The 72,089-nt window shown below is 42.3% G+C and overlaps 3 protein-coding genes across 4 annotated transcripts; 1 reads left to right on the top strand and 2 right to left on the bottom strand.

The window, feature by feature from the left end:
* Window positions 1-28,776: 28,776 nt before the first annotated feature.
* Window positions 28,777-43,540, bottom strand: insig2 (insulin induced gene 2). Its single transcript, XM_071527658.1, has 7 exons — window positions 43,412-43,540; window positions 42,034-42,246; window positions 40,426-40,598; window positions 34,512-34,636; window positions 33,322-33,488; window positions 31,837-31,936; window positions 28,777-31,561 (listed from the first exon to the last, which is right to left on the bottom strand). Exons 2-7 carry the CDS (start codon window positions 42,153-42,155, stop codon window positions 31,520-31,522), a joined length of 729 nt encoding a protein of 242 aa, XP_071383759.1. The 5' UTR covers window positions 42,156-42,246; window positions 43,412-43,540; the 3' UTR covers window positions 28,777-31,519.
* An 8,717-nt stretch (window positions 43,541-52,257) lies between these two features.
* On the top strand, window positions 52,258-71,358 carry ccdc93 (coiled-coil domain containing 93). Of its 2 annotated transcripts, none has more exons than XM_071527661.1 (16): window positions 52,258-52,340; window positions 59,353-59,466; window positions 60,165-60,259; window positions 60,881-60,992; window positions 61,817-61,915; window positions 63,090-63,146; window positions 63,390-63,490; window positions 64,591-64,608; window positions 65,003-65,039; window positions 66,222-66,320; window positions 66,957-67,007; window positions 67,237-67,323; window positions 67,834-67,950; window positions 69,256-69,318; window positions 69,835-69,907; window positions 71,276-71,358. In XM_071527661.1, exons 3-15 carry the CDS (start codon window positions 60,177-60,179, stop codon window positions 69,877-69,879), a joined length of 969 nt encoding a protein of 322 aa, XP_071383762.1. In that variant the 5' UTR covers window positions 52,258-52,340; window positions 59,353-59,466; window positions 60,165-60,176; the 3' UTR covers window positions 69,880-69,907; window positions 71,276-71,358. The 2 variants fall into 2 exon arrangements, with proteins under 2 accessions (XP_071383762.1, XP_071383761.1); XM_071527660.1 differs by lacking the exon at window positions 52,258-52,340 and adding an exon at window positions 57,507-57,590.
* Window positions 54,433-57,174, bottom strand: LOC139650873 (U3 small nucleolar RNA-associated protein 14 homolog A). Its single transcript, XM_071527659.1, has one exon. It carries the CDS (start codon window positions 57,133-57,135, stop codon window positions 54,769-54,771), a length of 2,367 nt encoding a protein of 788 aa, XP_071383760.1. The 5' UTR covers window positions 57,136-57,174; the 3' UTR covers window positions 54,433-54,768.
* Window positions 71,359-72,089: the final 731 nt, after the last annotated feature.

Genomic DNA, 72,089 nt, shown 5'->3' with positions numbered 1-72,089 from the left:
CAAGCTACCGAGAGTCAGGAGTGAAATGAAAAATTAGTTAGGAGAAATTGTAAAATACCTACACTAGTTCCAGTAATTCAGCCCGGCATCTTGTGTGATCTGGCTTGATTTTTTTTTTTTTTTTTTTTTTTTACTGTACTTACCTTCAGATTCACCGGAACACGGCCGCAATCATGAGAACACGCTGTTGCACCGGGCGTCAATAAAAGCTCGGATGTAAGTTGCTGTGTGAAACAAACATGCATTGACCCCCGACTACCTCGCCTCTCCCCACAGCTCATTAAGGCTGCGGCTGAGTGTGGTGGGCTAATTGAGTGAATTGTCTAACAGTGGACAGTGTCTGTGTGTGTGCGCGTGTGTGTGCGCGTGTGTGTGTGTGTGTGTGTGCGCGCATGCTCGGCTATCCGGCTTCCAACACGTTCCCCTGGATTGTTGTTAGAGCCCCGGCTCCTGACAAAACCGGCCTGGCCCCTCAGTGCCTAGATAACGAGCTGTATGCCTGACAGGTGTGTCGAGATTAGGGGAGGGCTGTTCCCTAACCCCCCCACACACAACCCCACCCCCCCCACCCTCTACCACCACACCACCACCGCCATCCCATCCTCTTACAGTAAACATCCCCATCACCCAGCCTGCCCACTCTGGGGAGAGAAAGGAGAGAGCATGTTTGACATAATTAATTGGCTCTTTCTATAAAGTGAGTCAAAAGAGATGAAAAGGGTTATCGGGCTGAAATAATTAATTTGGAACTAAATTCGCTGACAGTTGGGTTCTCTCAACAATTCACCTTTTTTTTTTTTTTTTCTTTTTTTTCCTCATCAGTGCCTCTTGAATGACGAAGGGCCTGATACTGGCTGGCCTGAAATGAGAGCGTTTTAATGAAATATGGCTAAAAAGGAATTTAATTAATTTGAACCTGCAGAGAAGGTCTTGCTCTTATACATTTTTTTTTATAGATTATTGCCTTCCATTATGAGGCTAATGTAGCAAGCATTTTATTCCAATTAATTTGAAATGAAAGAGGAAATTATGTGGATTAATAATGGCGAGGGTGGTTACACACATCTCTTCAATTACCATCCGTATAGTGCCCTATCCATATCTTACCATCACAGTAATTAACGGGTTTCAGGAGGACTATTATGCCAGTCAATGAAAAGAGTTTGCTATCGTTGCCCAGACAGAGAACCACTGCCAGGATCATTCACAGACTGAATGAAAGGCCACGACTGGGATCGGGTTAGGTTGCTGATTCTAATCACCAAGGTTCATTTAGGCAACCGTTGCAATAAGAGTACAAGGCAACGTTTGCAAATTCAATTGATCAAAGCTAATTTGCCCAAATATTCACATGCTCTCTCTTAAAACGGCCTCTTTGTTCATTTTGGCTGCTATATGTCGAACTGCAGTTCAGGCTTTTTAGCAGCTGTTGAGGATTTATTGTATGTGTGCGTATGTGTGTGTGTGTTCGCATACACGTGTGTGCGGGTATGTGTTTCCTAACGCATGCATACGTGGTGTGAATGTGTGTGTGTGAGAAGACAGAGAGAGAGAGAGAGAGAGAGGGAGGGAGAGAGAGGAGGTGCTCCGTTCGCGGCTGCTGCTATCACCATTAGTGCTAATTATGTTCTTTGTTGAATGGACAAAGGAGGAGTAATTGAATCCATCACCGCTCTCTCCTCTCGCTTGGAGACTCTACTAACCTATACGGTGCAATAACAGGAGGAGAGCTGGATCTATGCAGCATGGCCTCCCAATTAGCACTCTGAGATATGTGAACTTCCAGAAACTTGGAGAATGCTGCTATGTTTTTATGAGTCAAAATAATGTCTTTCATAAATTCATTCTCTTCACTTTTGGGAATGTTCCATTTGAATTGTTATAGATCTTATCACCATTTCATTAGACTGCTTGAGAAACTGGGTTGGCCTCAGGGATGAAACTCTTCACTGATTCAAAATCCTCCTCCTCATCATCATCATCATCATCCTCAGCAGACCCTACACCCTGGCGTCCCACATGGTTCAATTCTGGGCCCCATCTTATTCTCCATGTACACATTTTCCGCAAACACATTTTTTTTCTGTTATGCTGCCAACACACAGGTATAGCTGTAAGTACTCCAGCTGTCTAGATCAGTGGTTCTCAAAGTGGGTCAGGGGTCCTTGAGGGGGTTCCAGGGGGTCCCCAGCAAAAATGGGAATCTTTTATTTTCACTATGATTCCATCCATAAGTAACACAATGACAGAATGTATGACTATTTTGGTCATGGGTTTCATATACTTTCTGTAATAAAACATCTAAAAGCAAAAATCTTATCAGATGGGGGACCTCGGGACAAAATCTTATCAAATGGGGGTCTAATTTGTGTCAGTTTAGGGGTCCTTGACGTGAAAAAGTTTGAGAACCACTGGTCTAGATACTCTAAAAAACTTCCTTGCAGATATTAAGTCCCGGATGTTGCAGAATTTCCCATAACTGAAAGAAACGAAATCAGAAATAGTCAGCCCATCCAAATCCAGTAAATTGATTTACCATGAATTAGAACCTCTGTCAGCCGATATAAAGCCAGTGGCAAGAAACTCAGGTGTAATTTTTGACGCTAATTTAAACTCTGTAAAGCACTTTGTAACTATGCTTTGAAAACTGCTATGTAAATCAAATATTATTTATGTACTTGTTTTATTGTTATTATTATCAATTGATCAGCGGAGTCATCCGTCTACCAGCTTGACACGATTTCCACTGATTTCGCGCGATCTTTAAATTGAAACCGATGGAGATTTCACACGTTTCAAACGAAGCGTCTAAAGCGCCGCGCGGCAAAATGCTTCAACATCACAGCCTGATAAACAATTTATCATCTGAATGAGCGACACCGCGGCGCTCCCCTCCCTGGAGAGCGGGGGGGGGGGGGAGGTGGGGGCAAGCATCTTTTGTGGTAATCTCACCCCAGCCTGCTGCTCTGCCTCAATGAGGGGGACCCCCCTGCGCTCTCATGGGCCCCCCCCCCCCCCTCCCCCTCCCCGGAAAGGATCTGGGGCCAGTCAAGCAGCACTCCCCACCCTAACATCCTGCACCTCTCCCTCTGGAGCGCACACGTAATTGTCATTGGATGCTCGTTAAAGGATCCAATTAATCAGAATGGATTGGCCATTACAGGTCAACAGACAGGTCGGCCTAAAACAGTTGGCCTTTTAGTTCATCTCATATGTGGCTCTAAATGGAGGCTCGCTCTACCATGACTCCCTAATGTCCCCTTGATGCGCCATTAACATTTATTACACCGGAAAAGATATAGGGGCATCGGGGCAGGCGCGCGTCAGTGTGGGACCTGGATCAGGTTTGGGTCTCAGGGACAAAACGCTGAGATAACTCTCTTCAAAGACCCCCCCCCCCCCGAGGCTCCGTTCACACCGCAGGCCTTCATGCTCAGTTCCGATTTGCTGCTCGTATCTGCTGGGTTTTTTGTTTTTTTTTGGGGGGGGGATGACGGTTCATATCTGTTCTGATACCAAATATGAACTGACAGCGACGGCAAAAAAAAAAAAAAAGACAAGCGTGTAGAGAAACGATAACGAAAGACGTCACGTCCGTTTTTGTTTTCCAACACGTTTCAGTTACGGTGTGTGTGTGTGTGTGTGTCTGTGTTTTGACTGAACTGATGCGTCTCCCCAAACACCAGTCAAGCCGCTTATTTGGCTTTCTTTCCATTGTCGTGTCTCGTTGTCCTCCACGCTAACACTGACAATGACAACTGTCTCAGGTGAATGACATAAGATTTGCTTATTGTCTTATTGGCAACGCTGACAAATACCAATTTGAACGTTCAATCTGATTTTGCAGCCCATATCCATGTGATCCGGATCTGAATTGAAAAACTGCGACTCATCACTAAGGCTGGGTATTAGCAAGGACCTCATGATACGATACGTATCACGATACATTGCGATACGATACATATTGCGATACATTGCAATACTCTACATAATTTACTGAAAATTTAAAAATAAAATACAACTTTCTGTGTACCACCTGGGTAGTCTAATATGTACATCACATTATATTGATAACTCAGCGGGCAAATTGAGTCAAAACTATTTAATTCAAAGGGATTTGAGGGAAATTTAAGGACATTTTAAATCCGTTTAAAACATGAATCATTTTTTTTAATGCATCGATACGAGGGGCTGGAAAATCGATACGGTATCATGGAAAAAAATATTGCAATACTCAGCTGTATCGATTTTTTTTGCACAGCCCTACTCATCACATGTGAGGGGGGAAAATTCCAGAATCGGGACATTTTCAGCCGCGGTGTGAACGTAACCTTATAGTCGCATGGCCCTAAATACTGTATATCACGGTCCAGCACCGATAACTGAAATCAAACAGGATCCTGCAAGAAGTATTTTCTCAAACCTGTAGGACCTTGAATTTTTGAGTCTCTGACAATACAGCACAGCAGAAGAGTACCATCATGCTTCCCCCGGCTTTGTCTATTAAAACAGGCATGAAGGGACAGTTCGAGGTGGATGGGTTGGTGGAGGTGGTCTGCCTTCGCTCTCTGACAGTACAGTCTGTGATTTAGGCTCTGTGAAGCTCTTTTATAACTGGTAGTGTGAAGCAGATGCTTGGGGGGGAAAGCGTTGGTCTTGGCTTTTGTTACTGTTAAGTGACTATTGAAACCCCATTTGAAGCACGTAAGATATTTTTACATTCTAGGATGTCATGTCTGTTGACTCCTTCTTAAAATAAAGCAGTAAAAACACACGCCAAGCTCTCGGCCGCTGTCTGAAAGCGCCTTCTCCACGGGGGAAAAAAAACGGGGAGAAGAAGAAGAAGAAGAAGAAGAAGCCCGCGCTGTAAACAAGAGCGTCCCGGCGGACACATTACCTTTCTTCCTGTGTGTTCTCCAGACCAGACTGAGGCCGGGGACCTCGAGGGGGGGGGGGGGGGGGGAGTGTGTGCAGCGTTGGTGGTACACGGGGGGGGGCCCGCTCTTCTTCACACTTTCAAATCACATTCTCTCTGCCTCCCTCTGCGAAATTAGAAGCAGAACTGAACTTTGTCTGAGGAGGACGGGGGCCAGAAGAAGAAGAAGAAGAAGAAGAAGAAATGGAAAGAGAGACAGATGGGGGTGGGGGGGGGGGGATGAAAGATGGAGAGATGGAGCGGATAGGCGTGTGGGATTGTGTGAGATGAATGATAAGCTGCTGAAGAGCACGTTCTAGTGGTGCGATGGAGGACTAGCATGTTGGGATCAGGCTGAAACCCCACACACCTCCACACATGAACTGTTCATTCCCCCCAAAAATAGATCAATTTAGAGGGGGGGGGGGGGAAAGCATCTATTACCTTAAGGTCATCATTCAATATCTGTAAAATATACAGGATCAAGGCTGTAGAAATGTTTTTATGAAGCAAGGAATCACGTTACCTGCTATTCTACTATCATTTGGTTTCATTTTGTGATATCGCTCACTTTTTTTGCAGTGATGCACATCTCATTTTGGAATATAAATCTTCATTTCTCTTCACATAGGACATATTTCCCTGTCAATACATCCCTTCAATTGTCACTCTTAAAAAGCATGTGCCACTTTCAACACACCTAGTGTAGTCTGGAGCAACACCCATTTGTTCTTCAATATGTAACTTCATGGTTACACATTGTGTGGTTTTGTATTGTATTTTATGTTATATCTGCTCTCTTGGACGTCTCAATAGGACTCACCTGGTTAAATAAAGGAGAAATAACATAAATAAATAAAAATGTATGTTCCTAACATCATGTGTTTTGTCTCTGTGTTCTGATTAACATATTGAAGTAACACAAATGTGTGTCATTCAAAATTAGAAAATTACTCATCCTGTTTGAGAGTGCAGATAGACTGAACAGATGATGACCAGCCTCCATTTGACTCATCCATTGAATTGTAGTCAGTAAAATATAAACCCTGCCCCCCCCCCTGCTACATTCACACCAGGGTCTCTCTGTACAGTAAACAGCACGATGGCGGATCCCGCTCCAAACCCAGAGAAGAAGAAAGTATCAACAACATCAATCCTGATACATAATGCATTAGTCTCTGGTTCCACAATGGAGCGACCGCGCGCCGCTGCTCTCTTAGGAGCCAGGAGGTGCAGAGAGAAGATAAATTATCAATCCCACAGTCGCTATTGTGCTTTAGCGTGGCGAGAGGCCGCATAGCGCGTTGGCTATGTCATCCTCACCGGCTCTGGCTGTGAAATCCTCTATTCGGGGCGCTGGTGTATGGATAAAATGTATGTAACCGATGTGCTGGTGATGAGCGGCTCAGTCTGCTGCTCCAGGAATAGAGCTATGTCGCACGGGAGCTTTCTTATGTGGGATTATATTTTATTCCAAAGTGCAAAAAGGTGCAGTGTGCAGCTGGCTGCGACCGATATGGGTTTTTTGAAGGCTGATATCTGATGATATTATTGTGTTGAAGCTGCCTATAGCGGGTATTTGTGTTTATTTATATGTGTTGTTCAATATCTTTAAATTTGTCCATGTCATATTCAAAAATTACAAGTATTCGCTGTTTCCCCCCAGAATTTTATTCTCGTCAAGGTGGAAAAGCCTCTAGCATTTAGAGCAGTGGTTCTCAACGTGGGGTCCAGGGGACCACCAGGGGTCCTTGAGGGGGTTCCAGGTTAAACTTCACCATTATTTCATTTACAAGAAATGTACAAGAAAAGAGATGTAGAAATGACTGTTTTGATCATAGTTTCACTGTTATCTCTCTACCTACAATACAGATAATCATGGAATTCTGGACAAAATCATATTTAACAAGAAAAATATTCTCAGATTTTGGTCTGAGACACAAAATCTCATCAAATGGGGGTCCGTGGCCCTAATGTGGACTGAATGAGGGGTCCTTGATATGAAAAAGGTTGAGAATCACTGATGTAGAGCATCATGGGACACTAAAACTCTCCACTGAAACCCAGACTGATGAAATTCTTTAATCCACCACACCTATCCAATGGCAGGAGAAACAATGGGATACATTACTGCCTTTAAATGAAGAATTAATTTAAAATTCAAAACATATTGAACTTATTGAACATATTGAACGTATTGAACAATTATATGAAGAAATAAAATGTGCAAGGAAAATGAAATTTCATTGAAGGTTTTACAGACTTTCTGTAGCTGTGGACAGAAAGGAACTTCCATCATATTGACAGCAGACAACATGACTTGCCAATATCTGATATTTAATAAAAGGCCAATATCAGCCCTATATATTGGTCTAATCCTAATGATATACAGGAAACATTTAGGTTTTTATGCTCTGAAGATGGTCACCTGAACAAAATAATTGCATATTTTGCACTTCAGAATAAAATGGACTTTATTTTTGATATTATGCAGGTTTCTTATCACTTACTATACCTGCCTCAGCAGGGACCTAAAAGAGTTTAGGCATTAAATAAGGAGCGGCTCATCCTATCCACACAAGTTTTTCACATGTGTTAGGAAATTAGTAACGTGTGTGAATGTAGTAATGACTAATGAGCAGAATTGTGTATGCTCACACCCAACATTAGTTTCTGATTCCAGTGTCACGAATACATAGAGTAATAAATCTGTTTTATTGAGAAATGAGCTTTTATGAGTGAAAACAGTACACATTATTTTTAATGGTAATTCCCCTTTTTTACTCATTAAATCATTTTTCGGTTGATTCGTGAATGGAAAATAAGTGAGGGAAAATGGTATGCTGTTGTTATACCGCAAAGAACGCATCCCAAACCGAAAAAAAACACACAGTACAGTGTTGAGAAGATCCCTCTGATGTCCAGTAGTAACTCCACCATTCACAAAATGTCCAGCTAGACCGAGAACCGATGGAAATATAACGATAAAACAGCAGGCAGGGCTTATAATTTAGAGAGTACAACTGAAAGGACTGTTGTTACGGGGGGGACAGATCAATCTAACTTTATTCCCAGAGGATTGTGGGATGAACTGGTAAGCGAGTCCAGGCGTTTTGCCCTCGGGTTCAGCAGGACCAACACCTCCTCCGACAGAGAGGTTTTCAGCTGCCGGGACGCTGAGCCAAGCCTGCAAAACTGTAAACATCTGTCGATCGCACACACTGTTTCTGTCCCGCGAAACATAGCGTGTCAGATCTCCCTTTACCCAGGGATAACAGAAAATGAAATGTACTTCTTAATGACAAAATTAAGCAAGAGATCCATGCGGGACGGTATAAGACAGTGGTTCTCAACGTGGGGTCCGGGGACCGCCAGGGGTCCTTGAGGCTGTTCCAGGAGGTCCCCAGCAAATCGATGAATTGTTAAACTTCATCATTATTTCATTTACAAGAAGTTAATACAATGTAGACTATTTTGGCCATAATTATCTCTCTACCTACAATCATTGAATTGAATAGTCATTGAATTCTGGACAAAATCGTATCTAACAATACAAATATTCTCAGATTTGGGTCAAATGGGGCTCTGTGGGCCTAATTTGTACTAGATTAGGACCTTGATATGAAAAAGGTTGAGAATCACTGGTATAAGATACTAAAAAAAAAAATAAGGAAAATAGTTTCAATGAGAAAATCAGATGTGAACGTTTACACTCTCATTCTCCATATTCAAAGTATTGTTACGGTTGTATTTCTGTACCATTTGGGGAGCAAAAACATCCAATTTTCAACCACCTGAGAAGGGGAAAAAAATAAATACTGAATGTTTGCCAGCGTTCCTGAAGCTTAGGTGTTGCTCATTTGAATAAGGAGACACCAGATTGAGAGAGGACTCATCTTTCATTAGGACCAGAGATCCTCCAACATCTTCATGGCTTGTTTTGGTTGATGAATAATGCTAATTATCTGTCAGGAGCTCAAGCATGTTGGCTAAATATTGTCTCCATTACGTCAATAAGACTGTATTCGTAGAGCACACCAGGGAAAAGAGGAGTCTTTACCGCTCGTAAAAAGATTTAATTACACCTCACTCTTCCCATTAGCATAAACATTAAAATTTGACAGTTTTGAACATAGAGAAATTAAGCTTTTTTTTTTTTTTTTTTTTTTTCAATTTACAGTCTCATCTAAGTGGTGGGACAGTGAGTCATGTGCTGTATCTTCCAAATTCTAAGAATTGGATATAAAAAAGAAACGTAAAAAAAAAAACACAGAAAATGCTTTACAGAAGATTTAAACCTCAAGACAGTTTGTGTGAATTTCACAGATAAAGTCCATAACACCAATAAACTCCTTATTTATTTACCTATCTATTTCCATATTTGTTAAGTGATAATCGGTGTCAAATGAAAGCTGCCGCGACGAGCCAGTGGTCTGAGGTAGGTTTGATATCGGGCTTCCACAGGGGGGGTTATCCTGGTAGGGGTGGAGTCCCAGTGACGAATCCCTCGATCTGTCTCCATTAAACAGCTAGTAAATCTGATACAGACTCTGTTTTCCTTTATACGTCCCGGAATTATTCAGGTTTCGCGTGACTCTGACCGTTTGACGTTGGAGAAAAAAAAAGAAGGTGTTTTCACAGACCGGGGTTATTCAGGGGCACAATGCAAGGGAACGTTGAATCCAGAAGAATCCAAATGGAAGGGAACGTGGGGAATGAATTGCGTCGCCTGATCTCAAAGCTATTCACCTTTTTTTTCTTTTTTTTTTCCCACAAGCATAATATCACCGATGTAACAATTACAATTCAGGTTTCTCTTGTCATGTCTCCTCCTAAACTGAAAGCCGGGTTCCCTTGTCAGACATGTGCAGAGCGGAAATCCCTGCTCCTCCTACACTCGCAGGTAGAGCCGCGAGGCATCATGGCCGCCTTCCTCTGGCGTTTTTTTTTTTTTTTTTTCGCGCGGTGGGGGTGTGGGGTGGTGGGGGTTCTCGATCGGAGATGAAGTAGCACAGTGCTGTCAGGCCGTACACCCTGTTCCTCCTCAGGTGCTCATGTAAACAACCTCCACTGCAGGGCGCCCCCCCCCCCCCCCCCGCCCCCCGCCCCCGCCCCGGTAACAAGAGAGCTCACTTTCCACCTCACAGCACCACACGCCGCTCCTGTTAGAGATGCATTCTCTCCACGCAGGTTTCCCTTCTAATCGGGGGTGTCAAAGAAAGGAGAGAGAGCGAGGGGGGGGGGCTGTGGAGAGAGAGAGAGAGAGAGAGCATTTCACAGGAGACGCCTGCATTCACGGCTTTTAAAAAAAAAAAACTCTGTATACGAGCAGCCGAGTGTCGCGGAGACGAGCGAGCTGTCAATCAAGAGGCACCCGCCTGTGCAGGCTCACATGGTAGGCTGGCGCAGGGAAAGACAAACGCGCTCCCAGATCGTTTACACACCCGAGTGGGAGAGAGTCGTACGTCTGCGACTGGAACAGATTGTTATATGTGTGTTTTGAAGGGTGGGAATTATTCGCCGCACAAATATATATATATATATCTGTTATTCACGCAGCCGCCGCCGCCGCCGCCATCGTTGTGGAGCGGCAGAGAGCTTCGGGGGCCGTGAAGAGGAGCTGAAATCTTTCCGGGCCATAAACACACACACACACATGCGGTTTGACGGCGGTGACCCTTTTAACCCTTTGATGCACAAGCTATGCAAACCCCTTCTAATGCACAACATGGGTCAAAAATGACCCGTATTCATTTCCTATGTTATTTCATGCATGGCTGAGTGTTTCTTTGCTATATCTTTTGAAATCAATGTATTTCATCATTTACTATTCCAAGTATTCATTAAATATCTTGTTTTTGATTACCACAAATCATTATTTTAATTTTTCCTTTCTTACTTTATGAACAAAGATAGTTTTTGTATGACTACATCAAGTTTACACACATGGGTCAAAAATGACCCGTATTCATTTCCTATGTTATTTCATGCATGGCTGAGTGTTTCTTTGCTATATCTTTTGAAATCAATTTATTTCATCATTTAATAATCAAAGTAGTCATTAAATATCTTGTTTTTGATTACCACAAATGATTATTTTCATTTTTCCTTTATTACTTTATGAACAAAAATAGTTTTTGTATGACTACATCAAGTTTACATACATGGGTCATTTGACCCATGTATGCAAGTGTGATTTAAAAAAAAACATAAAGACATACTATAATAATAATTTTGTTAAAATAATTATTTTAGCAGTGATTTGGACCAAACAATAATACGTTTAATATTTGAAATATGTATATTTGTCACTTTGTCACACATAACATTCAGATATCACTAACCGATAACACTGATATTGAACTGTAGTGTAACTGTAGTGTAACTGTAGTGAACTGTAGTGAACTGTGGTGAATGTGACCGAATGTATGCCTCACAAATGTCACAAATGACAACTACATGTTTGTGCTACTTGCACACAGGTCTGGTGCACTGGGAACCCCAGCTGACTTTTCTGTCTTTGGCAGCTGGGCAGATCTTGCACCTCTTCCTCTTCACTTGGCCCTCCTGTCTGATGTCCTCCTGTGGCTGGGTGGTGGCTGTGTTTTGTTTTTTTATCCCACATCTTCCCATTGCCTCTGTAATATGCTTTTGGAGGTGGAGTGTGCACTCCATGTGCCTCTTCATATGTGGCATGACAAGCTCTTTGCCCAGCTCCTTGATGAAGAGCCGCCGTGCATTGGTCACACCACCCATGTAATCAGGGTGTTGTGCAGTGAAGTTGGTGTAGGCATTGAGGGTGGCAACATCCAGCACATTGTGCCAGAGCACCATGAGCCACCAATGGGAAGATGTGGGATAAACAAACAAAACACAGCCACCACGCAGCCACAGGTGGACATCAGACAGGATGGCCAAGTGAAGAGGAAGAGGTGCAAGATCTGCCCAGCTGCCAGTGCACCAGGCCTGTGTGCAAGGAGCACAAACATGTAGTTGTCATTTGTGACATTTGTGAGGCATGTAAGCACTGAGATGGCAATTTTGTGCTTCACTACAGTACATTTTTGACCCATGTATGTAAACTTGATGTAGTCATACAAAAACTTTGTTCATAAAGTAAGAAAGGAAACATGAAAATAATGATTTGTGGTAATCAAAAACAAGATATTTAATGACTACTTTGATTATTAAATGATGAAATAAATTGATTTCAAAAGATATAGCAAAGAAACACTCAGCCATGCATGAAATAACATAGGAAATGAATACGGGTCATTTTTGACCCATGTGTGTAAATTTGATGTAGTCATACAAAAACTATTTTTGTTCATAAAGTAAGAAAGGAAACATGAAAATAATGATTTGTGGTAATCAAAAACAAGATATTCAATGAATACTTTGATTATTAAATGATGAAATCAATTGATTTCAAAAGATATAGCAAAGAAACACTCAGCCATGCATGAAATAACATAGGAAATGAATACGGGTCATTTTTGACCCATGTTGTGCATTAGAAGGGTAGTGATACAAAAATGATTTTTATTCAAAAACTAAGAAAGGAAAAATTAAAATAAGGATTTGTGATGATTAAAAACAAGTTAATTGAGGAATACCTGGATAACTGAATGATGAAATTAATTTATTGCAAAGATATAGACAATTAAAACTCAGCCGGGTCACTTTTGACCCATGTTGTGCATCAAAGGGTTAAAAGCCGGGCACAGGGGTAATGAGGTCTTGTGGGCTTGTGTTTTTACAGCCGTTTGATGCACATTTTGCGTCTACGGAGGAAAAAGGTGCAAAACGTTAGGGGCGCTTTGGCTCTTTTCACCAAGTGCGCCGATCAGGTTAAGCCATGTAAAAGACATTGATTTCCGTTATTGAATCTATACCAATCACAAAGGAGGAGTTAGTGAAGGATTTTCAGATTATGCAACGCGACATCAGGAAGAAGTCCCCCATGTTTTGTGCGTTCAGTGTAAATTAGACCAGTGGTTCTCAACGTGGTGGAAAGTAACTAAGTACATTTACTCAAGTACAATTTAGACGTACTTGTACTTTACTTGAGTATTTCCATTTCATTCTTCTTTATACTTCTACTCCACTACATTTCAGAGGGAAATATTGTACTTTTTACTCCACTACCTTTATTTGACAGCTTTAGTTACTAGTTACTTTGCAGATTTAGATTATTAATACAAATTAGAAATCAACTAATAAATTATGATATATTTGTATAGGTTACGCTACCCAGCAGTATCTAAAGTAATTAAAATTAGCTCCACCTTTACCAGCTGCAACATTAAAGTGATGAACACATTAATGCATCAATAATTATAGTCCAATAACATGATATATATGATTCTGAAATGGGCCATTCTGCATAATGACTACTTTTACTTTTGCTACTTAAAGTACATTTTGATGCTAATACTTTTGTACTTTTACTTAAGTAAGATTTTGAATGCAGGGCTTTTACTTGTAACAAAGTATTTTTACACTGTGGTATTGCTACTTTTACTTAAGTCAAAGATCTGAATACTTCTTCCACCACTGGGTCCGGGGACCACCAGGGGTCCTTGAGGGGGTTCCAGGGGGTCCCCCAGCAAATTGATAAAATTGTTAACCTTCACCATTATTTCATTTACAAGAAGTGAACACAATTAGAGAATGTAGAAGAATGATTATTTTGATCATAGTTTCACTGTTTTCTCTCTACCTACAATACAGATAGTCATGGGATTCTGGACAAAATCATATCAAATGGGGGTCCGTGGCTCTAATGTGGACTAAATTAGGGGTCCTTGATATGAAAAAGGTTGCGAACCAGTGAATTAGACTATTCTAAAAAATTGCTCCATCACCACGTGTCCACAGGATCAGCCCGTGTGATTTTATATTCAGTGTCGTCCAATTTCACTGGCAGTCTCTCAGCAGTGTGATCCTCCTCGGTTTAGAGACGCTCATTCGAGGAAGAGTCCTGACTACATTAAGCTACAGATCATGCTCTCCTAGATCTGCTCCGGGGCTCCATATCCGCACTTATCTCCGGCGGATGATTGACAGGTCGGGGTTTATTTCCCCTGAGACCGCCTCCTAACCCCCCTATTCTCCTCTCATTGGATGATCTCCCTCCTCGCTCTCATTAAACCCCTTATCTCTGTGCCCTGCTCATAAGGTTTATCTTTTTAATTATGTCGCCGCTAACCTGCTGAAGAGGCTCCATGAGTGCCTATCGGTGGCCAGGGTCTCCAGCGTTCCAGACCTTTCTGCTGTCTGGTCATACACACACATACACACTCGCACACACACACACACACTCACACACACTCTCCCCTCGGTCCCCCATGGCCAAGCCAGCCTCTGTTTCCTCACACACAAAGCCGAAACCTTTGTGTTTAGGGTCTATTGACGAGAGATAACCCGGCCATGCACAAGCTCAATTATACATTCTGTTTCTCTCTCTCTCTCTCTGTCTTTCTCTCTATCTCTCTCCCCCCGTCTCTGTCTTTCTCACCTGCTCCCCCCTCTCTTCATTCCAACTGTTCATTCTACTCGGGCCGCATTTCCTGCCCCGGGAAGGTCCGGGGGGGGGGGGGGTTGCTTTGTTTTTGGTGGCAACAGTTCACAGTTCAATGTCAAAGAGCTCTCGTGAGATTTTTTTTTTTTTTTTTTTAAACGTATGTTGACCGGTTACAGCCCGATCTGCTGGTGCCGGGTCGGAGCGTTGGGGATCTAGACCCGGCGCTGAAGCGGCTCTGCGGGGGATTAGAGGTCTGACTCGGGATACAGCGGACTCAGGCGCTTTGTAACCACGCAGATCAAACTCAAACGCATTCCTGGACGCTGGTAGCTAGGTGGCTATTTTGACCCACCCGCCATGATCATTTCCCTCATGATTTGTGAGCGTCAAAGCAGGGTTTTGGTGGCCCTAAACAAGAAATGTGTGGCCCTATAACACTAAACATTACACATGCGCAGCTGATAAACAAATTTCCTTGCTTGCAGCAGTCATCACATATGGAATGAAACTAGCCCGTTACCAGTGGTGGAAAGTAACTAAGTACATTTACTCAAGTACTGTACTTAAGTACAATTTTGAGATATTGTACTTTACTTGAGTATTTCCATTTGATGCTACTTTATACTTCCACTCCACTACATTTCAGAGGGAAATATTGTACTTTCTACTCCACTACATTTATTTGACAGCTTTAGTTACTTTTCAGATGGAGATTTGACACAATGGATAATATAACAAGCTTTTAAAATACAACACATTGTTAAAGATGAAACCAGTGGTTTCCAACCTTTTTGGCTTTTGACGTCTTCCAAAAAGCAGTGTGTAGTCGGGTCACATTTCAGATGTCTATGAGTTGTTAACAGCTACACCAAATAGTGATTTTTCCCTCTAAACCTCACATGGTTTCATTTCAATAAATGTTCAAATGATCCAATATTTCAGCAAAAATCAAAGATTAGAGAAAAAGTCCAAAAACTGAAAACAGATTTGTGTATCAGAACTTTGTTTTTTCTTCTTTCCTCTCCCATTAATCATCTCACGACCCCTCAGATTTATCCGGTGACCCTTTGGAGGGGCCCCGACCCCTAGGTTGGGAACCACTGGACTAAACTAGCTAACTGTATATAAAGTAGTTCAAACTAGCTCCACCTCCAGCAGCTACAACAGTAACATGCTGCTTACACACTGATGCTTCAGTATTAATAATCTAATGATGTCATATATAATAAAATATCAGTCAGAGGGACCAAACCACTACTTTTACTTTAATACTTTAACTACATTTTGCTGCTAATACTTATGTACTTTTACTTAAGTAGAATTTTTCATGCAGGACTTTTACTTGTAATGGAGTATTTTTACATTGCTGTATTGGTACTTTTACTTAAGGATCAGAGTACTTCTTCCACCACTGCCCGTTTCATACCAAAGCAATGAGCTGGGTAAAAGGTAGAACTGGTGTGAAAGGGTCTAACCAGGTGATCTCAGTAACGCAACCCAGGAATAGACTTTTATTAGGCATTCAAAAACCTGTTATAGTCTGAAAACTATTCCAAGCGTACTCAGAGGGATACAATTGTTGACAACTGTCTTGTGCAGTACAGTGTAATCTATCAAGAGAAAAAAAAAAAATCTAATTATTAATTAATTATTATAGGTTAGCTAGTTAATTGTAAGCCTGTGTGCATGGATGTGTGTATATAGAGCGCAAACCTGGGTAACCTAAATGTAAGTCAGTTTCATAAGTATCATTCAGCAACAATATTATAGCATAGGCTACTTTCTATGCCTGTTCACTATTATATTGATAACTGGAGAACTTGCTTTCCTGTATGATTTCACTGCAACAGTAGATCTATACACTCAGAGGATTCAAATCCTTGAATTATGAGGCCCCATGATGGCATAAACTGTTTATGCCTGGTAGGAGTTCAGGTGCGTAAAAAGCGTAAAATCCAGGTTAAATCGGTAAGTCCTCAGCCTCCTTGAAATACCCACGGCACTCAAAAGTAGATGACATCAGCCGTGAACGAGGGCTTCAACGGGGGGGGGGCAGCCGGGGTCAAGTGCCACGGCAGCAGGGGAACATTTAAACCCCTCACCCCCGGCCCCTCCCTCCTCACCCCCCCCCCACCCCCAGGCCAGGTCCGCCGGGGGCTCCCATGTCGGCCTGTAGGCTCCCATGTCGGCCTGTAGGCTCCCCCCCCCCCCCCCCCCCCCCCCCAGGGTTTTAACATCCAGCCTGTGAACACACAGCAGCAGCAGGGGGTTCCTGGCTAACACAAATCATTGTCTCATAACCGTGGTGGTAACTACGGGGTCAGAGGTCAAATCACTTCCAATTCAGGAAGCAGGATTTTTTCATTCATGTGTTTGGGGGGGGAATGGCAAAGCAACAATAACAGCATAAAAAAAAAACCTTCTGATGTGAAGTACTTCTCATATTCAGGCAGTTGGCAAGATTACAGATTCCAGTTTTATTTTAGATATTTCTGTGCTAAATCAAATTTCACTTCCCTCCACCGCCTTCCTGTTGTTTAGACTCGATGTCAAGCGTGTATCTATATTTAAACTCTTGACATGGATCTGAATGTGCAGGTAGAGTCGGGCACCTGAACCCGGATACGAGCGGAACGATAGCGACACACCGGAGAGAAACGTTCCCAATCCGCGAAACGAGGGGAGAGCCACCTAGCGAAATCGTAATCACAATCAAAACCCCTTCTTTTCAAATACTCCTCTGCCTTCTCTTGCCATCTCTGCTTGTTGACAATGACGCGCGCAGCCTGTCTGGCACGATAGCAGAGGTGAACGTGGAGGGGGGGGGGGAGAAAAATAATTGATTTGACTTTGGAGGCGGCGGATCCCCGCGAGGTTTGAGGGGCGAACAGAGGAGGAGCAGGCATGGAGTGTGTAATCACTGGGTATCCATGACACCACAGACAATAAGCCCTCTTAATAAGCCTAATCTCCATCATTGGGATAGGAGAACAGGCAGAGGGAGCTGGGAAGGCGAGGGAGAGGGAGAGGCGGCTCTTTTATGGCAGCTAAATTGGTTTTTCTGGGGGACTTGTAGCGGGGATTAAGCACTGTGTTAAACCCTTTAAGTGTCCCTGAATACCTTGATATTCATGAAAGCTGGTCACATAGTGCAGGCTGAGGATGTGAACACGCACATGTATGCTCACACTGTATGGGTGCCACCATGTCGGTTTTGGCATTGGGTCTTTTTTTTTTGGCGGGGGGATAAATCAACAGAGGAAAACACGTTGTCGCTGAAATTTACATGTCAATACGGATCAAGGGTAATTGCTGCTAATTTGCCTTCAGAGTAAGAATCTCAAACCATCCTCTATGAATGTGTGTGGCTTCAATAATGTGGGGACCATGTACCACAAGCTGCTCATTAACAAAATTCATTCCAAAATAGTACCATTGTCCCATTGTAGGCTAATTAGCCGTTGCTCCAAGTTTAACACTTTAAAAGCAACGAACCGGAAGTTTTTTTGTGGCAATTTAATCATAATTTATCTTTATTATCGGTTAATATGATCAGATGAATCAAAAAAGAAACATTCAAGAAGCAAACGAGCTCCAAATAATCATTTCATAGCTTTAGCATATCTGGCCTCCGTTAGCCGCTAAATTAGCAACGAACCCGAAGTTTTTTGCGGCAATTTAATCATTATTTATCTTTATTATTGATTAATGTGATCAGATGAATCAAAAAAGAAACATTCAAGAAGCAAAAGAGCTCCAAATAATCATTTAATAGCTTTAGCTTTAGCATATCTGGCCTCCGTTAGCCGCTAAATTAGCTCCCCTAGCTTCCCCGTGACGCACAGCTTAAGAGCTGCTATGCTACAGTATGCTATGCTATGTCAGACCACACACACAGCGTCTCTCTCTCTTTTTCTCTCTCTCTCTCTCTCTCTCACACACACACACACACACACACACACACACACAGTTAAGTGGATTACACACTGATGATTTGTGTTTGACCTAAAGCATTTAGTCACGGAGCGCACAGCAATTCAAACCAGGGATTAGGACCCTAGCATGTCATCCGTTTGGTCAGCAAGCATAGCTAATGGCGTCGGTGATTTAGCATGTCATATGTGTCTGTCAGCATACAAGCTAACAGGATGGGATGGAGACCGTGTGGACCGTACCAGAGGAGAGCAACTGGCAAAACAGAGAGAGAGTTCAGTTTCCTACTTTTGGGTTTGGGGTCTCTAGTTCACGTTGACACCAGATGGTACAAACTAGGCTTAGACTGACTTAGACTGGCCTGCTATTAGGCTAAATATGAAATATCGGCCAGTCATACGATACGACAGAGGATCTCAAACAGTCCGGAAAACCTGCAATGACATTTTTTCTTCTTTGCAAGCACGTTTTATTCATTCATTTAATTGATCAATAATGTTTTTCGTAAATTAAATTGGTAATCTGTGCCACTCAATAGGTGTGGTGCCTTAAAGAGCTGCTAAGTTTTAGTGTCCCATGATGGTCTTCAGAGGCTTTTCCACCCTGACAGGAATAAAATTCTGGGGGGGGGGGAACCCTGAATACTTGTAATTTTTTGGCATGAAAATGAAAAAATGCAAAGATATTAAACGTCAGCACAAAATATGAGACATCAACAACTTCAGTATCGGTAGAGCTGCAACGATTAATCGATTAGTTGTCAACTATTAAATTAATAGCCAACTAGTTTGATAATCGATTAATCCGTTTGAGTAATTTTTTACAAAAAATAAGTAAAAATTCTCTGATTCCAGCTTCTTAAATGTGAATATTTTCTGGTTTCTTTACTCCTCTATGACAGTAAACTGAATATCTTTGGGTTGTGGACAAAACAAGACATTTGAGGACGTCATCTTGGGCTTTGGGAAACACTGATCCACATTTTTCACCATTTTCTGACATTTTATAGACCAAACATCTAATCGATTAATCGAGAAAATAATCGACAGATTAATCGACAATTAAAATAATCGTTTGTTGCAGCCCTAAGTATCGGTATCGGCCTGCAAAACCCATGTCACTCGAACCCTAGTTACAACAGTCAGTGTCAGTTCTACCATAGAAATACTAGACTATTAAATTGTATGAAATGAAGTAACCTACCTATCAGAGTTATGGTGCATCATCAGCAGTAGTGAATTGCTGACAAGAGGAGCGCTATAGGGATGAAATGAGTGCGTTTGAAGTTCTGAGCATTGTTATTGCGATAAGGAGGAGACGCCAAAACACGGAGGGAGAGGAAAAAGACTAAGAAGTAACTGTCTGCCGTAAAAATCAAAGCGGAATCGTACTTCGTGACGTCTTCGGCCCGCAAACTGCCTCTCAAACCCGCCACTCACACACGCTCCGCACACTCATCCCGGCGACAACGAGCCTCGTCTTCGTTTGAAATTTAGCTTTGTACCTTCCTCCGGGGAGGGGGTGGGGGGGCGGGGGGACAAGCCGAATCACACAGGGGACCGTGACAGTGCCTTTGAATCTTCAGGCCCTCTCCGAGAAAATTTGGTTTGACCTCCATGACCGAGTGGCTGTGGAGTTTGTGTCAGGGCAGGAAATCACTGTATGATGACAATGCCATATGTGATTAGACACAAGCTCACAGGCCGCCTTTGTGCGAGGACCAAGTCATGTTTTCATGGCTCCGCTGACGAGCCTCTTGATGAACGACCTTCACCGCTCCCTTGACACGTTTTTTGGAAATTGTTTTAAAAAAAAAAAAAAAAAAAAAAAATGGATTTGCTCTGTCCTTCCAGGTGGTTGTGGTTGTCTCGGGAGTTTGTATTATGAATATTATGCTACAGTGGTTAGCGTACTGGGACCTTTAATGTTTGGGTTGCTGTTTCACGTGGCAGAATTTCTCATGCGGTATGACCTTGTTATTTTGTGCAGCGGAAAACTGATAAATCTCGCATACAATTAGCTGCTTTTTCATCAGTTATTCTGGCAAAAACTAATCCAACATGTATTATCGTCAAATCGGCACCTATCATTTTCTGGGCTATAAAATGGCTATTTATTGGGTATATTTTTTACCTAGGTTTTCCAGACAGGTTCCAAGTGAGCCTGGGTCTGGAAAGCCACTTTTTTTTTATCCGTCTGTTGACATTGGTCTTGACCTATCTGTGCCTGTTAGCTTCCCCACTGGCTGGGTGTCTATGGAGATCCAGGGACTTGAACGTTCACCACAAAACGCGGCCCTTCATGTGTGACCGCACCATTGTTCCCCCTCACACAAAGTCCTCACTTTGATGTGTGATTCTCTCAGCCCAGTGTCTGTCTGTCTGTCTGTCTCTCTGTCTGTCTGTGGACACCCATCCTGACCAGAAGCCTGGAAAGTTCTTGATCTAAAAGAAAACCCATTCCTCAAGACGTATAATAGCAGCGGCAGGTTTAAAATCCCGTGACGCGTTTGTGATGTTTTACTAAAAAAAAAAACCCACAGATGTTTGCAAAATAATATATATGAATACCATGATCCATACCAACCAACTAAGTGATACAGCGATACACTTCAAAGTGGAAAAAGAAAATAAATGTGCTTTTTTTTTTGCTCTGCATTGTCAATAGACGCATGTTAAATTCTCGTGGTGGGAAGACACCTTTCGGCAGCCCCTGGTGTCTTTGGGTTTGAGGGGTGTGTGTGTGGGTCGGGGCCCCCTGTCTGCCCACATTTGCTCGGATGCTACCAGGTTGCCATGGGAACGCGGTGCCACATGCAGAACACCCTTTGATTGACATACATGTTCCCTGCAGACAGCTTGAAGACGAATAGACAATACGAGGCGGAAGTCAGCCATTAGTCTGGTTACAAGTCTTTAACCTCTACTTGATCCCTCTTGGGAAGCTGTGTGTGTGTGTGTGTGTGTGTGTAAGTGTGTGTGTGTGAGAAAGAGTGTGTCCTTACATAAGCATGTGTGAGAGAGCGTGTGTGTGTGTGTGTGTGTGAGCAATAATCTTATTTTAAAGAGCAGCTAAACTAAAAAGAGCTTTAAGGGAATGACAAGACAAAATAATAATTATGTGATATTATGAAGCATCTAAATACATGCGCAGTACTAACAGCTGCTACCAAAGTCCTATTTTTCAGTAAGAAAAATAGATAACTTACAATATCTATAACGTTTTTGAAAATAACAATTTTGCACTGAAAGGAGAATGTACCTGCTTGACAAGGAGAGAAAAGTATATTTTAGTTGCAGAATAAACAAATATATATATATATAATCTCTGTCTTTTAGTCCAAAACACTGTGTCAAAAATAAGCCTCCTTTTTTTTTCCTTTTATTTTTCACCCTGGTCAAAATCACTTCATCCATTATAGTCAGGTTGTTGACAGTGTGTGAGAGGGGTTGACACACCAGAGGAGTCGTGTAGTGTTGTGCCCCCTTCTGGCCGTTCACACTCTGTATGTTTCTGTGTTCATGGATGTCAGCAGTGCACTAGTTAGTCACCACACACTGCGAAGCCTCACTTGGCATCACAGTCAGCCTTTTATGTATGTATTAATCTCACGACCCTGATAGGAATTTCACATTCATAAAGACAAATTCTCAGAATCGTCGTATGAAGGTTTTTCTTATTGACTTTAACTTGTTTGTTGAGTGGCTGAAGTTTGTGAAGAACAAAGAAAGTTCAACTACAATACAATATTATGAAAGAGCATACTTCTTTATTTATTTATGTAGTGCATTATTTATTTTATTATTTATTTATGACTATTTTATTATTATTATTATGATTTTCTCTGAGTTTTTTTTTTTTGTACTTTCTATCTCCCTTTCACTAGAAAATACTAATACTAATTTAATGCTGCCACTGTTCATGTGTCTGAATGTTGGTAAATTCTGATTCTGCTAATACACTAATCAAAACCAAAACCCATATTCCCACCATTAATATTGAATACATTACCAATGCGTGTGTCTATTGTAGGCTATGGTGTATATTGTCATGTCATGAAAACTCATTCAGTGGTGCCGTGGAGGAACTGTATGCTGTGAACCTGCCATCCTTTATCAATATATAGAGGGTCTTCGGGTGACATAACTGGCGGCCATATTGGAGGTCCTCAGCTCTTGGGCAACAATAGTACAGTGGCAAACTGCTAACTGCGTTTCTAAACGTACTTCATCTTTCTCAAAACTTTTTATTGATTTTGCACCAGTATTGTAGATAACAAACAGTGACATATCCAAGACGTATGAGTGAACTGGTTTCTGATTTGACAGACAAGACATATAAGCAATATGCAAGACATAAACAATAACAAGAACATGAACCAACCCTCAGTTCTATCAACTCCTACCCAACCTTCACATATACATTAACCCTTCCCACCCAAATTCCCAAATTCTCCTACTGGCTATGGAAAGGTAAATATTAGGAGGGGGAAAAAACACAAAGTAAACGTACTTCATCTTGACAAATTCATTAGAAAAAGTTCATTTCTGTGCTATTTTCGACTGAGAACGGATCATTTCACGAATGATAAATCTGATCAATTTTGTGTTTAGATAATTTCAGTTTGTTAGCTAGCTAACCATAGTATCTTATCAGCTAAACGTCACTAGCACACTAGCTAACGTGTCTAGTACAAGCTAGCAGGCTCGTAGTCATGTTAACATCAGTGTCTTTCTAAATGAAACTGCTGGCTAGTTAGCTAACATTTGTTCAGGTTGACTCTTCTCAAGCTACAACTCAGAGTGTTTTGGAATAAAGACAAGACAGTTTACTGTGTCACAGTAACCTAGTATCTCTCCTTTTCTAGTCTGGTTGTTATATATTTAGATATTATTCTCCAGCAGACCTCCAACATGGTGCCACATGTGGTTGCTAAGGCAGTGGTTCTCAACATGCGGTCCGGGGACCACCAGGGGTCCTTGAGGGGGTTCCAGGGGGTCCCCAGCAAATTGATGAATCGTTAAACTTCAGCATTATTTCATTTACAAGAAGTTAACACAGTCAGAGAATGTAGAAGAATGATTTTTTTGATCGTAGTGTCTCTGTTCTCTCTCTACCTACAATACAGACAGTCATGGAGTTCTGGACAAAATCATATCTAACAATAAAAAATATTCTCAGATTTGGGTTCAAGAGACAAAATCTCATCAAATGGGGGTCCGTGGCTCTAATGCGGACTAAATGAGGGGTCCTTGATATGAAAAAGGTTGAGAATCACTGTGCTAAGGAATCTGACACAACTGCAAAGCCTCTATTGAAATAATATACTTAAAATGGCCAGAAAGCAGGAAGTACAGCCCTGTGTGTCCCTTCGACTACACTCCTGCTCATTCATTTATTCGTTCATTCATTCGTCCTTTGTCTGTAGCTTATGCTCAGTCGCTGTAACAGCAGACTGAACAGAGTGTAATGAAAAACCAATTAGCTGCTTTTGGCACCGAACACACCAGCGCACACCCCACCTGAGACCGCCTCGCATTAATTCTCCTCTCCTTTAGCGGTCCAAGGCCTCGTCCGGGGCTTTTTTTCACTGCTGCTCACGGCCGTTTTGTGGCTCTCTTATTAAAAGACGTGCTGACATGGCAAAGCATCTATTGCTTTGGCTGAAAATATGACTCCGGGACGAGCCGCCGCCGCCGCCGCCGCCGCTATAAGCCACAAAACTCCATTATTGCCTCTATTCCAGCTCCCTCTCACAGAGCTGAGGAGAGTGGAGACACTGGTGGAATAGGAGGCTGATTGTGATTGATGGCTTCCCATTAGCCAGTCTGTTATCGCTCCGGCTGGGGGGAACGACCACTGAGTTGTAACACAACACATTACCTGAGTCTCTCTCCCCAGCCCCGGCCAGAGAGCCGCTTAAATAAAATATAGACCCTCTCTCCGAGATCCTCATTCCCTGCTCAAGGCACTCCGACTGTTATCCCGTCAGCTGTGATTTGCTGAGCATTCCCACTCAATAAACACATCGTTAGTATTCATATTAACTGGAGCCAGTGTGTGAGATATCTGCACTCCTCCTCTCTCTCTCTCTCTCTCTCTGCTTTGCGGGCCTGCGAGTCCTGATTGTGGATGTATCTGGTGTAGCTTCACCAGGTCGGATTTTTTTTTTTTTCCCCCTTCCTTCTTCTTCCTTTTCTCTTTGGTTCCTGTCAAAATGATTGATTGGGACCAGGGCACAGAGTGTCCTGCATTACCCCAACAAATGATCTGGCCCTCGCCGGCAGACCTTGGCCAGAGAGAAATCAATATTTCACCATTAAAATCTATCAGAGGAGAGTTAGGGCAGCGGCTGTCAGAGGCGACACTATCAAGCCGCTGCAACATTAAACCTGACACCTGCAGCACATGAGTAATCAATATCTAGTGGTTCACAGATCATTTGTGGTCACCTTTTAAGCGGTGATGGATGTCTCCCGGGGCAGTGATTCATGTTGTGACACCGTTTAACAGGGTTTTATTCCAGTTTAGACGGTCATCCCTCAGAGGGGGGGCGCGGGAGACGGGGGCGGCGCGGTTCCCGGCCCGGGACCTATTTCATCGGACTCCGCCTGTCCCTCGGCGATTACCGCGCGCCTTTTATAGGTTTTTGTGCCCCGCTGTGTGTGAAAACACCCCGAGCGAGCGCCAAGGTCAAACTTTAAGAGTTCCAGCGAGCCGAGAGGGGGAAAATCGTGGCCCAAAAAAAAAAAAAAAAAATCGAGTAAGGTTAAAGGTCGGGACGTGCGGAGAGGTCGGGGTCGGTGCGTTGGTCGTCGGGCAAAACGACCGACTCCAAAGCGCAAAAAAAATGAGCAGGAGTCGGTGTGTGTGAGGGCGGCAGGGAGAAGCGATGGGCTACCTTTTAATGTTTCCTCCTCAGCAAATATGTGAGAGCTCTCAACCTTGCCTCCTGACCCTCATTCTGCGAGAGGAGATAATTGCTTGTCAGGAATAAATAGAGAGATTAATGAATTCATTAGTGGTGGGGAGTTTAGCTCTTCGGAGCAGCACTTACTGCTATGACACATCACGCCTATTGTTTTACTAGCTAGTTAGCCTTGAACAATAACATTCGCACAGCAAATTGCCTCATACAGTCATGTAAACCAAAGAGAAACTGTGTCCTTATCCGGGAATTTAGCAATAATGCAAACAAAGGGTCTTTAAATCCCGATTATTCATCTTAATTACTTTTGTCTATAAGAGCCTGTGTCTGTGGGAGCCGGGACAAGACAGGACACATTAATCCACATTAGCAGTGAACACTGTACCAGTTGATGTGAGCAATTTTGCAGTGCGCACTGCAGTTTGTGAGCAGCATTTGTGCCAGATATACCTTCACTTAATCAGCTGGCTGTTTAAATAGGTTTCAAGACTTTTAATTCAGCTCTGGAAACTAAGCTTATCTTTTACCCGAGAACTGAGGTTCATTTCACCCAAATTTCAGTTTCCACTCTAAAGAAATATTATATTATATTATATTATATCGTCAAAACGCCATAGATTATGCAGTTCAATCAAGGGATTTAAATCCATTTAGTTGTTTGGCCTTATGGACCTAATTGTAATTATTATAACTTTATACCTTCACATGTAAAAAGAAAAAAAAGAGCTTACAGTTCTGAGCTTCATGAATAATTGTAAAAATATTAACTTAAATGATCACTTTGAATCAGCATATATCCCAGCATACAGCATTGCATTGTAATTTCATTTCAAACATCAATTTGCCCATGGGTTAGATCAACACACAGTTGCTGGAAAACCCTTTTGAATAAACTTTAATTTTTCACAATAAAAGCCTCATAAATAAGCTTATTAACAGATAAAAATACAATTTCTTCCTATCAGAGTAACTGGAGTTTTGATACTTCAGCATGTTGCTTCAACTTCTTATTGACAGTTCTTATTGTCAGTCAAACTCAACATTAGGAGTGTGCATTAAAGCAGTGATTCTCAACCTTTTTCATATCAAGGACCCCTAATTTACTACACATCAGAGTCATGGACCCCCATTTGATGAGATTTTGTCTCTCGGACCCAAATCTGAGAATATTTTTATTGTTAGATATGATTTTGTCCTGAATTCCATGACTGTCTGTATTGTAGGTAGAGAGATAACAGCGAAACTATGATTAAAATAGTCATTCTTCTACATTCTCTAACTTCTTGTAAATGAAATAATAGTGAAGTTTAACAATTCATCAATTTTCTGGGGACCCCCTGGAACCCCCTCAAGGACCCCTGGTGGTCCCCGGACCCCACGTTGAGAAACACTGCATTAAAGCAACTAGCATATAAGATGACTTGATTATTCAGTACATCTAAACTGAAATTAAAGATACTTAAGAAGCCTGGCATGTTATCTTTTAGCTCTGCTACATTTATACGATAATTGCAGTTATTTTCAACCTGGGCCTTATTTTCCTAGTTTGTACCATAATGACAATTGATTGTGTTGAAAATGTCATCACTTCATTGTGTTCATACCTCCAGGTCGCTGGGAGCACTGCTGTCCAACACACACACACACACACGCACACACACAGGGCCAGCTGTAATCAGCAGCTGAATCCAAAAAGCGATTGTTGAAAGGAGTTTTAGTCACTTTTTCAATCAACTTCTGGAGATTATCCATGAATTAAGTGATTCAATTTTCAACATAATCAATCGTCATAATGGCAACAACTAGAAAAATAAGGCCCAGGTTGAAAATAACCGGAATTATCCTTTAATAGAGGGATAGAAAGAATATAGAAAGATAGAAAGAAAGAAGAATAGAAAGAAGAAGATAGATAGAAAGATCCATATGATAAAGCCACAGTGAGATGCTCTGAATTTCTTTGTCATTTTCGAGTTCATGAGCAGCACCCGATTATTTTTTTCTTACGTGTGATATTAAAATATTGAGATCCAGGCTGCTGATTTCACTCTTAACACCTGCTTTTATTAATTATACATTTTATTTTGTTTTAAATCAACATCTTCCAGCTCCACACCCGTTCACACCAGACAGTCACACTGGGAGCCGCCCCAGTAGACCCACAGTCCTCTACTCTTTCCCACTGAGCAGCTGGGGGTTACCTGCCTTGCTCAAGAGTGTCTCGACAGCAGCTGCTGACAGAGGGAATCTAATCTAATTCACTTCCACCACCCTGGTTTTCCCTGCAGATATTCAACGCTACAAACCCCAGGCTCAATTTTGCCTCTCCAACCATCAGGCCACAGCTGCTATTTATTAGCTTAAGGAGGCATGAAGCAAGGTGTTGGTGTGGAGGAAGAAAGGGAAAAGTACCTGTACTGAGCAACATTCCTATATGTCACCTTTGACCCATATTTACATATATTTAACACCTTAAATGCCTAAAACTCAAGAATACTGAATCTGCTTCACCATTATAAGACTTTTTACTACTTTTTTGTCCCCCACCAAAGGGGGGACTATGGATCGGTCTCCGTCCGTTAGTTCGTTAGTCACACTGTAATGTTGACTTTGTGCCGCTAGGGGGCGGCATTGACAATGAATGGGGAGTCAGTGGTAAAGCAGGTCATACAGTTAAACTTATCATACAATGTGGGGGACAATGAATGGGGACTCAGTGGTAAAGCAGGTCATACAGTTATCATAGGTAACATAATAGTCTACACACGCTACACACTTGGAGACATCAGACTGGGTTGATGTGTTGAAGTGAGAGTCAAACCTCTAACCACAAGACACTGTAGTTATTGTCCAGTTGTTGGACTGTTGTACTGTTATTGCATCATCACTGCACTACCACTGTGCCTCAGTGTTGACTGCTTATATCATATTACCACTTACCTACTGTGCAATACCATATATCACTTATCATTTAGCATTTATATTATTCATAACACTCACGCTCCTGGTGTTGTATGTTATATTGTATATTGTATTATAAATTGTATTGTGTAATGTACTGATTGTATTTATTGTGTATTGTAGTTCTTGTAGTTATTGAGTAAATCAGGACAATTACAGTTACTACATTTCAAGATATAACTTGTAAACCTAATTCTGAGGAGAGTAGGCAACAGAAATATATGGTCAATCTGTCCTTTCATTGTCCCATATGAAAATGCTTATACAATTTCACTCATATTTCAAGTTCACTCAGCAATCACCGACTGACCCAAGGGTGGAACTACATCACTGGTGGGGGACAACATGTTTACTATTTGCTTGTTGACCAATAGCTTTATTAAAGTCTATCTGTATTAGCATAATCATGAATATTCAACACTATAAAACTCTCTCTCCAACCTGCAGATCAAACTCACCGATAGTTTTCCTCCACAATGGGGAAGATGAGGAAACAGAGAAATCAGAGGCGGTTAGTTACCAAAAGGCATGTTGTTTATTACACCAAAAGAGATTGCACGAGTTCAGGTTCCAGACGCTGCGTTAGTGAGTGGATTGATTAAGTCTCCGTTCAACCACCGCACAAGTTCAATCCTCCAGCTTCTGGAGGGATAAAAACAACCAGTCTATCGTATTTTAACAAAAAAATAAAATACAGCTGCTACAATGCTGATATGAAACATGCTACCCAAAACTCTGTAAATGTGTTTCAGAAGAAAAAAATGTTCCTCCACATTGCCTTACACAGCATCATGCAACCTAAATCATACAGATTACAAAAACACTGTTTGGAAAGTTTCAATTGTTTAAACACTGTGTAATTCTTCTAATTAGACCCATTAGGTTTTATATCAAAGACATTTTTAAAAAAGTTCCCTTAATGGTCCAATGGTCCTATTCGTTGACACATTAAGTGCTCCCTGTTTTACGTCCTTGTGTTTTTGTTGTTGTTTTTAATGAAATGACCAGCTGTATTTTCTACCATCCAGCAGCCCAACAACACCGACTGCATACTGGGAAGTTCTTCAGCAAAGACCTAAACAGCAGGATGGAGATCTTCACACTTATAAACACTGTATCTGAATCTTGTCTTTGTGCCCAAGTCAACGCGAATGTACCTGCGTTAAAAAATACAGAGTGGAAAAAGTCCCATAATGGGATCTGTGAATTATCCAGCGGACAATGCTGCGACATTTAGGAATATCAACATTTGATGCTGCTGTGGATGTGAAAATGAGTCCAGACATAGAATCTAATTTGTTTTTCTGAATGATAACATCTTGCACTCATAACACCATAAGTATTCTTTATAAGCCACTGAAAACTTTGGGAAATTGTCTCATGAAACTGTAACAAACTATGCATGTACATAGTTATATGCTACTGTATGTATTACATTTGTAAGTGTTCGACTAACACAGTCGGGCAGGATCACACACACGATCTTGACGCGCACCAAAGATAAATATAAAACTTATTTCAATCAACTTTCAGAAAAAGATGACGCTCTACCTCTCCATCTAAAGCCGAGGTCTCCGTTATTGTTAGTTGACTGATCATCTATGCTTTATAAAGGATAACTATCAAGTGTGAAGAAGCTTTTTCAAAGTTAGCTGGGCAAATTTGGCATTCCTGCTGTTTGGGGGAAATAAAGGCTGCAATTACAGAGGAACAGAAAATCAGATTTTTGACTCTATGTGACACAAATCTAATGTTTTTACCCATTTTAAACAGCACCTGAAGGGTTTCAGTCCAAAAGGCTGTGTAACACATTTTGGGAAAATCTAAAACATAATTGTGTCCTCAATTTCATAAGCAAATGTCTTAAAGGAATAGTTCACCCAAAAATGAAAATTCTGTCATCATCTCCTCACCCTCATGCCAAATGAAACACAGGTGAAATTTGTTAGTCCATATAACACACAGGGAGGCTGCCAGCACAACTTGGTAGCAGCCTTCTTTAAAACAACTGAAGTCAATGGGGACCTGTTCTTTAGAGTTCCAAAACAAAAACAGCCAAACAATCACACTGTGAATAGAAAGACCTACACACCATTATTTTTTGCAAATCAATCAGGTGTACTTAAGATTTGCACTAAATGATGGTGTAAATATACTGTAGGTCTTTTTGGAACTCTTCATTCTTCATTTTTGGGTGAACTATTCCTTTAAGATGACTCCCAACTTCAATACTAACTCATAATGTGTGCGACTTCCATGCCAGCAGTCAATATGGGAGAGTGGGTGTCACTTTTTTTTTTTTTTTTTTTCCACATTTTGGAACGAAACCCATCAGTTTAAAAAATAAGATCCGGTTTACATAAAGACAAACCGACCCAATTTTCTCTGCCCGTCTCAATTCAGCCAAACATACAATCCACCTCCAACCCAAAACCCTTGTAGCCTTCTACAATCAAAAATAAGAAATCACTCTTCATTCATTCATTCGCTCGTTGGAGCCGATGATACTGTACATATGACTGACAGGCAGGTGAGGCTGAAGCACCCACTGGATGTGACTGCTGAAACACGGAGCACCTCTGGTCCTCTCAGCCGGGGCAGGCATGCATACAGGGCACACCATCATTCCTTTACATATAAAATAAAACACTACCGAATGAGTGTGGATGCCTATCAGCTAATTTTACATTATAAAAGCATGGAATATAGATGCGTATCTTTCTAGATAGAAGCGAGCTAGGCTATAGATTCTCTACAGATATGTGAGAGGATGTGTAGAGATTAGGGGACGTGAGCAGAGTTTTAAAACCGATTCCCCCTGCATGACTGTTTGGCACAATGGAGCCAAAGGTTTCAAACCACTAGTGCTGAGTTGATCTGAGCGGCGGCAGATGCTTCGCCGCTGATCGCGTTCCAGTTGAGTTGCGATCACAGACGGCGCCAGTGGATAAACCGCACCAAAAGAAGCATATTTAAAAAAAAAAAAAAAAAAAACCCTCCGCTGTCATTATTCACCTCAGCTCAGCGGCAAAATGAAGGTTCGTGGTGAAGCCGGCCGTCGCCCCACCCCGGCTAATGAGAGCCAATCGGAAATACTGTGTTGTCCAGCGAATCAGGAGCCGCGCTTGACCGCTCCGCCGGGGTCGGTCGGTCGGCCCGATCCCCGCTGCGTACAGATGTCCTTCGGTGACCCGCTTTTGGCTTCGCGCTGGTGCAAAGAAACTGTCATTTGTGAGCAGAGGGGTTTGATGGAGCTGACTCAGTCCTGATGGGTCTTCTCTTGGACAACTTTGTATTCGTACTGAGAGAAACGACACAAGGAGAGAGAAAAAAAAAAAAAAAAAAAAAAAAAAAGGTCAGACACATGACAGTTGAATTAACTTTCATGGCCGGTTTGTTCTATTGAGAGTGTACAGTTTGGGAGGAATAAGAAATTTATGCGTGGCCTTTTGGAGAAGGACGTTCACGCAACTCTTTCACTTCACTTAAAAGGTTTTTGCGTTAACAGTCGACCATAAAGGACCAACGTGAATCTAATACTGATTCAGCAGAGTTTTGGGCTTGGCGGGTGCTTACCAAGGCTAGCTGCCGTCCGATGTTTCCCATAGTGATCACGCCCGCAAAGAAGATGCAAGGTAACCAGGAGCGAATGTAGAGGAAATCTGGAGAAGTATACCTGTGCAGAAAAGAAGCACATTATAGCGACGCCTAAATCTTCCGGAAGATTGAGCAATTAAGTTTAACCTTTAGCTATTTAACAGAAGTGTTTGCAGGGTGTCTGCAAGTTTCAAATTCAATTGAAGACATTTGAAGGCTTTTTAATGCCAGTTAGAATGAATACAAGACCGATTTTGCACATGACAAAAAGGGAAAAATATAACTATAGACATATCAGAATACAAGTCCACGTGAAACACACTGTATCAAGAAACTGCAGCTTTTTTAAGACCTCTCGAACTGAATTTAACGCTTTAATTTAACTGCATTCAAACCCTTTTAACGCCTTGAGTTTGGATGAAATAATTTACGGTATTTTAAGACATTTTCACAGAAGATTCAAGATTACTTTATTTGTCCCTAGGGAAATTTGTCTTGGACATAAAGGCTGCCACATAAAAATATATACAATTATAGTGCAATAACAGACACAAAGTGCACAGCACAAACAAGAGCAGACATAAGTGCATTCAAGTACATGCAACACAGCCCCACATTCCACACCCTCCTTATGTCCTGAGTTTAGGAGATTCACTGATAGAGGGATGAAAGAATTTTTATACCTATTCAGGTATCTTTTCCTGTATTTAATTGGAACCCTGTAGGGTCTACCTGATGGGAGCAGTTCGTATTCTTAATACAGGACATGGGAGGGGTCAGCGATAATTTTCCTAGCCTGTTTAACTATAGTCTTCTAGAGTAGGGGTTTCTGGCACAACTTCACCTACTTCCAAGGTGCATGGAGAAGGGAAAAAAAGTCTAAAGAGGTCAAAACTCCAGCAACACTTGTAGTATATGACAACAACGGTCTAACAATAAAGTTGTTCTATATACTACAAGTGTTGCTGGAGTTTTGACCTAACTATAGTCTTCTCAAAGAGCATTTGGAGGGCACCCCTATCACTTTCATTGCTGTGTGGACCAGTCTATTTATTTGTGATTTTAACTTAGCTGATATGTTACCAAACCAAGCTAAGATTCCGTAACGTAATATACTCTCTATCACAGCATGATAAAATTACATCAATACCCTCAGCAGTTTGATCCAGCAATCCTGACCAGAGTTGCCAAAGGGGTTTTAACATGCTGATTGGGAATGCGGCTAAATGAACGTAAAGGAAAGAAAACATACTGCTGGAATTATCGGATACAAAAAAAAAATGTTTCCATGTTGTAGTTTAGATTCTGTGATCCAATTCAGCTCTGCGCCTGTCATCTTGAATTTCATTTTTTTCCCTCTTCTTTCGTGTGTTTTTTCACTGTGTTTTTATCCGTTTGCATCACTGCACAAACAAACTACACTAAACTCTGTGTGTGTGTGTGTGTGTGTGTGTGCAAACTCACTGAAAGACTCCATTGTACACCAGGAGCTGGGTTGCCAGCGTCGCCAGCAGAGCGATGCAGACTCCCAGGCCGAAGCCGCTGCGGGAGCGGTCGAACGTCCACCACAGGCCGATGGAGAGCGCCGCCAGCGTCAGAGACAGCTGCACGTTGTTGGCAAAGTCCACTTTCTGACAGCAGCAGGGTCAAGGGTCAAGGGTCAAGGGCCTGGCGGTCAGCCATACAGAGCTATACAGCTGGATTTACACAGCGGCCGGTGTAGACGAGACAGAAACTGCAGCTACGTGGGACGTTCAGCTAGTGAGCCATCGTAGGGTTAATATGAGAGTGGACCAAGTGTTGAATCTTAATGCAGCTGATTTGAAACAATAAATTCTGATTAAAAAACTGATGTACATCAATTTTTACCACTGTGAACAAAGTATTAGATGTTGAATTGGTAAGAGACCCTCTGATAGCAATTCTTGGGATGAAACCGGATGTAATTCACAGTAGGAAAAGGATGTAACTCTTACAAATATTATTAAGCAATTACAATAAATTGGCTGAAAAATTTCAATTTGTTTTGATTTATTTTTATACATATTTTCATGTTGAATTGTTCGGATATATAAAACTCTACAAAAATTGTAACCCCTTGTAAAGGAAACTGTCAGCCTATGTTGAAATATTTTTGATGTAAAAGGGGATGTGAGAAATGAGCAAATAAAAAATAAGTTTAAAAAAAAGCCTGATGTACTGAAGTGCATGCATAACGCACTGTCAACATTCACAGTCTATTATACATTATCAAACCGCCCGCTGCCAAATGAACAACAGGATAAACCACTGACTAAAATATTGCCTGTGGCTTGGTGAAAACTTGCAATGCCAAAGAGTCATTTTCTTAGAAATTTAGACAAACTGGTTGTTTTTCCCACTGACATCCAAGTATTTTAACCATTTGCAATGTCTAACTAATGCCTCAGGCTGAGGCTGACAGAACATGGGTTTCTATGTGTGCAATTCCAGTATAAAACACAAAAAACTGTCGATACAAGATTTTTGCAAGTCACCAACGACATATAGCAATAAAACAACAATAAATCATTCTGCAATTTCTAACCCTTGAGCCCCATCGTGTATTTCGGTGGTGTGATTGTCAGTGAACTGATCCAGTGGTAACAACAACAACGACAAAGCCTTAAGGATACAGCGCTGGCGTGGTTGATGCCCACGAACACGGCCACGCAGCGCATCACGCTGGACCACTCCCGCTTGAACTTGTGCGGCTCGCCCAGCCGGCTGTCGATGCACGGGTACAGCAGGCCGATCACGGCTGAGGAAGGGACAAAAGGGAGAGAGACAACACAAGGCGGCTTTTATTGCTGCAATAGCACAGTCCCAACACGCTTTGCGCTGGTATTGTTGTGAAGAGAAAAGGGCCTTCGCGTGGCATCCATGCAATTCTGATGACACACTCCCCCTAGGTCTGCAACTGTTTTTGAAAAAGCTTCCTTATGTGTCCAGTGAGCAGGGTCAGGAAATATGGCCTGCCGAGCGCCAAACGCCGGTAAAATCTTTAGCTTTTTTGAGACGATAACATTTGAAAGCCTCGGTTACAGTTCTGGTCTTCGCTTATTCTCAAACTTTGTCCCTGCTGGCCACCGTACCCTCTCTCTGACATCATCTGCATCAAACATGCTCCTGATTGGCTGCCTGTTACGCTGCTCTACACAAAGCGGAAGCATCTAAACTTCCTGGATGGATTATTTGAATATTAACGTTAATTCTCATCTAGCGAGTTACTTCATGATGAATTACCAACTTGATCCACTGTGTAAGTGAGTGAGTTTTAAATTAAAACTCTAAATCTGCTCTTGTCTCTTTATTGAATATTTGACACGGTACCTGATTCTACACATGAAAAAGCATGAAAACAGCTAGGGTGATATTTCTATGAAAAAATACATTAATTATTTTGGCTGTTGAAACCTGTTCCTGGCAGGTAAATTCATTCGTTAACTTCAGACACTGGCAGTTGGTATTTGACAAAATAACAATAAACTTCTCTGATTTGCATCGCAGCTCGAGCCCCGATCACCTTCGACTTAACTAATGTGCCGTCAAAACAAATTAATTTTGCACTGTCAACAAAATGCGATAGCCCTCCCGCGGGGGATGAAAGCCTAGTGAGTGTTAGCAACAAGTGGAGATGACAGGCTCCTGCAGGAAGTCTCAGGAGGGAGAGAGCCTGGGGCTGCTGGGCTCCGCTCGGGCCCAGCCTCCCCCGCTTCACATCCGCCGCTCAGCACCCAGGGGACCACGTTTCAATAATGCTGGCTAGTCGAGCCCACTGGGCACTGTGTGCATTCAGATGGAGGGGGGTGTGTGTGTGGATGTGTGTGTGTGTGTGTGTGTGTGTGTGTGTGTGTTTATTCCCATGCAAATGTCCACATATGCTTCTTCAATATGCCAGGAGCTGTGGTTGCACAATCGCTTTACGTTTCATTCTGAATGCTAAATCACTCACTCATCGTTGTCACTTGTATGAAAGGGCAGGTCTGACCTCATTGCATTACCGATGGTTTCATTGGCACATTTTTATCTATAGGGCAACTCCCTGGCTATTTAAATCGCCTTTTCAAATCGTATCACAAGTTCTTACAACTTGCGCTCTAAGAATTCACTACTCTTCACTGTCCCTCGCCCTTCCACAGGATTTGGGAAGATGGCTTTTAGTTATTATGCTCCATGGTCCTGGAATCAGCTCCAGAAAGATGCAAACCTGGATCACTTCATCCCTCTGGGTGATTTTAAAAAGTCTGTTGCAGTCTTTAAAAACTGAAGTTTGTAGCTGTTTTACTTGAGATTGCATACTGTGTAATTTGTATATTTGTATGTATTCCTTGTAATTTTATATTGTGGTTTTGTGTTGTATTTTTGTAACATCTGTTTGCTGTTCTCTTGGCAAGGGCTCCCTTGCAAAAGAGATGAACATCTCAGTGGGACTCACCTGGTTAAATAAAGGAGAAATACAAATAAATAAATAAAATCGTGTTTAATCTTATTTAACTGTATATGGCGATTTTAGTTTCTGCAATTAATATCCGTACAACTTACAACGTACAACATCTCATTTCCCTTAGAACAGTTGAAAATAATCAATGTGTTGCTATGAGACAGAGAGTGTGATTAAAACAGCTTTGTTCAGGGGGCGCTAGTGAGCGACAAATTGAGTAAGACGCACATTTCAGTGCTCCTGCAGAATCCGTACTAATTTCATATTTAAATGACATTTACATTTTAAATCGCACGTAAAACGTTCAAAATCTATCTTTAATAAACCAAAGTGTAGTTAAAGGACAGTAAAATCGAGGTGGATGGCATCAAATCTGCGAAAATACAAATACGACGGTACGTCCAACTCAAGGCCCAACACCTCCTCTGTGAACAGTTCAGATCAGTGATTCTCAACCTTTCTCATATCACGGACCCCTATTTTAGTCCACATTAGAGCCACGGCCCCCCCATTTGATGAGATTTTGTCTCTTGGACCCAAATCTGAGAATATTTTCATTGTTAGATATGATTTTGTCCGGAATTCCATGACTATCTGTATTGTAGGTAGAGAGATAACAGAGAAACTATGATCAAAACAGTCATTCTTCTACATTCTCTAATTGTGTTAACTTCTTGTAAGGGAAATAATGGTGAAGTTTAACAATTCATCACTTTGCTTGGGACCCCCTGAAACCCCCTCAAGGACCACTGGTGGTCCCCGGACCCCACGTTGAGAACCACTGGTTCAGATAACCACTGGTTCAAGCCCCACACGTACTCGCGGTAAGCTCGACCATGAACATTGCAGCGATCAAAGCTGATATCCTCTCCTCCTTAAGGAAAGACATATCCACTGTAGTAAGAGAAGAGCTGAAGAGTGCTTTAGCGGATGATTCTGAAGCGTTACAGAAGGAAATAAAGGACGTGAAAACTGAAATTGCTAACAATACAACCGCAACTCGCACAGAAATTGATCACGTAAAAGCTAATGTGAAAGCCGTTGAGGAAGGGCTGTCAACATGGTCGGAGTAAGGAGTATCGGTACAAACCGCTGTAACAGACCTCAAGAAGCAAGTAGAGGCTTTAAGAGAAAAGTGTGAGGACCTGGAGGGAAGGATGAGGAGAGGTAACATTCGGATCGTGGGGGTCGCTCAAGCTCTCCCGCGGCAGCTTCCAAACTTCTTAAGGAAGTGCTTCAGATGGACAGAGATGTACAGATGGAGCGCTCACACCGCAGCCCGACACAGAGATTATTATTTAACGTGGTTTTGCATACATGAACCATATCGTGATATATATTGATATCGAGAAAAATCCTTATGATTATCATGATATTGATTTCAACCATATCGCCCAGCCCTACTCTTCCCTGCCGGATTCCGCATCTCCCACAACAACGAGGAGAAGGAGTTTGTGGATGCTACCAAAGCCATGGCCTATGTAAAGAAACAGGTCATCCCAACAGCTGAGACGGACTTATCCTTGTTTCGCATGGGAAGTGACACATGAATATAAAAACGCCATCGATACCTTTCTAAATGTTAGTCCATATAGACAATCGGAGTATTTTTATTTCTCATTATCGCCTAGGGTATGTCTATCATCTGAAAAGTAGGCTAAGCATAATATGCAAGTCCCCTGTGGTCGTGTCTGTGTGCTGATATGTTTGTGTGCTTTGGTGCTGTGGGTCTGTGTGCGTTCGGTACGGGAGGGAGTGTGTTTGCCCCTGTGTGCGTGTGTGTGTGTGTGTGTTTGTTTGGGGTTGGATTTGACCTAGATGTGCGTATGCATACATGTTGTAATGACCAAATGACATAGTCCTATAGGTTACATTTATTTATCTATTAATTGTTTCATTTTTCTTTTTCCATCCACTTTAGTTATGTCTATTCCCCACCTTTACAATAAGCTTTATATACAATATATAATTACTTTGATAATTGAGACATTAAGGTTAAGGTGTCGTTATCTTTTCTCTGTTTTATTTGAGGTTCTGCAGGAGCCTGAGCTGCTAACTAACAATCTTAGTCTGTTTGGTTTCATATCCAAGCAAAGGTGAGCGCTTTCAAAGACTGTTCGCACAGCTGCATGTTCTGACCTGCAGCATGGGACCTTGTCCTTAATCAAGATTCTAAATTTATCTATAACTGTGCAGTCTTATCATAAGCTCTGGTTACACTTGTTATTTGGAATGAGATTTTTGAGATCCAGTCATAAAAGACCAAATCTCTGAGTGTCCATACACACTAAACATCTGCCGAGTTTGGTCCCAAAACGAGAAAAAAAGAAAAGTGACACCCGCTAAAATTACAATACTGTCCATCTATTTACGTCACTCAATGCAGATTGTGACTGTATTGAATTGTTCAGGCTATATGGAATTCCAATCCTAATGCCATGTGTGACTGGAGGCAAAAAAAGTGTGCAACCAGAGCCACATGTAAAGCTGTCTAATCAGATCATTAAAGAGTGAATCAGCACTAAATCACATTTATGAGCTGTAAACATTATTGCATGGCTTCTACATAGTGACAGTGGCATTGATCCAGTACTTCATTTCAACATTTTACAACTGAAGTCCTACATCCACTTCTAGGGGGCAGAAATTCATTGTTACGCTGTTCTCCAAGTGATGTGATTTGTGAAGACAGGTATTTCAACTTTGGCAGCATCAAATGCTTTGCCATCAGAAAATTGTTCCCATCCCCAAGAAGAGATGGGTGATCTGTTATGGACACACTCCCCTATTCACTCTCACCACACTTTTTCCACATCTTTCAAAATGAGTGTACCAGGCAGAGACTGGCTGGAAAGTTTGTTTACACACTCTTTAAAGATCATTTGGCTTTCAATTCTGCCATTAGGGCCATTCAAATCAAGCTGTAATAAAGCGATTTGATTTGATTGTGTATTACTGCTGTGTGTGTCTACCCTCAGGACGAGATAGGAAGAGATGTGTGTTTGGATATCAGTGGGCAAAAACATTGTTTTCATTTCCAAAACAATGTGGCTGAGGTCTAATTCATTCATCTCTCCCTTGTCCTCCTCCTGATCTAACAACAGGTGAGGGAGGTGTGTGTGGAGCCAACAGTCCTCTGTAGCTCCGTTTCTCTCTGTAGCTCCGTATCGCGCTAAACTCTAAGCCCCGCCCACTGTTTAGCGGTCCAATCAAATGCGAAGGATTTGATTTAAATCCCTCTTGTGACTGTACACCGCTCAAATATTTCGTTTCACTGGGAAATACGTCACAGTACAGAAGCTAAAGACGCTCTAACTTCCGTTTCAGTGGGACTTTAACTGCGTGGTAGGATAGAAAACTAGCAGCACTGTGTGTCCCGAGGATCAGGATTGAGAAAGACTGGCCTACATGGACTCAGTATTTTGAAATGAGACAATAATTTTTTTCAAACAGCCTGCAAACAGCCTTCATCAATCAATGTATCAAAACCTAAAATGCGGGTTGTTTCTGGTGAGACACAACATGGTGAATACGAATCTGTACTTATACTTGGATCATTGGCTTAAAGCTCTAAGAATCCTTGTCCTAAAATGGGAAGAAGGGGAGCCCCAGTGGATCACCGAGTAGAGCGCATACCATATAAGGCTCAGTCCTTCCTGCAGCGACCCGGGTTTGAATCCGGCCCGCGGTCCTTTGCTGCATGTCCTCCCCTCTCTCTCTCTCCCATACCTTCCTGTCTCTATTAATAATGCCTAAAATAAATCTTTACAAAAAAATAAAATGGGAAGAAGATGGCACTCCATCCATGAAGAGAGACACTTCAAGAGACGTGTTTCAGCAATTAACTGAGAGCCTTCATCAGAGCAATCCTTGTAATCCTGTAATCAGAGATGTCAAGTGGTTACGCTGTGTGAAAAGACTTCTTGCCAGAAGTCTACACAGACTCTGGAGCCTCCTGGCCGAGGATCAAATCCCACCAGGACCTTCTCTCCTGCGTCTCCTCCACTCTGTGTCCCTCTCAACTTCCTACTGTCTCAGTGAAAAGACAAAAATAAACCTGACAGGACTGCGGACCGCTAGCTATCTTTAGGGTGTGTCCGTCTTACCTGAGGCCGTGCCGCAGCAGGGCGGCACCCACCAGGCCGAGGAGAAGATACTGCTGATGACATCAGGGGGGAAGAGGGTGACGTTTCTCTGCACCTGAAGCAGGTTCAGCACCAAGGCCAGGAACACACCCACTGAGAACAGCATGGCCCCACGGATCACCAGGTTGGTGGTCCTGTAGTACAGAACACCAAGAAGTCATCAGAATCAAAATCACCTTTAACACATACTGAGAAGTTGCAGTTTCTTGGTAAAATACTGACACAACATGTTACAAGGACAAGACCTCACATATAGTACAACATGACAGTGTAAGACACCCTATATCCTCCTATATATTTGTTGAACATAAAAAGAGGCACATCCCTGCCTTTGGTAATGAAGAACAATAAACTGTTTGTCATCCAGCCTGGCTGTGAGCAACATGTGAATTAGGGCTGAACGATTTTGAAAAAATATCTAATTGCGATTATTTTGATTTTGACTGATATTGCAATTGCGATATGATTTGCAATATTAGAGGGAATGATCATTTTTACATCATTATTCTCATTTTCATTGAAAAACGTATTAAAATGATTATGGTGTGATTTTTGCGGGGATCAAACAAAGATGTTTTCTTAAGTCTGTAGAATATGATGTGTAGGCCAGGACATCTCTGCAGCACCACAATATTTCATTTAAAATGCTATTTTGACACACATTTACCCTTAAACAAATATTGCACCTCCTGAGGTTTGAAAATTGCAGTAGGCCATATTGCGATTTCGATAAAATTTCGATTAATTGTTCAGCCCTAATGTGAATACAAAATTAAGAGAGAAAACCACCCTTAAACACTGTAACGTCGTTAAAAAAACAGCTCTTGCCCATGTACCTTACATTTCTACCTTACATTGTTGTTTGGTGTGTATTTTTCTTATTCCTGTGGATAACTGGCCAAACGAGACACCAATTTCTCTACCAACAGTAGCCTCAACAGAGCAAAATGCAAAGCAGCCACAAAATAGCCTACGTGTTTTGAGTAAGGGGTGCGACTCTCACTTTTTCTTGACCTGAAAAACTCTCACTCTCGTATTGTTATTGCTCTGTCCACCAACACATAAAACCCACAGCTGAATGCAACAAGTTCAGGTTGTAGAAAGTCGTTCTGGGAAATGTAGGAAATCACTAACTTAAGTGGAAGTAGATGAGGCAGCTTGAGGGAAAGCGGATACAACCAAAAAGTAAATTACAAGACTTCATCACAAAATAACTAATAATTAATTGATCGCTAAAGATTGATGAGATATAACAGTGTAAGAGGATCCATGGGGAGATTTTTCCTGTAAATTTGCCAAACTATTGTTATTCCTGTCATTTAACCCTACAAATGCAACAAAAAGACAATAGTTTGATACAATCTTGGTCAAACAGTAATTTGTGCCCAAGATGCTTTGTTGCATGTCAATCCAGGTAAAAGCAAAAAGTTAGGAGTAGTCTCATATCTGCATCAAAGTGGAAACGGTATCACAACGAGGCTGTGCACCTGAACCTACAAGCCGAGTTGACCACCCATGGTCCACTTCTATCTATAATTTGGGCCAAAGTTTAACAGCCTCAGAACTGACCTGTTGGTGATGACCGAGATGTAGGGCCCCTGGGGGGGCCGAGGCATCTGGCCGGACCCCGACCGCTGCTGCGGGCCGCTGGTCACTGTGCTGTCGGTCATGGCTGTCAGTGTTAGGGACATTCGTAACCCTGGGACAGGGAAATGTGTAACGCTGTCTGACGTCTCTATCCACCGGTGAGTTCAACGTCCTCCACTGACATCCCAAACTGTGCTGGAAAACAAGGACAGGGAGACTGTTGGAAAAGTCTAGTGTAGTCTTGTATATTTAGGCTATAGTCAAGTCTCAAAGGGCTTTACATTAGGGCTGGGCGATATGGTTGAAATCAATATCACGATAAGCATAAGGATTTTTCTCGATATCAATATATATCACGATATGATTCATGTATGCAAAATCATGTTAAATAATCAAGTGAATGTTCATCTCATTGAACCAAATGGTAATGTTAGGTGTGATGTCAAACAAAACTGAAATTTTCTAATAATATTCCTACCATACCTCATTTTATGAGAGTTTTTAAGTAAGATTTGCTTGTCATCATCAATTTAGACAGCAGAAATGTGTCACAATATTAAAATATCTTCATATCATCACGATATGATTCCACTGAAAGACGATAAATGATAATATTGAATTATCGCCCAGCCCTACTTTACATACCATCATATACATGTCATATACCATGCTACATCATATATACATATTACACATATATACCCATCATATACATCCTATACTACGTCATATACATACATAATTTACTAGGAAAAGGCTTTGACAGCAGCAGTTTCAAACCTAGTTCAGGTATGCTGATCTTATGCTAGATTATATGTCAAACTGTTTGCAAGTGGCTGATAGTGTAGGTGCAGTGTAACATTTGCTGGTGATATTGATGGTAGCTAACTAAACAACAAACTGTTTGTTTACCGGTTAGCGTTAGGTAACAAACTACCTTTAGCTATAGCAGTTCGCCTCAGGTGAGTCTGTATGATCAGTGTCAACAGACCGTCATCTGTGGCATAACACATTAGACTTAAATAACCTTTTATCTTAGCTAGCCTGGCAAGCTGTTACCTAACTGATTAGATCGCTAACGTTAAACATCATGCAGTACAGCGTTAGCCAACCTGTTCATAAACATTACCCAACTAGTTGCTGATAAATACGTTTAGAAGAAGTAATGTAAAATCGAAATTAACACTAATAAAAACTGCTACTTGAATAGGCAAAAGGCTGCCTGGCTAGTAGACGTTATGTCAGTAGTCGGGTCAGAGCTAAGTTAGCTTTGGAACAGCTAGCTTGATTACATAGCTTACATTTGTTATTATAAGCTATCCGTAGCAGCAGGCTGGCTGAGGTGAATGATAAATCTTACCTTATGTTGAGAGAGACATTCCGCGAATACAATTATACATTTCACACGACATTGAAACTGGCTCAGAGTGTGTATTCGTTGGCGAGATAACAGGTGAAACGTTAATTAGCCTTCTCGCTAACTTAGAGCACTTCCGGTTGGAACTGCGTCCCTGAGCTGAATGCACCAGCCAATCAGCTTCTAAAACCATGACGTAACCGCGTTACACAAAGCTTGCGTATCACGTGATTAAAGTAGTGCACTCATGAAGTTTCATAAATGTGCCTTTTTAAGTGTTATTGCCAAATGCCATTCATTTAACTTGGGACTTAGCTCCTTTCTGGTCTTCTTTATTCTTAAAACAAAACAATTAAAAGTCAATCTTTTGTAAACCGTTATTTAAGCTTCTTAAATCTTGAAGATCTTGTCTATTTTTGTGTATTTAATCCTGTTTTGTTTTGTTCAGCTTCTTTTGTCATGGTGTTTTTGTTTCTTATGTTTTTGAACAAGGCTTGTTTATTTATTTTCTGCAAACATGTCACAGTTTGTACAGTAGCAAGAATGAACACACAACACACTTTCAAAGGAGGATGGTGTGTGTGTGTGTGTGTGTGTGTGTGTGTGTGTGTGTGTGTCATGATCAGATCACTGGAGGAAATACAGCTATCCCAACTGTTCATTGACATAGTGAAAGATGTATACAGAGGCTCCTTTATCCAAGTAATCTGCGGAAAGCAACTCACTCACCCAACACCTCTCCAGATAGGCATTAAAACTGGCTGTCCATGGAGCGCAATTAATTTTATAATTGCTATCAACCAATGGTTAAAGTGGTTGTGTCAATGTGCCCCCAACGGTGTGTTCTCCCCCAACCCAGTACAGGGCTATGCAGATGATGTCCAGCTAGCCTCTAGAGAAGAGAGTGTAATTAAGAACATGCTCACCAGGACAGATTCTTTTTTGGAATGGTCAGGCCTGGAGGTCAAGGACACAAAATGTGCTGTTCTGTATGAGAGGAGGAGTGGAGGGAATCGTTGGTACCGCTCAAAAGCTGATACTTGCCCTGTGTTCACAGTAGCAACAAGACCCATACGTGTATACTCTCTCCATGAGACATACACTTATCTTGGACATAAAATCAACATTGCAGGAGAATGGAAGGAGCAAGTTAACATCATCTTGTCTGAGTTCACATCCAGGTTGGACTTAATTGACAGATCTACACTCCCTCTGACTATGAAGTTGGAAGCCATTAGACAGGTGGCACTGTCTAAAGTACAACATCTGTTCTCCAACGTCCACATCCAACAGAAAGTGCTAAGTGAAATGAATGACAAAACAGTGAGCTTAGTGCGAAAGTGGCTTGGACTCAACACACACAGCACTCGTGACATTATCTTTCATCCCCAGTGGGAGGGAGGGCTGGGGGTACCAAATGTGGCATGGATTTATACCAGCATGCGGATTTCCCACCTTCTAAACATGCTGAATAATGATGATAAGGATGTTAGGGAGCTGGCTCGATTCTCCCTGTTCTTGGACCTAAGGAGACGCAAGGTCCTACTGGCCAGGGAGTCAGAGCCCCACTTCCTTGGATTCAGAAGGAAACCCAGTGGAAAACTTGACACCCACTCTGCTGGTTTTGGGGTCTGGTCAGATTGGCCAGATCTGAACGATCTTTGTGTCCGAACTGGAGTGTCCCTGGAGTGGGCGCGGTCTGACTCTGGGACTGTGAGGGTCTCAGAAGACATTATAACTGACCCCCTCATCTCTGTCAAGGCAACAGCCACATACGGTGAACACAGTTACCTGCTAACCTCCACAAGTACCCGGCGAACTCTTATGGATTCTCACCAATATCAACAACAACAACACTGGACTGGACTTAAGCTTCAGGGAAAACTTGCATGTCTTCCCTTTACTGATCATTCTGTCTCTCACTCTTTCCTTAAGAACACTGTGCTCAATGAGGACATCGTCACATTCACAGTAAAAGCCAGACTACAAGTCCTTCCCACCAGACTCAACCTTTCTATCTGGTTTCCTACTACTCAGGTTCCTCATTGTATGCATCACACCACAGAACAGGTCACTGAAACAATGTCACACATCTTGAATGGCTGTTATGTTTACAAAGGAATGTACATAGCACGTCACAACAGAATAGTGGACCTTATAGCGAAGGACTTATCAAACCATTTTTCACCTTCAGTGAGAATGTACAAGCATTCCTGTGTCAAACCTTCCATGTTTTATCTCTGTAATAGTAACCCAGGCTCTTTTTCACATCTGTCTGCCAATACACCAGATGTTGTAGTGGTTAATGAAAAGTCCAAAGAAGTGTTTGTTTTAGAGGTAGCCTGCACCTTTGACTCCAGCCTAGAGGAAGCCTTTATGACCAAGGTCATTAAATACCAACCACTCCTAAACACCATCTTAGAGCTAGGTTATAGGTGCAGACTACTTGTTTTCATATTTGGCAGCCTAGGACACACTCACAGGTTGGTTGTAAGAGGGCTTCAACAACTTGGGATGCCCAAAAAGGCAGCTAAACGGCTTGCAAAGTACTGTGCTGTCTCTGCTATTATTGGCAGCCGCCATATATGGCGGAGACGCTGCTACTTATACCCCTGAGAACTGAGTATTATGTTTTGTATTGTGAAGATCTATGCCTCTGGTCCATGATTTTGTGAATGTACTTTACTGCACCTTCAATATTTGTGTCCTTGTACGTTTTCTTCTGTGTGGACATAAATAAATTGTTAAAATGTGTGTGTGTGTGTGTGTGTGTTTAACAAAACCAAAATGAAATTAATATTCAGGTGTCAGACTACAGTAGTAGATGTTTCAGTAGGATTTTGGGTGAGTTAATTTTGGTCAGAAACAATGCAATGTACAATCCACTTTCATATGTATTTGATTAATTTTGTCTGTTAGCCTACTGCTTATCAGACTAATGTTATTCTGCTTGATAGCACTGATAGCTTTTGCCTTTTACACCACACCAATCATCTTTTAGGTCGTTAAGTGCAGTGGTTCTCAACATGGGGTCCGGGGACCTCCAGGGGTCCTTGCGGGGATTCCAGGTGGTCCCCAGCAACTTGATGACTTGTTAAACTTCATTTAGAAGAAGTGAACACAATTAGAGAATGTAGAAGAATGACTGTTTTGATCACAGTTTCACTGTTACCTCTCTACCTACAGTACAGATAGTCATGGGATTCTGGACAAAATCATATCTAACAATAACAATATTCTCAGATTTGGGTCTGAGGGACAAAATCGCATCAAATGGGGGTCCGTGGCTCTAATGTGGACTAAATTAGTGCCTCCATATGAAAAAGGTTGAGAATCACTGAAGAAAAATTGACTAAAATTTGTTGTTTTATTCTTTGTTTCTTTGCTTCTTACTTTCCCCAGAGTTTCCCCAGCATGCTTCATGATTCAGGGTGAGAAATCACATCTTGCCCAGCAGCAGCAGCAGCAGCAGCATCTTTTGTCTGCCTGGGATTTTTAAATCCGGCGCACGAAGCACAAACCACAGCTGACGACGATAAAGTCGAGTCTGAACCGCGGCGGGATGAGAAAGCGCGGACGGCCTGCTCTGTATATGTTCAAACTATTGTGTGCAGCCGGATATAATCCCCCGCAACCCCATCATGAGCAGCAGGGCCAGTATGCTGAATACAAAATGGAGTGTAAATGGGACGAGGGATTAAGCGTGATCCACTCCGCGCTGTGACTTCCTCACCTCTGCATCTCTGTAAGCCTATTAGACCAGAAGAGCAAAGCAAATATGTTGCAGATGGAAGAAAAAAAAAACTGAGAGAAGAGGGGAGGAGGGGAGGGGAGGGGGGGGATCGTCATGAATGAAAGATGACAGAAGAAAGACGATGTGTTTGTGGAGAAAGCTGAAGTAGAGTAACGGCCCGTCTTGTCAGCAGCTATACCTGCACAGTAAAACAGAGGATTTACATAACTGTCAGGCAACGGTCGCATTTCAGTTGATCCTGTGGTTGTTTCTCATGTTGGCCCCATGTATGACTCCGTAACATGTTGCTGTGACATGTTTTAATATATTTCATCTATTTTTCCTATCAAAAAAAAAGGTCATTTTAAAGGGATAGTTCACCCAAAAATGAAAATTCGGTCATCATCTGCTCACCCTCATGCCAAATGAAACACAGGTGAAATGTGTTAGTCCATATAACACACAGGGAGGCTGCCAGCACAACTTGGTAGCAGCCTTCTCCAAAACAACTGAAGTCAATGGGGACCTGTTCTTTAGAGTTCCAAAACAAAAACAGCCAAACAATCACACTGTGAATAGAAAGACCTATACACCATTATTTGTTGCAAATCAATCAGCTGTAGTTCAGATTTGCACTAAATGATGGTGTAAATATACTGTAGGTCTTTTTGGAACTCTGAAGAACTGGTCCCCACTGACTTCAGTTGTTTTGGAGAAGGCTGCTATGGAGTTGTGCTGCAGCCTCCCTGTGTGTTATATGGACAAACTTCACCTGTGTTTCAACTGGCATGAGGGGGAGGAGATGATGACACAATTTTTTTTATTTTTGAGTGAACTCTTCCTTTAATTACTTGGAAAAAGAGATCCAAGGCACTCCAAAATAGGTACAAAAAAAAACAAAAAACATTTATTTATTTAAGCATTTTAGCATTTATTTGGCTTTCTTTTTGCCTCTTCTTTATAAAAAATAATATATTGTGCCCAACGCTTTTCAACAAAGAGGCGAGTTTTAATTACCTTTCACACAAAACCACAACAAACCACAACGAAACACAACTGTCTGGACATCATGACTCACTAGGGTAATCCACAGATTAAGGACGGTCAATATCACTGTTATCAATGTTACTATCGCAGAGTTCAAGGTTAATTTAATGACCTTTAAAAGAGATCCAAGGCACTCCAAAATAGCTTTAAAAAAAAGCATTTATTTGGCTTTTCTTTTTGGCTCTTCGTTACGCCAACTTAAAAAAAAACCTCCCAGCCTTCATCAGGACAAGGAAGCGAGCTTTAATTACCTTTCACACAAAACCACAACAGACCACAACGAAACCCAGCCGTCTGAACATCATGACTCACTAGGATAATCCACTCAGATTAAAGGACGACTAAAGTGATTAATTTACAGTTCATTTAATAAGGTGACTCGGCAGATTCTGCGCGCCGCACTACCCACAATCCCGCGGGGAGACGTCCTTAACCCCAATAATTAGAGTGAGAAAGGAGGTCTGGTGGGTAAAAGGAGGGTACGGGGGCTTTCAATTAGTTGTCAGGGGCTATTTGGAGGCTCCCCGCCGCAGCCGGAGGAGAGCCAGGGATACAATTCATCATCCTGCCTGTGCCAAACGTTAAGGGCCTTTTCATTATCAGACCAGTGAGTCCCACTGTCGGCTCCCTCGGTATAAATGTGAGTGATGGCGCGGGCTGGGGGGGCTGGGGGGGGTGGTGGGAGGGGATGGAGGGGTTGGGGTGGGGCCCTCGTCGTCGTAAATGTCATCCCCATTGGACCGTTGCAGGTCTCAGCTCCGAAATAATAGGCCCCCTGACCTCTCTGTTGTCTATAATTAACCTCTAACCCCCCCCCCCCCCCCCCTTCCACCCCCTTCCCTTCCCTCCTCTCCTCCCCCCCGCCTCATCCGCCAATCCCCAGATAGCGGTGATAACGGGAGATTGCCGTGTTTGCCGAGCCTCCCAAAACCTCTGCTGCTGCTCCCTCCCCCCCCTCACTTTGAGTAAATGGGGGGGGGGGGGGGGAGCCAAAGCACAGGAGCGCACAAAAGAAAATGGCTGCTGCTTGAATGTTACAGTGACATTTGTCGCATGTTTTTGGGGGATGAGTGCAAGCAATTTGAGCCAATGGGAAAAATCTTTATTTATTCAGACAGGAGAATATGACAGTGCCTCCATGCCAGGACATTAGAGAGATTAGTGTCAGTGATCACACATGTAAAAGGTGATAGGGCTGCAACTAACGATTATTTTCACTGTCGATTCATCTGTCGATTATTTTCTCGATTAATCGATTAGTTGTTTGGTCTATAAAATGTCAGAAAATGGTGAAAAATGTGGATCAGTGTTTCCCAAAGCCCAAGATGACGTCCTCAAATGTCTTGTTTTGTCCACAACCCAAAGATATTCAGTTTACTGTCATAGAGGAGGAAAGAAGCCAGAAAATATTCACATTTAAGAAGCTGGAATCAGAGAATTTTGACTTATTTTTCATTAAAAAAATGACTCAAACCGATTAATCGATTATCAAAATAGTTGCCGATTAATTTAATAGTCGACAACTAATCGATTAATCGTTGCAGCTCTAAAAGGTAAACTAAAACGGGAAATTATTACTCCGTTTTTTGGCTGGGAAAGTAGAACATGCCGAGGCAAAAAAAAAGACTTATTTCAAATTCCCGCATCCATTTTTTTTTTTTTTTTGGCCAGAGAGAGGCTTTTTTTTTTTTTTTTTTTTTTTAATTTCAGCTGTTAACAACCTACAGTACATCCTCGGGGCAAACGGCAAAGATCAGGAAATCCCTCACACAATGACCGCCTGACGTGTTTCCCTTTCTGCCTCTCTGTGCGCTCGACATGCCGTGAATCTGCATTAACATCTGTAGCTCTGCCATGTTTCCCATCCAGCAGCAGCAGCAGGGGAACGGCCGGGTCGGACAGACAAGAGGGGGGGGAGGGGGGGGGGGGGGGAACACACACAGGGAAATGAGTCAAAGCATGCAGGTAGCATGCTCTCTGTAGGCACACTGACATTTACCACAACAATGAAACAGCAAACAGGCAAATCGTGGCACGGTAGGCGGCGGCTTAATGACCCAAAGTCATAATGGAAAGTCAAATGATCCCTAATGAGCAGATCAGACAGCTTCACACATGACATTTTGAAGACGCGCGCGCAGACAATTGTGCGTGGGGAGGGGAGGGGGGTGGTGGTGGTGTTAAACTCGTCACACACAAGCAGAAAATGAGACATAGAGTGAGACAGAGAGAGAGCGTTTCTCTTTCTTTAACACCGGTTAGGGGGGGGGGGGGGAGAAAACACGTCTCTCCTCGGCGAGCGCGTGGAGACAAGACGGGGGGTGGGGGGGGGTGGGGGGGAGTCATTTGTGGCGGCGCGAGTCCACTCCGCTTCATCATTGTCTTTGCAAATTCTTGGGACTATGAGGGAGAAATGCAAATGCCCCCCCCACCCCCCACCCCCCCATCGCTGGCAGCACCAAGGAAGTGGTACCAGCGTGTGTGTGTGTGCGTGTGTGTGTGTGTGTGTGTGGCATATTGAATGATAATGACAAAGCAGGCTGTATCCCCTGTGAGCGAGCCTGCGGAACAATGATTACAGATTGGCCGGTGTATCCTCACGGCCACGAGGGACTCCGATTCTAATGCTAATCAGAGCTGGCGCCCATTGAAATATATCTGTACTCGCAAGGCAGGAGAAAATAAGATGGAATATCCCAGTTAGGCCGTAATTGTATAATAAAGCCCTGTTTATTTTTTTTTTGATATTTTAGCCCACAGGAATGTGTACAGTGGCTCCTGCCAGGCTTAACCTATTGCACCACCTGCTGGCCTCAGCAAGGATGAGACGAAGCTCGTTTTTTTTTTTTTTTTTTGTGAGGCACCGATCTACTTTGAAGCAATTATCTGCTGCGGGGGGCGTAAAAATGCTGATGGACGAGCCCGATTGTGCTCCACGCTTTTCGGTTCGTTATTTGAGGTGGAGAGGCTGCTCTCCGACGGCTCATCCCCCCCCCCACTCTCTTAACTCCACACTCCGGTCTCAACACGCGCCGCATCAGCCGGGATTCATCCCTCGTTCCGTTCTCCATCAGGCGGCATCAGTCAGCGCCCTCCCCTCCTCCTCATCCTCCTCCTCCTCCTCTTGAATGTACTTTATTTTCATTCCGGGGAGAGAAACAAGAAGGAGAGCCGAGGCGCGGCGATGCTCAGCTGCACACTCAATGTAGGTTAATGGAAGGGAGGAGAGACTGAGCTCAGCCCGGCTCCCATTGGCTGGCCGGCGACGTGCAGCTTCTCCGCAGCACAACCTGTCAGTGTTAATCAGGGGCCATCTCTTAACAGCCAGCCAGGGCTATCGGAGAGGTGAGCCCATTGCTATTCAGGACGAAACAGATGATAAATCATTTGTACATAATTAGTGCTCAGCAAGGTTACAACTGACACGTATTTTCATCTTAATTAGGAGGGAAATTTGTTCCATTAATTTAATTTGGTGCGCATGAGCGGCTTAGCACCTAACTAAGTTAATCTTACACCTGTCAGGGTGGGAATGGAGTTGGGCCTCGGATAACAGGGGGAAATGGGAAAGAGTCCTCTATCAGATTGTTTCATGCGTAGGCCACCAAGGCAATTGGATTGCAGCGGAGCACCGGTGGCAAATAAAACTGGAGCTTTGGAAATGTATTGCTCTGGATGGAGATGGAAGAGAGCCAGGGTTGTGGATATTTAAGTCTACTCTGAAAAGTAACACTTCTGTTCTCGTAAAGACGAACAGAAATGCTTGCCATTCAATTTCTGATTATTTTGGGAAGTGATACATTTATTCAAGAGAACTTCTTATCTTCTGTCATTGTGGAATATCCACACCCGCCGCAACATCATACTAATACAGAAAGCGACCAGGGAACAGAAAATAAGTGGGTATAGCTTCAACATCCTCTTTCAGCTCTAGCCAACCCAGAAGCTCGGCATAAATGCTCCTTCATCCTAGAGCAAATATTTGAGCGGATCTCACAAATGGGCATTATGGAGAAAAACATGTTCCATCACTGGGGCTGTTGGCCATTCATACCCCCCCCCCGGCTCTCTGATTTAGAGCCGGAGCGGCCTTCATATATTTGAGTGAGAATCACTGTCTGTGGGCGTTGCAGTCCAGCGGGCAGGCCGGGGGTAAGTCCAAGGACTAGGTCTCTTTTCATCGCTGAAAGGTGTATGAAGCTGTAGTAATTGCCCCGAAAGAGAGTAGTTCGATAGAGAAAGAGAGAGAGAGAGGGGAGAGAATGACTGATTTAGTAACTATAGGGTTTCTAATGGAATTCTCCACTGCTTCTTGGGCGCTCAAGCTGACAACCATTACCTGCACTGATGCATAGTCCATTATGGGATCCCCCCCCCCCCCCCCCCCGCTTTAATAGAGTGTCTATCATGTGAAATACAGAGACGTCAGGTGCCAAAGCATGCACTCTCACCCATGTGTGAAGGTTTAACCCAACTGTAATGGCTTTTCTTTTAGACACCGCCGCATAGCCTTACAAATGTATTGAAAATCAACACTCGGCTCGAGAGAAAAGAGAGGGGAAGGAATCCAAGCACAAACTTCTGAAACGTGACCCTCTCTCTCTCTCTCTCTTCCTCTCTTCGCACGCGCTCGGTGGCACCGAATGAGGCGTGACCTGCAGCTTGTCTGGGAGCTGTAGTCGGGGCCGTACCAGCACGCATCGTCTAAAACGGCGGTTCTCAACGCGGGGTCCGGGGACCACCAAGGGGGGGGGTCCTTGAGGGGGGTTCCAGAGGCTCCCCCCAGCAAGTTGATGAATTGTTAAAGTTCACCATTATGTCATTTACAAGACGTGAACACGTTTTGATCATAGTTTCTCTGTTATCTCTCTTCCTACAGTACAGATAGTCATGGGATTCTGGATCAAAAATCATATCAGACAATAATAATATTCTCAGATTTGGGTCCGAGAGACAAAATCTCATCAAATGGGGGTCCGTGGCTCTGATGTGGGCTAAATTAGGGGTTGAGAATCACTGATCTAAAACCGCTTAGTAAGCAGATTTTTCTCCAGCATACTGTAAGCATGCCAAAAAAACACCAGGATGTTACACTGAATTTCTGGTTTTGATTGAGCAGACACCAGAAAAATAGGAACCATAAAGTGACAGGCTGAAAAAATACCCACAATGCAGTGTGACTAGAGCGACGGTAAAATAAAACAATCACTGAAAACACCTTGATACCATAATGATCGGGGCCTCAATATGGTCTGAAGGGAGTTTGTTGAAATTAGGGCTGGGCGATAATTCAATATTATCGTTTATCGTCTTTCAGTGGAATCATATCGTGATGATATGAAGATATTTTGATATCGTCACACACATTTCTGCTGTCTAAATTGATGATGACAAGCACATTTTACTTGAAAACTCTCATAAAATGAGGTATGGTAGGAATATTATTTGAATATTTCAGTTTTGTTTGACATCACACCTAACATTACCATTCGGTTCAATGAGATGAACATTCATTTGATTATTTAACATGATTTTTCATACATGAACCATATCATGATATATATTGATATCGAGAAAAATCCTTATGATTATCATGATATTGATTTCAACCATATCGCCTAGCCCTAGTTGAAATTATGTAATGTTTTTCCAAACACAGTATACAATATAGTTATATGTGGGGTTATATATGGGGATACTAATGTTTCCTCTTAAATGTGCTGCAATTTTTGTTTTAGTTCCATATCTCTTGTGGTCTAATTTATGATTCTAGTGAAGGTTGCAGTGCTCAAAACATTTTTTTTCTTTCTAAAATTCTTAACATTAGGACATCACATCTGTGTTTTAGAGGTAATTTTGCTAAATGACACTTAACATTGCATTTTCTCCAACAATGGTGGCAATTTCCTTGCTGTGTGGCATGTGTGCTGAATAAATACACCGGGGAATAGTAGTTGCTGTTCAGACTGTGAACATCCCAAACCATTTTTAGACAACCCACTGAGTTCTGTCAGATTAGATCTGAAAGAAAGACAGGATAGAGCAAATGAAAGTGGTACAAAATGTGTTCATGCTACCATATAGATGTCTAAAACTATACATTAAACGAGAAAACTACTACAAAACTGCATTCATAACCCACATGAAGTAGTAGTGCACCCCTCCTAAAAAGCGGCCTGTAAACAAGTGATAATAAAACTGACATACAGTACAATACACACACTGGCAACCGTAATATCTTTAACTCCAATGGTGGAATTTATTTCAACTGTTGTTAACTGTTATACATTTCAATATCAAATATAATACAATATGAAAAGCTCTGGAAAAACAGAAAAAGTGAGCGTTTCAGTAAACACAGATCATTGGAAAACTCTGATAGTTGAAATATTCTTACAGACAGATGGATTCAAGTGAATTGATCAGAATGAAACAACATGACCCCACACACCCACACAGAAATCAATAGATACAACGTTATTGATTGGACTTAGAGGTGGAGAAACACTGACATCCAGTGAAACCTGTTGCAACACTTTTCTTTTCATTCACTTTTCATTCATTTCAGAAACAGCTGCTTCTAGCGTTTTGTTTTCTTCCTTGAGTCCATCCTGTTTTTACGAACTGTCTTCACAGCAAACGTCTGCTTCTTGTCCTTCATCAGCTTCTCCCGTGCCATCGGCTCGATGATGGCGCCCAGCTGGGTGACGACCTTCGGCTTGGTGATCTTCCTCACCGTCCGCTCCGTGTTCCAGGTCCGGCCCAGCGGGGCGCGGATCGTGCTCTCGAACTGCGAGGGGTTCTCGAAGGGGAAGGGCAGCGAGGTCACCCGGTGGGCGCCGAGGCCGCCGCCCGTCGCCTCGGAGACGATGACGGCGGGGAGGCCGCCGTCCTTCCTCGGAGGCGGCGCCGCGGCTTTCGTCCTGAACCTCTTCCGCTTGGCGCGGGACGGTTTGAGGCCCGTGCCGCCCCACTCGCCCCAGCCGGGCAGCGTCAGGTCCACGACCCGCGGCTTTCCCGCCTCCTCCTGCTTCCTCTTGTCCTTCAGGAAGTCGGCGATGACGTCGTCCCCGGCGAACGCCTCTTTGATGAGGCCCCTCTGCTGCTCCTCCTCCTCCTCCTCCTCCTCCTCCTCGCCGTCCTCCACAGTCTGAGCCAAGGGGACCTGGAGGACTTTGGCCTCCTTGGTGAGAACTTCTTTCAGATCGATCCCCCTCTTCCTCTTCCTCTTCGCCCTCTGAGGCCCGGGCGGCGGGTTCTCTGGAGGATTGTGGGTCTGAACCGGCTCTTCCTCCGCCAGACCGAGCAGCTCCAGGTCCTCCAGGGTCCGGACCCTCAGGAGCCCCTCCTCCAGAGGAGCCGAAGCGTCCGTCTGTCCGGCGTCCGCAGCCGCCTCGCTCTGTATCCCTCTGTACAGGCTCGTGAACCGTGAAAGCTCCTCTTCCTCTTTGTCCGGATCCTCGGCTTCAGCGTTCTTCTCCTCCTCCTCCTTCTCCTCCTCCTCCTCCTTCTCCTTCTCCTCCTCCTCCTCGTCCCTCACACATATGACCAGTTCTTTGTCGGACTCTTGAGCCTGGCGCAACTTCCGCTTGGCGTCAAACTCCCTGAGAAGCGCGTCCTCCTCGGTTTCCTCCGCTTCCCGCTCATCCTCCTCTTCTTCTCCTTCTTCTTCTGCTGCTGCTGCTGTATTTCCCGCCGCCGCCGGCTCCGCGCGGCCCTTCGTCTCGTTCTCTGCGGGTTCTGCGGACAGCTTGCCTCTCATCCACGGGTTCGCCGGATCCGGCCCCGCCTCGGCGTCGTTCACGAAATCAGGCAGCACCTCCGCGTCTTCTTCCTCCTCTTCCTCCTCCTCATTAAGCGAGGTGACGACCTTCCGCGTCAGCTCCTTGTTCACCTCCAGCTGCTCCTGCATGGCTCTCCTCGCCCCCTCGTCGTACTTCGCCATGATGGCCTTCGCCCTCGCCCACTTGCCGCTGTTCTGGTGCTTGAGCGACATCCTCTCCCGCATCCTCGTCAGCTCCATGCGGCTCAGCTCCTCCAGGGCGGCGGCCGGGTCCGTCCTCGCCGTCTCGTCGAACCGCCGCAGCAGCTCCTTGCGCTTGGCCTTGTTCTGCACCCTGTGGTACTTCTTGCTCTTGATCCTCCGCGCCCGCTTGGCTTTGGCCTCGTAGTAGGACTGCAGGGCGCGGGCCTTCTGCAGCTCGGCGCGCCGGATCTTAGCCTCGTCCAGGCTCATCGCCCTCAGCGACGCCTCCTCCTTCGGGGTCAGGACCGGGTCGACGGCGGGCTGCTTGTTGGCGGAGAGCAGGCCGAAGATCTCCTGCTCCAGCGGCGTCCGCGCCTTCCACCCGCACACCACCTTCTCCAGGGGTCTGGGGCCCGACGGCGGCTCCCTGCTCAGGGGGAAAACCAGCTGCTCGGCCCGCTGGTTCTGCTTGATGATGCTCGTCCACCGGGAAACCTCCGCCGCCGTCTTCTGGAACGCCACGTCCCTCTGGATCCTCTGGCTCTCCTGCTTGCTCAGAGGACATTCGACGGGTTTCTGGCTCTGCTGCAGGTTCTTCAGCTGCTTCTTGGTCTTGTTGGACACCGCGGGGGTTTTGTCCATGGCGCCGATGAGGTCGGCCAGGTCGATTTTGTCGCCCTCGCCCTCCGCGTTGACCGTGAACTCAGACATCTGCACGGCCGCCTCGGACCTTTCGCCCAGCTTCTTCTTCTTCTTACCCCCGAGGGAGCTGATGGCCTCCAGCAGCTTTTGGTGTTTTCTCTCATCTTCGCCGCTCTCTTCTTCCCCTTCGTCGCTCGTGATGTTTTCATTAATCTCCTCTTCTTCGTCGTCGTCGTCATCATCGTAGTCCACGTCCGGCTTCACCGTTGTCATTTCATGTGTCGCTTCTGCGGGTTTTCGACTCTTTTTGCCGACTTTCTTCTTGGAAGTCTTTGCCATGTTTGATTCAGCAGCAGCAGACTGTACACACGTGTGACGTGTTCCGATCCGTTGTCGCAGAGTAGTTGCCGCAATGTGAGCTGCACTGTCGCAAACTGACTTCTTCCTCTGTTGGTGTTTTTTGACAGATTTTCAGCGGTGTTAGAGCTCTCTCTACTGGACAAAGGCGTAGCTATATGTTTTTCTTTTTCTTTTTTTTGCCGCCCTCGATGATTTTCGTATGTTTAATGTGAAAATTAGAAGATAGGTCTTTGTGTGATGCGTTTGGGCTTCATATAAATGCAGTTTAAGCATAATTAATGAGTGTCATATGCCGGGATGCTGCATGTCATATGCTTTGGTCATGTGACTCACCTCCACATCAGTCCAACATGGCGGCTACGTCTGTTTTCCAGAGGGTGAGAACAGGCTCCAAAATAGGCGCTCAGTATGACCAAGAAGGCAACCTCATACAGGTAAAGAGCTTTTCATTTGTTTTTCAACACTGTGGCAAGGCAGTCGCTATAAAAATGGCGCAGAAATATGTGCAAATAACACGTAACGTCGGTATGTAAACACTGCCGGGAGCTGGGTTAACGTTAGCTCGAGCCAGACTGACAAACAAGCTAACGGTTCAGTGAGAATTAAGTGACATTTCAAACGTGAAACACCTCAATATTAAGCTGAAGAGCATTTATTTGGGAAAAGATATGCGCTGACGAAGGTCTGATAGCAGGCCGGTGTTATGCCGAATTCTTTTCAGCATTTAAAAACACCAACGAGTTCGCCCCCAGAAATATTGACAGATCAGTTGCAGACCAATCGTATCAAGGAAATGCTACTTCTACTGAGTCTAATAAAACATTGATGACTCGTTCATAAACTATAGACGTCAGATCATTTCTCATCATTGATGAACACCCACAAAGAAGATTATCGTTTTTAAACAGTACGTTGTCGTAGAAATCAGGTGGGGATGCAATTATCGGCGGGGATGCAGAATTCGGCATAACACCTGAATGTCTCCACTGCACCTTTTTGCACTTTACTACATAATAAACATCAAATTAAGGATCAGAATGTTGTGAAAACTTTAATTTTTCATCTCCCATTGCATACTATAATCATAAAACATCCAGCATGTCCATGGTTTCTTTTCTGTTCCTGTTTGCAAAATGTCAGCTTGACAAGTTGTTTCTTGTTGATTTATAGCTACGTTTTTATTGTGATACATCACGGTCACGATACGATTGTATCACGTTACATTGCGATACGATACATATTGCGATACATGGCAATACTCATACATAATACACAATACATAATTTACTGAAAATTTAAAAATAGAACTGAAAATACAACTTGCTGTGTACCACCTGGGTAGTCTAATATGTACATCACATTATATTGATAACTCAGCAGATAAATTGAGTCCAAACTATTTAATTCAAAGGGATTTGAGTGAAATTTAAGGACATTTCAAATCTGTTTAAAACATGAATATTTTTTTTTAATGTAACAATACGAGGGGCTGGAAAATCGATACAGTATCATGGAAAAAAATATTGCAATACTCAGCTGTATCGATTTCTTTGCACAGCCCTAGTAGGATATCAGCCAGTCAATGTCATCCACTATCATGATGGAGGTTCCTCCCTGGCTACAGCTACAGAAAACCTGCAATGACATTTTATTCTCTTCCCACGATTTATGTATTCCTAATTGTTCAATGATGATCTTTCTAAATTCGTTTTTTCATTTAAAGGTGTAATGTATCCCAGAGTTAGTTTCCTCTACTATTGAATAGGTGAGGTGTGTCTCCCTGCCTTAATGAGCTGCTAACCCTAACAAATGTCATTAGTTTTACGGTCTAAATGCTGTTTCAGAGGCTTTTCCACCCTGACAAGAATAAAATCTGGGTGAAAAATCAATTACTTGGAATTTTTTTGGCATGAAAATTGAAAAAATAATGAATATATTGAATATTGACATAAAGTATCAGCTATTGGCAGCTGCAGGAGCGGTATCGGCCTTCAAAAACCCATATCAGTTGAACCCTGCTTGCCTCCCTCCCTGCGAGGTCAGAGGTCAGCTACAGAGCAGCACCTCTGCAGCTGGTAGGCTATATAGCGCTATGCGGTCCATTTACCATTTACCAAGTACGATCCATGTAACAACTTACAGCGTGTTGGTTTCCTGAAGAGCTGCAGGTGACACCGTGTGTGTTTTGTCTTGCAGGTGGAAACACGAGAAGATGAAGAGCAGAGCGTCAAGCTGGCTGAAATCCTGGAGCTTCTGCTGGCAGCCGGATACTTCAGAGCCAGAATCAAAGGACTGTCTCCCTTTGACAAGGTACACACAGGCTCGTCTGCAAGGCTGGAAGAAACTTATTACTAGGGCTGTGCAAAAAAAATCGATACAGCTGAGTATTGCAATATTTTTTTCCATGATACTGTATCGATTTTCCAGCCCCTCGTATCGATACATTTAGTCATGTTTTAAACAGATTTAAAATGTCTAAATGTAAATAGTTTTGACTCAATTTGTCCGCTGAGTTATCAATATAATGTGATGTACATATTAGCCTACCCAGTTGGTACACAGCAAGTTGTATTTTCAGCTCTATTTTTAAATTTTCAGTAAATTATGTATCGTATCGCAATGTATCGTGATACAATCGTATCGTGACCCATGTATCGTGATACGTATCGTATCGTGAGGTCCTTGCCAATACCCAGCCTTAACTCTAATGCATGTTTATTTTGTTAAGATTTTGTGTGCCATTTTGCATTTGTGGTAGTAGTCTAATCTCTTAGTCGCAGTAAAGTATTATGCAAGTGTAGACAGTGTGCAGGGTTATATTTCTTTCTCAACTTCTGCTTTAAGTAAAATATCAGCCGAGTAACAGTACTTTTACTTGAGTAGTACTCTTTCCACCACTGCTTATCGGTGGCCTCCCTTCTGCATCACCTCAGTAAGCCTCTGGCGTCACTCAGCTCGCTCCCTCTGCCTCTCCTCCTCCTCCTCCTCCTCCTCCTCCTCCTCCTCAGGTGGTGGGTGGGATGACCTGGTGCATCACAACGTGTAACTTTGACATCGACGTGGATCTCCTCTTCCAGGAAAACTCCACTATCGGCCAGAAAATGTAAGCAGCTGTCGAGCGGTGTGATGAAGCTTCAGTTACTCTACACTTCGGATCTGATATACGGCCACAACTGGGTGTGGTCAGTTTTCCTTTTCAGGACATTAGAGCAATTTCAGGTTTATTGCTGCAGATTGTTGTAGATAAAATTGGCCTGGACCGTGGCACATACAGTATTTAGAAATAATTCAGGCTAATGTGTTCTTCATAAACCCACGATGGTCCACGTTCATCAGCAGAACGTTTTTTGTAAACTTCAATTAGTTAAGCAATGCCTAACGTCTTTTCATGAAACATCAATAATAAAATGATAATTTTACTGCTGATACTAATACTGATTCCCAAAATGTGACCAAACCACATGCATCAAGAACAAAATGGCTGAATAATAACGTTGAATTTGTTACCTCAGGTTTCATTGGTTTTAACTTTTGACCTCACCTTGTATATACAGGTTGGTCATGTGATAAATCGACCAGTTAACGATTCACAAGAACCACTTGAACGCAGCTTAAATCCCCTGAGAGCCTGATTGGTATGGACTTAAAAGGCCAAACTGATGCTCGACCTTAACTTTGAAAGGCTTGATCTGCTCAGTGACAAATCCTTCATGTCTTTCTGCAGAGCTCTCACAGAGAAAATAGTTTCTGTTCTGCCGAAGATGAAGTGTCCTCATCGCCTGGAGCCCCATCAGATCCAAGGGCTGGACTTCATCCACATCTTTCCCGTCATACAGGTGACAGTTTGTCAAAAACCAGCCAGCTAGTTTTTCACCACTTTATTTTTTTCTGGTTTATGGATGGTTGAGTCTTTAATCGTCTGCATCGTGTGGCCTGTTGTGAATATATGATAAGATAAGAATAGATAAGATTGCACTTTATTGAATTTCCCTTAGGGGAAATTCAGGTGTCAAAGCAGCAATGTACAGTACAATGGCAGAACAAAGTAAGGTAATAAAAATTGTGCAGAAAATACAGTATATAAGGCAATATACATAAAATAAAATAAAAACTATGAAGATAAACAGTATTAAAAAAATAAACAGAATACAACAATACAATATAAAACTATTAAAAAGTGTCTCAGTATGTGTAGAATATGTAGTGCAATAAAAAAACACTTGCACATTTCATATACTTGATAAATAAAAGTAATTTAATCATATGCAGTCTGCAGTAATTTGTTACCTCCGCCAATGAAATTAGAAGTAGATTTTGTTTTCATCCCTGCCTGTTTGTCTGTCTGTTACCAACAGATTGGGGTGAAATCTGACGGACAGATCGTTTTAGCCGATTTTAGCCGTAACAATTATGCTGCGTTCATGTGCCGGTGGGAAAGTCTGACATCTGGGACTTCCACCTGCTAAACAGCGCTGCATTCATGTGCTATTTTGTTGGAAAATCAAACCCAGAAGACAAACTATAAACAAACATACAACGGTTATGGAGGCCGCAGCTTTGCAAGTTGGAGAATTGTTGCGTTGGTGGAGGTTCGAGCTCTACTAAGTGCCTTCTAGTTTGTTCTCATGTTTGATCCGTTGTGTGTCGTGTTTCCTGCCAGTGGCTGGTGAAGCGAGCCATAGAGACCAGAGAGGAGATGGGCGACTATGTGAGAGCCTACTCCGTATCTCAGTTCCAGAAGACACACAGCTTCCCAGAGGTAACATTCAGCTCAGGTTCAACTTAGCTGTCATTTACAATAAAAAAAAAAAAAAAAAAAGAAAATCAACACCAGGTTCAACTCAACCGGCTGGGTCTTTGCCACAGGGCCTCCTCGGTATACTGTGATGATGCTGCCACCTAGAGGCATTTGCAGGAGATTTTCATAGCTCAATTTTGTAACCCCGAAAATTTTAGATTTGTCACTTGTGAAAGCGCATTGAGAGCAGAGCAAGAAACATCACCTTTTCATCAACTGGCCACAGTAGTTGGTGGATTCCAATGCACAAGCCACTTTCACTGTTCTCCCAGACAAATGTGATTTTCAGAAGGGAGAACAACGTCCAGATGATGGACTTATAGAGAATTCACTTTGTTTTTCACTTCTTTGAGACTTCTATTTTTCTCAGACCACGTTCACACCAAGCATGTTCAGAGCGGTTTATTCAAACTCTGGAGTGTTTGCTTTTTTAGTTTGGTTCATTTGGCAGGGGGGGAACAATGCCATTTGCGGTTGTTTGCACTAGGGCTGAACAATTAATCGAAATTTTATCGAAATCGCAATATGCCCTACTGCAATTTTCAAATCGCAGGAGGCGCAATATTTGTTAAAGGCAAAATGTGTGTCAAAATAGCATTTTAAATGAAATATTGTGGTGCTGCAGAGATGTCCTGGCCTACACATCATATTCTACAGACTTAAGAAAACATCTTTGTTTGGTACAGATCTCCGCAAAAATCACACCATAATCATTTTAATACGTTTTTCAATGAAAATGAGAATAATGATGTAAAAATGATCATTCCCTCTAATATCGCAAATCATATCGCAATTGCAATATCAGTCAAAATAATCACAATTAGATATTTTTACAAAATCGTTCAGCCCTAGTTTGCACCAAATTCATCTTTTTCTTCATGTGTTCTGAACCGGTTCAAGTTCATCATGCTTAACTAAAGTTATAGAGACTGGAATCAGATTTGTAGAAATATCTCAAACCTAACAGTAATATACCAGTATTTGGCTAATGGCTGGTAGTAATGTGGCACCTTGGTTGTTTAACATATAAGACAAAGAGTTAGTAGGCGTGTTCAGTCTATAAGACTATAAACTGTCAAACTATATTTCAAATCAGAACTAGTCTTTACATCTGTTGTGAAACCCTCCGGTCTAGGATGAAGACTTTCTCCAGAGGAAGGACAAGGCGATCGGAGCGGTTCTGGATTTGTCGGTGAGCTGGAAAATCATCAGAGGATCACACAAATTAAACGAATTACATCACCACTTAATTGGCAAAACAGAATCTCAATATCAAATACCACTAATTAGAATAATTATGGATATGTCTGCCTCATCACCAACAATAAGAACAAACAAAGTGTTTTCCCACTCTTTTGTGTTCCTGGTGTTTCAGCCTGATCGGTCACTGTAAATTCCACAGCCTGAGTAACTGCCTGACTGTGCATGTTAACAGGAAGTGTACAAACCCCAGAGGAAGTACAGGAGGCAGACGGAGGCAGGAGAGCTGCTGGACGAGGAGTCCAGGGTTCACTCCACACTGCTGGAGTACGGCAGGTCAGATCTCACGTGGTCTCTCTCTCTGTCTCTCTCTCTCTCTCTGTCTCTCTCTCTCTCTCTCTCTCTCTCTCTGTCCTCTCTCTCTCTCTCACTCTCAATTCAATTCAAAGGGGCTTTATTGGCATGGGAAACATACGTTTACATTGCCAAAGTGTGAAATAAAAACATAAAAATGTACGTACAATTAAAGATATACTAGAATAAAGAAATGTGTGAACAGAGCTGTGTAACATTGCAACACTGCAATCAAATATATAAACAGGAGTAGGTAAAATTAACTTAAAAATACAAACAGAAAAATTGTGCTTTTGCTGTTAAAAAAATACAGTATATACAGATAAGTAAAGATAACTTAAAATAAAAATAGAAAAATGTGGACATTGTAGTTAAAAAATCTAAATACAAATAAGTGAGAACTGTGTAAACACTGCAACAAATTATGTGCATTATATTACAGTATCTCTCTCTCTCTCTCTCTCTTGCTTTAGCTCTCTCTTTCACTATTGCTTTAGTTGTAGCTCTCTCTAGCTTTCACTCTCATGTTGTCTCACTCTTTTACGTGTACTCTTTCTTTACCTCTGCCTCACTCTCATGCTTTCCCCTTCTCTCTCTCTCTCTCTCTCTCCCTCTCTTTCCCCCCTCTATTGCTCCCCTCTTCTCTGTTTCTCTCTCTCTACCAAAAGCCAGTCTCTCCCCCTCTCTACCTCTCTTTCCCTCTCTCTAATGCCCCCCCCACCTCTCTTTCCCTTCCTCTCTCTGTATATCTCTCATTTATCTCTCATATCTCATCATTTCTTGTCTCATTTCTTAATTTTCCCCTCCATCTCATCTCTCTCTCTCTCTCCTGCCACCCAAAACCAATTTTCCTTTTGTCTCTCACGCAGAAACGACACAATTTAAAGGAAGGGTTGTTTTCCTTTCTTTTCGCTTTTTTTTTTGTTTTTGTTTTTTTTGAAAGCTACACTTGTGAATCCTCACTCTCCCTACCTTCACCTGTAGTTTGTAGTTTGTGATCTGAGCCGTGGAGTGGTTCATCTCACGTTCAGTTTCCCATCTCTTTCTCTCATCCTCATCCACCTTCTCCATCTGTGTGATAGAATGTCAGATTACCTCCTGTAAGTATCGACGTGTGAAGTGTTTTTTCTCTGTCTATGTGTGTTTTGTGGTTGAACATGCAGGGTGGAGAATGCAAAGCGCTCACATGCTGCGTGCATGACAGCTGCTGCTTTGATTTTCGCTTTTATTGTTTTTATTTTGGACGGAATTCCTCCGAACAGACTGCTGTGAAATCCTAGTCGGGACAGTGCGACGATGAGCCTTGTTAAAAACTGTTTATCCTTATTTTGGGTTATTATTTTATGCGCTGATATTCTCATGTGGCATGGTTTCATTGAAATGTTTTTTTGTTATTTTCGGTGAAAGTCGATGCCGAGTTAGTTTCCACCGCCTTCGTTCTGTTTCAGGTGCTCATTAATGTTTTTTTTCCCTTCTCATTTCTGTTCCCTACAGGCGATATGGATTCAGCAAGCAGTCTAAACAAGACAAAGTAGGTGTTGCTGAAAGGTTGTTTTGCACTTTTCAGCTGTCAGAATTTACAGGGAATGATCTGATCCTTGGAGGAAGGATGCTAAGAGTTTTGTATTACAATTAAGTAATTTGATGCTGCTATGTATCATTAAAAAAAAAGGATTGTCTGCATTATTAATGCAAGAAAATGCAGGATGAATGCTTGAAAGGAGACTTCCTCAAAGACTGCCACTGTATAGACTAGGCATGGGACGATATGAAAATTTCATGTCACGATTATCCTGGCCAAAATAATTGCGATTCAAGATATTATCCAGATAATCATCAAAATATGCTTAAACCTCTTAAAATGGCACTAAAACATACTGGAATCACTTTACCTTACATTTTGTTAAGAAACAAATATTTTTATTGCATCATAGGACGCGTATCTTTTTTTTGTGAACATCCTTTTTAGTGCAAAACAAACAAGGACAGATTCAGACTCTCGCCAACACCCAGCAGGTAATCACAATGAGAGAAAAAAATCCATTAATAAAAAGAATCTACCTATCAACCTGATATCCAAGCATTCACATGGTTCAATTAGTCAATTAGTTAAATGAATAACTTGTTTTGAGGATATTCACGATTATCCCAATAATGGAAATTCACCAAGATAAAATTATCTTGAGTGTTTTTATCGCTATAAAAGATAAAATCTTATATCCTCCCATCCCTAGTATAGACATTAAACATTCTCTAATCCAAATATTCTGTTTAATGGCATGGTAAGGTAAATAATAACTATATGGTAAGTTACAGGCTAATGATTTGATTTTTATACAGTAACAAACATCTTGAAGTCGGCCTTAAATACAGAGTATGGGTTAAGAGAGAGCATTTGATTCTCTTTTATCAATTATTAGGCCTATAAGATACTGTATGTTCATCTCAGTTTTATTCAAAGCTTTTGCGAGAATATAAAGTTCATGATGAAAGGAACTTTTTGTGCCTTTGCCTTTGCTTCTGACTTAGTGTGGTTTAAAGGGAAAATGCACTCAAATTCAGGATGCAAGTGTTATTCCAATCATCTGCTTTATATTTTCAGTTTAATATCCGAGTAGACTAAGAAGTCCAGATGAATAGTTTGATTAAGACTTTGATCTGTTCTAGTATTTTCTGCTGCTCAAACGTCCTCCTCCTGCGTCCTCTCCTTCAGGCGGACGAGCGGAAAGCCTCATTGGCTGGCGGCTCTCAGGCCACGCCCACCGGGATGACGGAGGTGTCGGAGGAAGAAGACCTGCAGGCAGCGGAGGAGGTGAGTGCTTTGCTGAACCAATGTACCAAGTACCTTACACATGAAAGAAGAAAAAAGAAATACAACATAAATGTAGCCTAGAAGATATGAGATAGATATGAGAGCAGGAGAAGAGAGAAGAAAGAAAATTAAAAGGTATATTTATTATAAATTACAGAGCAGAACCAACCAGACAGAACCAACACCTTTATTGGTGCTGTTATTGGTGTTGTAAAAAAAATGTTTAAAAAAAAAAAGATAAGTAGCCTAAGAGGAATATGGTAACACTTTAGAATAATTACAGTTTATAAACCTTAACAAACTGAGTTAATGATGTATCAAATAACAATAAGTTACTTATCATGTAATGATGCACACATGATGTACTAGCAATAGTACTTTACTTATGAATCAGATATAAAGTTTAAACTAATGTCATTGTTAATCATGTACAACTCAGTTACAACTATTTAAAGTATGACAAGTACCTCATTGTTATTTAATGAATCATTAACTCATATTTAGGTGAAGTAATCCATAGAAACTTCTTATACTTTTAATACTGTTATTATTTGATTTTTATCAAGCATGTAGCAGTTTGTAGTTGAGTTTTAGTTGAAATAATGTTAATTAACGGTTGTTGTTTTTTCCCCTCAGATGCGCATTAAAACCCTGATGACCAACATGGCCGCCATGGCAACTGAGGAGGTAGAGAAGTCTCTTCAGCTTTAGACTGTTTAGTACTGAATCACCACATTACGCCCTGCTGGTCCGTCTGTCCGTTCTCTTTCTCTTATCTACATTCTGTCTGCTGCACTAAAATGCTTTTGCCTCAAAGTCTGATGAGTTATTTTATTCACAGGGACGTTTAATAATTGATTAAGGTGGACTGTTTTATTGAAAACGTCCAGGTTGTGACTGATTTGTCTTCCTGCAGGGGAAGCTGACAGCGAGTGCGGTGGGCCAGATCGTGGGTCTGCAGTCTGAGGAGATCAAGCAGATCGCATCAGAGTACGCTGAGAAGGTGAGCAACACTGGGCCTCATGCAGGAAGCCATATACGAACACATTTTCTCTTGTTTTTGTTTGTATCCACGATTTGTTCTTATTTTGTTAGTACCCATTGATTTCTGGCATTCACCAATGTTTTCTTATTTTTACGAGTGGTCAACAAGAAAAAAACATCTTGTTTTCACAGTCCACAAATTGTTTATCCAACACAAGGAAACATAAGTTTTAAATTTGAGGAACATAAAAAAATTGGGGAAAACTGGGGTTATTGGGGAGGATGTGTGTAAAATACAGCCTATACATCTTGAGTCAAAAATAGTACTTATGAGTGATGCTCTTGTCAGCCTTTATTTTTTTTTAAAGGGTCATTGAATTATCTAATGAGTAAATGAGTGCGTAGGTTTTTCAAATTATCTTTGCCATCCAATGAGACTGAATTTTTCTTTGAGTTCTAATTAATTGTATACTTGTGCAGTATAAATAAATCAAAGTACCACTGTAATACCTCCCATGTGTCTCCGCAGCAGTCTGAGCTGTCGGCAGAGGACCGTCCCGAGCGCTACGGCCCGCTGCAGCAGCACCGCAGGACGCTGGCCTCGCTCAGCAAGCAGATCCAGCAGAAGACCAAACAGCTGGAGGAGGTCGGCACTAGGGCTGAACAATTAATCGAAATTTTATGGAAATCGCAATATGGCCTACTGCAATTTTCAAATCGCAGGAGGCGCAATATTTGTTAAAGGTGAAATGTGTCAAAATAGCATTTTAAATGAAATATTGTGGTGCTGCAGAGATGTCCTGGCCTACACATCATATTCTACAGACTTAAGAAAACATCTTTGTTTGGTACAGATCCCCCGCAAAAATCGCACCATAATCATTTGAATACGTTTTTCAATGAAAATGAGAATAATGATGTAAAAATGATCATTCCCTCTAATATCGCAAATCATATCGCAATTGCAATATCAGTCAAAAATAATCGCAATTAGATATTTTTTCACAATCGTTCAGCCCTAGTCGGCACTGCAGTGAACTTCACGATAAAACACTTTCACACGTGTCATTTTGTGTCCTCCACTGTATTAAACCCTTAATTAGAGTCAGAATCACTTTGATCGCCAAGCACAATACATTTACAGGACTTTTTCTCTGTGTCATTGGTGCAGAGACCAATAGACAACTTGTAGAATAACACATACATACTGGCACACAGTATAGGGACTTCACATACAGTACAAAACATACAATAGACAGTACACAATACATACTACTCTACATATACAGTCAGCCTTCAATAGCTTACTACATACGACACAAAATGGCCCTGATAGAATGACTGCCATGACGTCATGTGGAGGCCAGATCTCCATTATACTGTAATATTAGAAATGGCATGTTACAACTGAGTTGCGTGAAATAGTGAAAAGTAGATGTTGCCACTATAGAAATCCCTCTTTGTACATGTAACTTTTGAATATGTTAAAGTATAAGGCAAAAATATCAACCATGCTTCAAGTGACATCAAATATTGGAAACCATTTAGAAATAAGTTTTAACCAGGTTTTGTACTCTGTATTAGTCTCTCTTATAGCTAATGGAGTTGAAAAATTAATCAGAGGAAGCATATTCTTTAGAGGGAAAGTTTTTTATTTTTATTTAACCACCACAAAAATGTGACTAGATGAGCTATTGTAGCTGGTAGGGATGCAGTGTGTTTGCTCATGGACACTTCAGCAGGGCAGATGCCAAGTTGCAGACATGGGGGGGGGGGGGCTTGACCTGGGTCTTCAGGTTGAAGGACAGTCTCCTAACTCACTCATTGGCTGTTACGAATCAACAGAGGGAAAGTTGTCCTACCAAAAATGTTAGAAACACACACAAGCACCCAGAAACGACAGCAGCAGCAGTCATTAAAAGAACTGTGTTTCCCTCTCTGGGTTTCCCAGCTTCAAGCCAAACATACGGAGGTGAAGACGGGATGTGAGGAGGCCAAGAGGAAACTGACGGAGGTAAAAACACTGCAGCCCCTGGATCCAGCTGAGAGGCTTTTTTTTTTTATAAAGACCTGTCAAGTAGTTTTACATTGGCAGACACTTTCAAAAGTCAACAACTTCATATGAAAGACTGGCATTGGGAGTTTATGTGAGCAGTTGAGAATTCAGGTGCCAGGACGGCTGTAGATGTGTTTGAGGCAATAAAATGTAATCATACATAGTTACATAATTTCTCATTTTGCTAGCTGATATTTGCCATGGATTTTGAGATGTCATACTTTTCTGTCAGATTTACTCAGGCTCCAGAATTAGGTATCGCCATTTGAAAAAACACAGTGAACATCAGGAAACGTTTATTTTCGAAGATTGATATATAGCTTTTTGGAATAAATCCCTTTTTATATATTGTTTCTTGAGGGACAATGGCAAAGTTTGTTTTTCCTTCACCATGACTTTTAACATTTTGATTTGCGTAAGTTCTCCAACCAGAAGAATGTGGAGTGAGGTCTTCACATGTGTTTATGCTTCCAGGCCACAGAGCGCTCAGAGAAAGTGGAGAAGAGCTGCGGTCTCTAGAGGAAGTGGAGTCTCAAGCTGACAGCAGGTGAGCGGTGAACAGCAATCCACTTTGACTTCTTCAAGTCCTTTGTCAAAGTCTTTGTGGTAGCTGGTAGCTTTTGGTAATAACTGCCTAGTAACCAATTCTGCCAGAAGTTATGACCAACCGTATTCTTCTCATTTATTCCTTATATCCCACTAAATCTCCAGTGCAATGATTTCAACCCAGAGAAAGTTTGACGTTGATTTCTAACACAATGAGCATCATTTTGTTCAGTTTTGGATGGTTAGATGGTACAAAGTAGGGCTGGGCAATAATTCAATATTATCATTTATCGTCTTTCAGTGGAATTATATCATGATGATATGAAGATATTTGATATCGTGACATACATTTCTGCTGTCTAAATTGATGATGACAAGCAAATTTTACTTAAAAACTCTCATAAAATGAGGTATGGTAGGAACATTATTTGAATATTTCTGTTTTGTTGACATCACACCTAACATCACCATTCGGTTCAATGAGATGAACATTAATTTGATTATTTAACGTGATTTTGCATACATGAACCATATCGTGATATATATTGATATCGAGAAAAATCCTTATGATTATCATGATATTGATTTCAACCATATCGCCCAGCCCTAGTACAAAGCCTGTAGGACTGAGTGAGAGCCGAACAGACAATATTTCTATTTTTGGGAACAAATATCCAGAGTTGGAAATTCGCTAGTTTGACAAGAAGCCGGCTGGGTATTGTCAGCTGATAAACTATGCATACTGTCGACCAATCAGAGCATTCATTAAAACCTGGGTGTACCTGACATCATTTACACAAGGAAGTATATATCTGTTTGATTCTGTCGACAACCAGAGGGAGCGTTTTTCAAATTTCCACAATGCTGACCGTGAGAAATACAATTCTCACTGCACTGGACCTTTTTAAAGTTGGTTGGGAGTGTCTAGAGGAGTTTTTGTTCCAAAACAGAGTATGGGCTGTAAAGTGAGTTTTCACATGGCCAAGTAATCATTCAGTCACTGGTATTGATCAACAACCCTATCAAATCAGATGCAGGCAGATGTATCATGGTAGTAAAAAACAGTAAAACCCTTACTTATTGCCCCTTTAGTTGTTTTAAAGGAATTTTAGAACACATAGAATGGCCATTTTACACACAGTGCAATTAGAAATTTTACTTCAATACAACCTGAGACACATACAGTACAATGTACACATTTCACCAGAGGAGTCAAAGTGCAGGGTCTTCTGCCCTTGGAGAATTTAGGAGTTCAGTGTCTTGCTCATGGACACTTCAGCAGGGGCTGGCTGTTGATAAAGGTGGACCTTTCAGTGATGGACGGTCTCTCTAACCGGTCTCTCTAATGTTTCTGTGTGTTGTTTGACAGCTTGTTGGAGAAGCTGAGGGCGCTGGTAGGGATGAACGAGAACCTGAAGCACCAAGAGCAGGAGTTCCGCGCACACTGTAGAGTGAGTCGATTTACACACACGGCTTTATTTTTCACACCCTGTTTACTGAGTGTTTCCTTTATCACAGTGTCTCTCAATCTATGGGTCGGGACCCAAAATGGGTGGCGGGCCTCCTGGTTGGTCCCTGTGTGACAAGTGAACTAGTATGTTTCAGTGAGCCTGCATCCAAGAGTGAGGTTCAGTTTACTCCAATTTGGGTCCCTAGCCTGAAAATGTATTAGATAGATAGATAGATAGATAGATAGATAGATAGATAGATAGATAGATAGATACTTTATTCATCCCCTTGGGGAAATTCAGGTGTCCAGCAGCTCACACAATCTGTATTAACATATAACTATAGATTAGAGACAATACACAATAAAAGAAGGTAATGCAGCATTCACAGGGCTATAAGGCTGCGCTCATACCTACAGTTTGTTTTCTTTGGTCCAAACCAGAGTGTAAAAGTTTTGTTTGTTGCATTTTTGTATTTGTTTTTGATATTTTGTTTAGTTTCACATTGTCCAATTACAAGTGAACCAGGGCTTGTAAACAAAAGTCACTTGACTCACAAGTAGCTTGTTTATTGGACAAAGTTTTGGGACCTGTCTTCCTGCCAGGTTAGGGACTGATCGTTATTTATGGGAGGTGGGGGGGGGGGGGTTCCCTGATCCTCCCTGAGCCTCCCTGAGTGACTGGGGGAAAATGCATGACCCTCCCCAGTGAGCATTTTTCCGTTGAAAAGACGTT

The sequence above is a fragment of the Centroberyx affinis genome, unplaced genomic scaffold, assembly GCF_046629955.1.
Source record: "Centroberyx affinis isolate AG114_WGS23_722 - 3 ecotype Tasmania unplaced genomic scaffold, CSIRO-AGI_Caff_v1 ptg001563l_1, whole genome shotgun sequence".
Taxonomy (NCBI): Eukaryota; Metazoa; Chordata; class Actinopteri; order Beryciformes; family Berycidae; genus Centroberyx; species Centroberyx affinis.
This window is presented reverse-complemented; position numbering and strand designations above follow the sequence as displayed.

Coding starts and splice junctions, on each gene's coding strand:
- insig2 (XM_071527658.1), bottom strand. CDS start 42,155: ATGTCCCTAACACTGACAGCCATGACCGACAGCACAGTGACCAGCGGC. Junction 33,489..34,511: donor GCATCAACCACGCCAGCGCT/GTATCCTTAAGG, acceptor TGCTGCTGTCAG/AAAGTGGACTTTGCCAACAA. Junction 31,562..31,836: donor TCGGACGGCAGCTAGCCTTG/GTAAGCACCCGC, acceptor CGTTTCTCTCAG/TACGAATACAAAGTTGTCCA.
- LOC139650873 (XM_071527659.1), bottom strand. CDS start 57,135: ATGGCAAAGACTTCCAAGAAGAAAGTCGGCAAAAAGAGTCGAAAACCC.
- ccdc93 (XM_071527660.1), top strand. CDS start 57,507: ATGGCGGCTACGTCTGTTTTCCAGAGGGTGAGAACAGGCTCCAAAATA. Junction 66,321..66,956: donor ACCTGCAGGCAGCGGAGGAG/GTGAGTGCTTTG, acceptor TTTTCCCCTCAG/ATGCGCATTAAAACCCTGAT. Junction 67,008..67,236: donor CCGCCATGGCAACTGAGGAG/GTAGAGAAGTCT, acceptor GTCTTCCTGCAG/GGGAAGCTGACAGCGAGTGC.